At 37.7% G+C, this 68,018-nt stretch overlaps 1 long non-coding RNA gene and 1 pseudogene across 1 annotated transcript; one reads left to right on the forward strand and one right to left on the reverse strand.

The window, feature by feature from the left end:
* The first annotated feature begins 2,399 nt into the window (after positions 1 to 2,399).
* LOC140940716 (uncharacterized) lies at positions 2,400 to 19,160 on the forward strand. The gene is made up of 3 exons (XR_012166367.1): positions 2,400 to 2,491; positions 14,908 to 15,040; positions 19,039 to 19,160. It is a non-coding gene; the product is annotated as an uncharacterized lncRNA (long non-coding RNA).
* A 34,921-nt stretch (positions 19,161 to 54,081) lies between these two features.
* LOC140942224 (beta-1,4-N-acetylgalactosaminyltransferase 3-like) lies at positions 54,082 to 60,149 on the reverse strand (annotated as a pseudogene).
* Between the last annotated feature and the right edge of the window lie 7,869 nt (positions 60,150 to 68,018).

The following is a 68,018-nucleotide window of genomic DNA, read 5'->3' on the forward strand; positions in this document are numbered from 1 at the left end:
TTTATACTACTACCCGCAAGAGGTTTGTAATTTTCACATTTAGGTATTTCCAATTAAGCTGAAATACCACTGCTCTAAGCCAATCAAATTTCAGAAATTTCTCATATGGTAGTATAAGTATAGGTAATAGCATGATTTGTAGTGATATTTGGCATAAATACCATGAGCGATTTTTCGAAATTGTTATACCTAATTTCATGAGCAATTAGGCGAGTGAAATTTGAGACAATTTTGAAATATAACGAGTGGTATTTATGCCAAATATCACGTACAAATCATGCTATTATTTGTTTATACTACTAACCGCAATGGTTTTGTAATTTTCAAATGTAGGTACCGGTATTTCAAATTAAGCTGAAATACCACCGCTTTAAGCCAATCAAATTGCAGAAATATCCCATGTAGTAGTATAAATGATTGTAATGCGAAAGAGTTGATAAAAATACTGAATGGCGAATCCAATGAGTCAATGAGCCAAAATCTTTACTGGTTTTCGCCTGGTTCTTAACTTGGTTCTTGGTTCTTTCCTTCTGATACATCTGTTACAAAGTACCTTAGAGTTAGTTAAATAGAATGAGTGTGTTGTGATAAGAGCGTTTCTCGACCCAGAAATGTGAACATTCAGGAACATTTGTTCTAGTACATGAATCAAACAGGCCCATTGTTTGAATGAAGCCAATGAAACATGCAATACACTTCAGTTGAAGGGTTGTTTTATTTGCATCACAATACCTCTGGGAGTATACTGTACAGCAACAGAGATTTGCTATTGATAATTTCCTCTTAAAGAAAAAGCTTACTGGGATTGGAACATTGACTGACGTGTCTATGGCACATAAAAATAAGTTCCACTCTCAATTCCTCTGTGTAAGCGCACAACCGTAAATACTTCTTACTTCATTTCCCCACACTTAGACGGTTACCTGACATCACAAATACAATTGACAACGGCCAAAAGGTAAAAGAAATGATATGCAATGAACTGTTTACTTGGACACAAATCATTTTCCTGGGAAAAGCCAATATTCTTCTACTGTAGTGATCGAGTCTTCCGCAACGATTGATCAAAGCTGTGTATATGTGATACGCATTATCCTGGTGGATAGTTGCTTTTTGATTCAACTAAAGACCAACAGGATCAGGTTTTCCATAAGTATTCTTTATTTTGACCAATGTTAAAGTGCAACATATTGCAGTAGCTTAGATTGTTCTCATTAGAGGTGGGAGAATTAAAAAACATGTCTGCCATCTTGGCTGGGTAATCGGAAACTTATCAAAATCTTCCTAGGGACGGTTTTCTTTTTTAGGCACCCCCCCGTGTTTAAGTGTAAACTAATCACAATGATGTCAGATTTTCACAAACTGAACATCAGTTCTTGCTTAAATCTACTGTAGGTGCTGCACTTGTGTGAATTCAACATACCTGTTACTGTATATTACTTGTAATGTCGCAGAGATAAGTTAGTTATTATTTTTTTTAATATTGTCTTTGCTTGTTAATTATCAACCAGCCCCAGCCCAAACTCTATTCAGGGGACATGCACTTGCCTCAGTCTTGAGGGTGTCCCCCAAATACAGGTTCCACTGTATCACAAAAGCAGAATCTAATAATGCTATTAATTCATAAGTACATGTAGGTGGAATACTTATGATCTTCTGGGTGAGCATAGCCCTGAATAGGACTATTGTTGACAGCGATTGACATTTTGATACCCTGTGTGGTAGTTATCTTCAAAGTCAAAGTGGATTGTATCACATCACCTGATGGTATTAAACTTTGGATATTGACCCCATAGGTCATTAAATCCGCAATTTTATGGGTCATCGGTCAGTTAAACCATGATATTCTTGGCTATGAAGACTGCAAATGTCAATAGTGTATTTGGGTCTTTTGTACAGTAACTGTTGACTACGATTCAGTGGCATTTGCTTTTAGTTAGTAATCCAGCTTTCTAAAGTGAGTTGTTGATAGTATTCTGTAAACAGAGTCCCAGTCGATTTGATGTTTTGTCTGTAAAGTAATGGTGTTCATCAATGTGATTGTTGACAACACCATTTCTTATTGCGTCCAGGTGCCTACATGGCATAGAAAATAGTAGTTTTTCATAGAAATCTGATGCCAGGCACCCTGGATTTCACAGGTTCTGAGCATTGGGCTCCTTTCCATTTTTCTTAGAGCACAGCCTTTTTGTTGTACAATTTTACCCTGGATAGTCATGCATGATAAGGAGAATTTCAATCAGAATAAAAGTTCATGAAAATAATATTTAATAGATCTAATATTGATGCCTCATATATTATAGTGATTAATCCTTTGTTTTCTCTTCATAAAATTTTATTATTGAGCTGTCTGAGACATTAATAATCAAATACATTAATTTTGTTTCTTCAACAGCAAGTTCTAGGCAAAGGAACTAAATCAGCCTGAAGAACTTTAAGGATTACGGCATTGAACAAGTGCATCCAATCCATGACAGTTTAGAAAACTAAGGTAAATAATAATATCTTTAAAAAAATATTCTACCTTAAGCTTTTATCAAAGTAAAGGTGGAGATTTAGCAATGATAATTGCAACAGCAGCAAAAATGTCACATTAAATAGATGTCGCTTTTTATCAGACCTTGTTATGATTCTTACATGTAATTCCAACTCACTGAAAATGTCAAATGTAGGTGAATTTTCCTGGAACTGAATTCTTGGAGACCAAATTCAGGTGTCATTCTGTTGTGTTTATGTTACAGGTCAAAATTAAATTCAGGTTAAAATTTTTTAACCTAGGTTGATTCTCAATTTTCTCCATCTCCTAGCCCTGATTATTCATGAATTAGGGCTAGAAGACAAAGGAAATTGAGAATCAACCTAGGTTAAAAAAAATTAACCTGAATTTAAATTTGACCTGTAACATTTACATCCTCCATGAAATGTGCTTGAGGGAATTTCACATTGCACAACTGTAGGTGTGCAGTAATTGGGAAAAAGTGTACAAAAAAAGTGTGATATGCACATGCAAAGTTGTTGTTTTGCTATGCTTTATTCACGTTTCTGTTGCTGTTGCCATTGTCATTGCTAAAGGTTTATAATGTGTCCCCACTTTCACAAACACCAAGCAAGGAAAAGTACACTGCTAGTGAAGAGCCAGTGGTCCAAATATTGCAAACATAATATTTAATGATTCTTTTTCTCATGCGTTGAAGGTTGCTTCAGGAAATAGCATTCAATAACCACTTCTCAACTAACCAATTAGAGCTTTGTAAAAGACTCTTTTCACCATTGTATAGGCTGTGGTGTATTAAACTTAAGGGGTTATCTTGAAAGGATAACCTGCTAGATTCTCCTCCTACATATACAGTGTGTCAATTATCAATAACATAGCTACATTGACATTATTGAACCCTGGCTAGTAACATCTTGGAAGAAGCATTACGATCTTTGTTCAGGGCCCCCAACAGACTCAACTAATTACTGGAAGTGTATTTCAAATTTCTGTTAAACCTGATTGGCAAAGAAACATTGGCTTTTTTAACAGGCCAGTCATGGTGTGCACTGCACAGTACGGCAAAAGATCCCCGGCCAGACTGCAAATGATCCTCCACAGTAAATGATCCCCATTGTTGACTGCAAATGATCCCGACAGGAAAATAAGAATGGTTTGGACTCAAGTTACTGGATCGTCACATCTAGTTGATTATCACAACAAAAAAAAGTGTTAAACTGAATAAGTTTTCCTTCGCAAATAACTGCAAAAAAGAAAGTACAATGCACAGACAAGCCCTGCTTTATAGACACCTGCCTAATATGGACACCTCATTATTATGGACAGTTTACATTGTCATTGGCAAAAGAAGGTCCTTACATTTTAATTTCTCTAAATTCAAGCTGCTTAATACAGACACCCCGTTAATACTGCATTGTCTTTCTGTGGCCTTCTTAGTCCTTAGTGTCCGTATTAATATGGTTTGACTGTATCGCTTGAGAAAACGATTAACGAATTTGATCTGGTGTGACCCCCTTAGAAGAGTTCTGATATAAGCACAGAAGATTATGCTTTTTACTCTTTCCTCTGTGTCTCATTCTCTGAGTTTGGAACTTGGTCAGAATCCAGTCGCAAAGGCTTGAGAAATTAACCCAAGGGTTAGTGCCAACAGCACCCTTATAACTAGTCATGACATTTTCACAAACTGTAATTGCTACAGTTTGTAGTTAAGTACATTGAAAACTTGTTCCTGGAGTGTTATATCCAGGGATCATATTTCTGTATTCCTCAGCATTAAAACAAAAAACAAGTTTCCTGCTCTCTTCCTGTCTTAAATTTTCATGGCAACAGAACATCAATGCTTAAAAGAAAGAAGAAACATTGACTAAAGAAGCAAAATGGTTATTTATCCTTTTATTCATATTGGTCATTGCTTCGCGTGTTCAAGTTCTCAGTGCCATTCACCATCCATGTCTAAAATCCATTCTATTCCACTACTTTTCGAGGGATCACCTGTGGTCAACAATGGGGATATTTGTGGGGGAGGATCATTAATTGCGGTCCATTTTGGGGATCATTAAGCAGTCAGGGATCATTTGTGGTACTGTACAGTACTCAACTTGCAGCAGACAGGTTTGGGCCCAGAACAGTGATTTTGGTGCTGGGCTTGCAGGTGGACTTAACCAGAGGTTTAGTTTTGTCTGTGGTACAGTGATACACTGAAAGCTCCTTTCCTTTACTCCACTCTACACTTATCTTTTCTCTCTCTGCATTGCTGGACCCAGCTCTGTTCTGTCTGCTGTGTTAGTTGCTTCAGTTGTCACTACAAACTTTTTTGTGCCTCTTTCACTCTGCCTGCTCTAGCCTGTCTACTTAATCTGCTTTGTAATTTTTTGCTTTTCCCTGCAGCACTTCTAAAGTCACTTATTGTACAAACTTACACTGTATGGTGAAAATTGAATAAGGCATTGAAGATAAGAGTACTAGGAACAGCTAAATTCATTCAGATTGACCCATCAAACAGTTGACTTCTTAATTTTTCTGTTCTGTCCTGTTTTTATGTACTTCATCCTGCACAAGTCTTCTTTTCTCCACTCCTCTCTATGCTCTCCTTACTTGCTCTGGTCTGACATCCCTTAGCCTACAGACTGACTCTTCTCTGCTACAAGTGTGTGCTCTGCTTGCCTTCTTCTTCAACCTCCTTCACTGTGTCTCTTCTTCTCTTGTACTTACTCTACTTTGCTGTGCTGTCACCTACGCAGCTCTGCCATCACCTACTCTGCCGTACCCTCAACAACTTTGCTTCAGCCTCACCTATTTCTCTGTACTCTACTGTACCTTCACCTTCTTTGCTCTGCCTTCACCCACTCTACTCTGCTCCTACGCTACTTTCACCAACTCTCTCTGCTCTTCGCCTACATTACCCTACTCTTATTATTTTAGTACTCTTCTCTGCTCTAACCTGGTACTCTTCTGTATTCTCACCTACCCTACCCTGCTCTTACGTATTCTCTGTAATCATCTAACATGGCTTGGCTCACGCTACTGGTGTACACGAGCATAACACCGTGCCTTTTGCATGATTCCCGCTCAAGAAAAGGCATGGTTTTTGTGCCAAAGCACAGGAAAAAAAAAACATGCAAAGGCACAGATTAGGCACCCTTTAGGCACAGTTGAGGCATGTTTCAAAAGTTGCCAAGGTACATTTTAGGGACAGTTTATTCACGGTTTACCTGTATGCACAAAATTAATAATTAACATTGGGCACTTTATTGAAAATCTTTGTAACCCGACTTGGAAAAAAGAACAAACTTGGCATCAATTACAAAAATAATTCAGAGCAAACACAATACAGTAACTGTTAGAATTATAGCAAATGTAAGTTTTGAGCCGCGGCAAAAGTCAGGAAAATTTTATGTATTACTCCGAGGATAAACTGGAAATTCACATGTGATATGGTCTGAACCTTTTCGATTACCATGCAATTTAACAGAGCTTGATTTGTGAAAAGTCTCCCTAAAGTAAAAGGGCGACCAAGTAAAAACTTTAACTTGGAGGGTTGCGATCGTGGTAAAATTGGCCCGAATTTGCATAATAATGTGAAAGGGGTAATTTGAAACCTTCATACCAACACATCTTGTTTTTTTAATGCAAAATTCAGCTTCTTGTAAATATTTCTCTAAAAAGGTACAATTTACACTTAGCAGCAAAATAATTCAAGCTGCTTGTTTGTTTTTGTTTTCTGGCTCTGTTAACAAATTAAGCTTTGATCATATAATTAAGAATGAGGCGTGCCAATTTTGCTTGAAAACTCATCGGTGTACGATCAATATATTTTTCCTTTTCATTTTGTCATATCATGAGTAAATTCTCTTTTTTAATGCAAGTCTGCCCTCCTGAGAAAACAAATATTCCATTCCAACTAAACACTCTGTTATAGAAGGGGAGGAGAAGCCCATTTGGAAATTTTTTAACATCAGTGGAATTCTTGAACCGATGAAGTGATATCAACATGTAATTGAGTTGAGCAGTGATTTTAAATACGCTAACCTGTTTAAGGCTCCAGTTTGCTGTTTGTCGGGGCTTTCCCTGCTGTCTTTAACCACATTCTGAGTCATGTTATTCTTATTAGTCAGTCTGTTTTCTAGACTTCTTAAACCTTAAAACTGACATAATTGCCACACGCACATTTCTACAGTTCAACCTGGATAGGCTAGACACGGTGATTTTCTGAGTGACTCAATATTTTGGCGCAACTTGTGCACAGATTAGGCACAGTTTGGGCACAACTTAGGCACAAGTAAGGCACAGCCTAGGCACAATTTTCAAAACTAAAATGCACACTTTATGCACATCTTAGGCACATTTTAGGCACAAAATCTTTCTGCCAAAGCATGCTCTAGAGTCCGTTTTTCAGTCCAACACATGGTTTACAAATTTTCACGTTCAAAAATGCTTTCTAACCTTAGATATTTGATCTTAGCATAAAAATGGGTTTCCTGAAGTCTTAACAGTTAGTCTATAAGGAGGCTTTAACTTATAAGCATTCCAAAAATCATTTTATTTTCTCCTCTTAACAACAAAAGAAAGTCAATCAAAAGTAACCTTTTAAATTGACATTCGGCTGCACAGAGATCAGATGTAGACAGAACATCTTTTTGAAAATGCCCTAAACTTTGTTGCTTTGTGATTATGTTCAGTGATTTTTAATACAGTTAGTTCTCATAAGTCACTCACTTCTGTGGAGAAATTTTTCCAACATACCATAAACAGAAACAGAGAAATCCCACAATATGCATTGTTAGACTGTAAATGTTACGCGTGCTGTTAAAAAAATAATGGTCCCATTTTAAGCCATATTTTTCATTTTTTAATTATATTTCAGTCTTACAGCCAGAAAAAAAATTCAATGGAAAGCTGTTCATAAACTGTAACTTCTTGCCAATATCGATGAGATCAGGGTTTTAATAAGTTCACAAGAGCCAAAGGATGTGAAATTTTTAGCCATCTACATGGATAGCATGCGCCAGGCCTTATGGCTCTAACCTATTCTACACTACTCTAACTTGCTCTACCCTGCTGTAGCCTAGTCTACACTCTGCAGTGTTCTAACTGTCTCTACATTGCTCTAACTTACCCTGCTCTAATTAATAAAACCTACTCTACTCTATTCTAATCTACTCTGCACTGCTCTAAGCTACTCTTCTTCTCTATTTTTAACCTACACTACACCGCACTCAACTTTTCTAAACTGAACTCACCTACTCTGCTTTAATCTAACTTACCATTCAATGCTCTAACCTACTCTACACCACTCCAATCTACTCTACACTGCTCTAACTTACTCTACACTGCTCTAACCTACTCTACATGGCTGCAACCTACTTCAAACTGTTCTAACTTACTCTACACTTCTTTACCTTACTCTACTCTATTCTAACCTACTCTTCACTGCTCCAACCTACTCCAAACTGCTCTACCCAACTCTACTCTGATCTAACATACTCTAAACTGCTCTAACCTACTTCAAACTGCTCTAACTTACTGTACACTACTCTGACTTACTGTACACTGCTCTAACCTACTCTACACTGCTTTAGCTTATGGTACACTAGTCTAACGTACTTTGATCTACACTGTTCAAATTATTTTACTGTACACTGCTCTAACCTACTCTACTCTAATCTAACCTCCTTTACTTTGCTCTGACCTACTCTACTCTGGTCTAACTTACTCTACATGGCTCTATCCTACTCTACTCTATTCTAACCTACTCTTCACTGCTCCAATGTACTCTTCTCTGATCTAACCTACTCTACACTGTTTAACTTACTCTACACTGCTCTAACGTACTCTTCACTGCTCCAACCTACTCTTCACTTCTCCGACCTACTCTACACTGCTCCAATCTACTTTTCTCTGATCTAACCTACTCTACTCTACTCTACTCTCCTCTATTTTGAGGAAAATAAGATATTACATAATTCCCAAATTGGCTTTTTGCCTGAAAACCTCACTGCAGACTATGTTTTCACTCTAAGGACCCTAATAGATAAATATGTCATTATCACAAGGAAAAAGTCTACGCTTGTTTGTAGATTTCCACAAAGCGTTTGACTCTGTTTGGCCCGAAGGATAAAAACGAATATTGGAGGAAACTTGTACAACCTCATGAAAAGTGTTATTGTAACTCAACATGTTCCATCAAAATCGGTGAAAACAAAACTCAGCCTTTTTCATACTCCAGAGGTGTACATCAAGGCCGTATTCTAAGCCCTCTTTTATTTAACCTCTATTTAAACAATCTGCCACATTTATTCGAAAACACCTTATCTTTACCCATTTGTTCTTCCAAATGGGAAAAAAATAAATTCACTTTTGTACGCAGATAATTTAGTTATTCTATCAAGATCGAAAACTGGATTACAGAACTGTTTAAATGCGCTTTCCTTGTATTGTGACAAATGGAAGCTAAAAATTAATCCAAAGAAAACAAAAATTATGATATTCCAGAAACACCCAAAAAAGTCTATTGACATCAAATTCAACAAAGGCAGTCAGTCAATTGAAATTGTCCAAGAATACACTTATTTAGGTACATGTTTAACTCCAACGGGAAACTTTACCCTTGCACTTGAACCCTTAAAAGAAAAGGCCCTTCACACGTTTTCTAGTATTCGGAAGCGGACAATTCTTAACAAACTTAATCCTAATACTGCATCCCAAATTTTTGACAGAATGGTATTCCCAATCTTGAGTTACAACAGTGAGGTATGGGGAATGTACACCAAGCGAGATTTTAAAAAATGGGATAGCCCCCCAATAGAAAAAATTCACCTCAAATTTTGTAAACGTTACTTAGAAGTTAACAATAAGGCCTCTAACGTAGCTTGCAGAGCTGAACTTGATAGATTGCCGCTGCTTATCTCGACAAATCAGAAAATTATGAAATATTTTGTTTACCTCAACAATAAAGATAATGACTCTATAGTCAAACAGTCTTTCCTTATGTCAATGAATCCACATTCTATGAATAATTCCTGACAATTATTTCTCCAATTTCATAAACATATTTGTTATAATAATAATATTTATTATTTGTATTGCGCCTTTTCTATAAAATATTCAAAAGCGCATCACAATAATAATTAATAACTAAATTTTACAAATCTTTCTATCATAAATCTTAAAAATATTTACATTGAAATGAGTAAAAGATAATTCAGATATATAACAATTATTCACCGAAGTGGAGGTGGCTAGTCCTGGATATTTACCGAACTGCGAAGCAGTGAGGTAAATATCCTCGACTAGCCACCGACTCTGAGGTGAATAATAATTGTTTTAGCATATACTAAAACAGTGAGATAATTGAGTACAAAAACGACGATTTTTAACTCAAATACTGTTGCCAACGATTACAATTTTGGCGCGTAATGACCAGGCGGCGCGGCCGTCGCTTTTTCTTGCCAGCAACTAAAACTTTTGAAGGCATTTGTTTAGCTCTTGCGGGGAAATTTCTTCAAAAGGAGTTGTGAATTCTTTTTGTATTTAAAATCATTCTATAAAAAAAGATTATCAAATTTAGTTTTAAGCTTATTTATGAACAACTCAACTAAATAAAGTAAGCAAGACTTAAGCTTCATTTGCATTTCTAAACAAAAAACTTTTTCACCGGTTTTATCGATAAATTCGTGTCAAAAAGACAAAGCTTTACCTGTTAAAACTTCCAATCCGAACTTCGTCACTTTCTTCGTGTATTTCGGAAACAGCTTGCTTGATTAGTTGTGAAATTTCTTTGTTTGTTCACGGCAGCAAACCGGGAAGGCATTTTGCTTGCAACCTACACGAGTTTGGCGTCGCTCGCTCCGAGGAACTGGAGGTGAATCAGTGAATAGTGCAGGATATTCACTGATTGAGTAGCCAATCAGAGCGTGCGAAAAACACTATCCACTGTTTTAGTATATACTAAATATAGATATAGATAAACTAAGATAACTGAAATGATTTCTTATATAAAAATGTCTTAATTAAAGTCTTAAAAGATTCTAAGTTCGTTGCTTCGCGCGCAGACCTTGGCAGCTTATTCCATAGGAAAGGAGTAGCTACCTGGAAAGCTCTGTCTCCCGTTGTTTTCTTGGTTTTCGCACTGGGTCTTTCCAACAAACGACCATTGTCATTGTGCCTCAAATTGTAGGACAAAGGCTGTTGAATACTAATAAAATCTGAAAGGTACTTAGGTGATAGGCCATGCAAAATTTTAAAAGTTATCAAGAGTATCTTATAATGAATCCTGGAGCACACTGGTAACCAATGTAATTCTGCGAGTAGAGACCAGAACTTGTGCGCGCGATATATAAGTCTTGCACTCGCATTCATAACACATTGCAATTTCCTAGTCTGATATTCCGGGATTCCATATAAAACAATCGAATTGAACAAAACAATCTAACCAGTTTAGATGCTGAATCTCTAGATAATGATAAAATTAGACGATATACCACAGAAATGAGAGAGAAATATCTATCTTTTTGGTGGCACAGCCTTGAAAATTCAAAAACACTAGAATTTTATAAAACTTTTAAATATGAGTATTCTACATCCGATTATCTCTACCGGCTAAGACATTATGATGAAAGACAGAATTTTGTTAAATTAAAAATAAGTTATCACAAACTTATAATTGAACATGGTCGATACCAAATAGATCATTGCCAAGAGAAAATAGATTATGTCCCTTATGTAACTCAAATCAGGTAGAATATGAGATTCATTTCTTCTTTCAATGTAATAATTACTCAGTACAGAGACAGGCATTTATTAATCAAATCAATCGAATAATACCAGACTTTGACAAGAAATCATTTCCAGAAAGCATAAAACTGATAATGAATTCAAAGGAACATAATGTAAATAAGTTAGTTATGAAGTTTCTTTCCTCCTGAATGAAAATATGTGATTCATTGTTAGTAATGTAACTGAATTTTTCCAGATTATTATTAGTGCTGTTTTTTTTATATTTTGGTTGTCATATGCACGCTTTTGCAATACTGTACAATGATGCGGTCATGCAAATAAAGCAATTTATTACTATTACTCTGATCTAACCTACTCTACACTGCGCTAACCTACGCTACTCTGGTCTAACCTACTCCAAACTGCTCTACCCTACTCTACTCTGATCTAACCTACGCTACACTGCTGTAAGGTATTCTACACTTGTCTTCAGGTGGCTCAATGGGCCGGGTTTTTCAGGGTCAATATCTCTCAAGTTTGAGCATACACTTTGTCGCTATTAATACAATTAGGATTTGGGAAAATTACCACCCCAGCATTATTAGATAAAGATGAAAATTTGTTATGATCAGGGTTACAATGACATTGGAGTTGTCATAGTGACAAAATGATGCCATTAGCTATTTTACTTGCAGCCATATTTCTTGACACTGGGAATTCTTAATTCTTCCAAATATCGTTGACAAGAGCTTTTTCCTCCAAAAGCCACCAGAGAAGAGCTTTTTTAGAGCTTGTTAGTTAAGTTAAATCAAAATCTACAAGAGCGTTATCAAGATGTTTTGGCATAAGTTTTTATGGTTAGAAATACAGTAAAAACTGGACAATCTTCATGTTCGGCTGTTATCTGTAGAAATCAAAGTGCTTTTGAAATGGAGTTTCACTTCATAGTAGTTGCAATCTTTTAAGAGAGAAGGCTTTGATTAGTACATGTATGTATCATGGGGTTCTTGTTGGCAGTTTTGTAAACATTTTGGTCTACTTAAACAATAAGCAAATATTTGAAAACTGTTCAATAGATTTTTTGTAAAAAAATGGAGATTCTTGAGTTTAACAGCAGTAACAATGCATTTGAAAATAATATGGAGAAATGTTAGATATTTTTCTGCATGAAAAATTAATCAATATTGAAACTTGGAGACAATACCCCTAAATAATGATAGGCTCTCACTAGTGAACATGAAATTTCTGAAAAAAATTAGCAAATTGTAGTGCTTATTTTACTGCCTTACAAGGTATCAACAATATTACAGTTGACTCCCGATAACTCGAACCTTCAAGGGAAACTGAAAAAAGTTCCAGTTATTGGGAGTTCGATTTATCGGGAGCTCAAAGAAAATAGCCGGGAGTAAGGAAAAGAACAGTTCTTACTGCACAGTGAACATTTCAATCACATTTAATTGTAGAAATGTTTAGTGAAACTTAAAAGATACTTTTAGATCATAAATCAGAAGGTATCATTTACAACAAAACATCGCAGGGCTGTGCTCTAGCAGAGCCCGGTGGCCCCTGGTGCCTGACTTTTGCCCTCGGGCGACAAGAAAATCTCAGATTTTTCATACAAATCATATGCTGGGCACCCTAGATTTTACAGTTTCAGAGCACTGGGCTCCCTTCAATTTTCCTTAGAGCACAGCCTTGCATTGCCTAAACAGAGTATGTGTTTTACTGTTTTGAAAAGTAAAGCTGTTTCATGTTAGATTTGTGACAATCAACACCAGCCTCGACAAGTAAACTATACTCCTATGGCGTGTTAATTGGAAATTCAATATTCAATGTTTCAGACGCCAGTGGACTGTTTTTTTCCTGACTTTTTAAAGGCTCAAAACATAGTTTGAGTTATTGAGGGTAAAATTTTATAGAAGGGATCTGAGTGGAAACAAAAACTACTTAGTGTTAGCAAGAGGTTCAAGTTATCGAGGGTTTGAATTACCGAGGGTAAAATTACAGTAAATGTATGATGGAAATCCACAGGAGAAATCAATTTTGGTTCAAGTTAGCGTGAGGTTCGAGTTAGCAACGGTTCGCGTTATCAGGAGTCAACTGTAAAACTCAAAGGTTAATCTCAAGAATCTCAAATCTATCGAGTGGTTTTCAAATTATTCACTTATATGTTTACAACCAACAAAATGTTTACAAAACCGCTAACAAGAGGGCATCTTCAATACATATGTACTAATCAAATCCTTCTTTCTAGCAATCGGCTAAAGCTACTGTATCTCCATGATTTTTCACACACATGTTTAAGGACTGAAACTACTATGAGGTGAAATTGCATATCAAAAGGGCTTCGTTTTGTACAGATAATGGCTGAACATCAAGATTGTCCAGTTTTTACTTTATTTCTAACCTGAAAAACCTCATCCCAAAACATCTCAATAACGCTCCTGTAGATTTCGATTTAACTTAACTAACAAACTCTAAAACAGCTGTTGGAACAATTTTGGAAAAAGAGCTCCCAGTGCCATGAAATACGGCTGCAAGTACAATAGGTAATGGCGTCATTTTGTTGCTATGACAACTCCAATGTCATTGTAACCCTGATCATAACAAATTTTCATCTTTATCTAAACAGCTGTGGTGGTAATTTTTTCAAATCCTTGTTAATGGTTACATGGTTAATACTCAAACTTGGGAGATATTGACCCAGGAAAACCTCATAGAGCCACCTTAATCTACTCTACACAGTTGTAACCCACTCTGCTCCAGTCTAACAATTCATACTCTGCCCTCATCTTACCTACCCTACACAGCTCTAACCTACCCTTCTGTAACCCGTTATACATGTAGTCTGCTCTGTCCCTCCTACTTTTTGTTGTCCTTAACCCTTAAAGCCCCAATATCCACATACAAATTCTCCATTCACATCTCCATACATTTCCTTAAAGAATTGGTTAAGAGAATTTGTTTGTAGAGCAAAGCTTTTCACATCAGGTGATCATTTTATTAATTCTCACAACATTTTCTCTTGATTATACAGAGGAAATTACATGGCCGAGTGGAGACACGAAATTTCTCTTCGAGTGTTGAAACATTTTTCTTGAGTGGGTGCAGCGAACGAGTGAAATATTTTTTCAACACGAGAAAAGACATTTCATATCTCCAAGCGGCCATGTAATGTTCTATTTATTATATGAACACCAATGAACTACCAAACCGTTTCACTTTAATAGTTTTTTGGTGTGAAAGGCACGATTTATTATGTAGCCATAGCAATGGTGATATTTTCACATGTGAAGATAACATTGTTATTTTCACATGTGAAGATATGAAGTTTTGGCGCGAAAGCTCACCTGGTATTTCATTGGTGTTTTTCTAATAAATAGTGATATTGTTAGGAGAATATTGACTTTGGTCACTCTTGGGTCTTAAGGGTTAAACACCCTTCTATGTCCTCCTCTTCTCTGCTGCTATTTTTCTTTCCCTTCATTGTCATTAGACTGTCAGCTAAAAAATAATTAATATTAAAATTGATAAGCACTGCTGTGCTGTTTTGAGTTAATTAAAACAAGCATCAGCTGCACTTAATTTTGTCTCAAACATAAAGCTGTATCTTGAACAAAGTTAGAAGTTTTTACAAGTGTTATTCTTTAAAAAGTTTGGTTAGCTCAAATTAATTTTTATCTATTATTTTCTGTTAGTGATGGACTACTGGCACATTGAAATCACATAATAATTATTTGGGAGCCTGGATGAAGAGGGATAAGATTACAACCTGAACAACAAGATGCAACCAGAAAACAAGGCAGCAAGAAAAGCAGCTCTGAAGACAAGGTAAACAACTCTCCTAACTTACTTACAGTAATTTATTGTACACGCATGCAATGTGTGACTTAGTCCCTTAAAGGCATTAATGTTACCTTTTTATTATTGCTTAGTTTTCTCGTCCTTTTAAAATCTCAAAATTTCTTTGTTGTTCAGTTTGTTTCTACAGTGTAAGTTTGTTTTCTTAAGGTTATTGTTTTGGAACCTTTTTGGGTGGTGTGTTTTAGTGGAGGGTGCAATTTGCAGGTTACAGGTTGCAGATCAGAGTTTGTTATTTGACGAAAGGTCAGTCTGGAGGTGTCATGCTGAAATATACTTCCAATAAGGAAAAAAAAAAAGCCGCATACCTCGAGAGTGCAACCCCAGACATTGACAGGCTGGTGATGTTATTCGTCACGATAATTATCTGTAACAACGTGTGACACTATGGCAATCGGTTTATGGAAATGATTCTTACGAAAGAGGAAGTGGGTGAATGTAGCATTTACAGACTATGAAAACAAAGTACCTTGAAAGAGCATAGAAAAATGCTTGGAAAAAGGAAGTCCCAGTGATCATCAAAAAAAAAAAAAAAATTCAGACGCCGGCAGTTTAGATCGAAGGAACACCAAAAGAAGGTGGTGGGAACCCTATCTTTTTACTGGGATCACAAAAATCCAGTTGCAGGATGAAAATTGTTCAGAAAACTTTTCTCTTTGTTTTTGCTGTTTTACACTTAAAAGCTGTTGAAATTCTCCGCACTCAACTCTTATACACTGTATATTATGGCTTAGATTCGAATGAGAAATAAATTAACACAGCCTCCACTGCTCAGTATCCGATCTTAAACTGAGTTATAACTTTGGCTTCGTCCATACGAAACCTTGTTTCTTTTATCTAAAATAATTTGACTCTTTTTGAAATTCTGACCTGCAACCTACAATCTGTAAATTACACCCTCCGTATTTTTAGTCTGCACTGAGTTGGTCACTTGGATAGTTAGATGGTTAGTCAGTCAGTTTTAAATTCGTCCTTAAGCTTGAGAATTTAAATTGTGGTAATGTAAACAGCATTTAATTTCTTTGCCAGATAAACTTTTTTTCAAAAAATCAATTAATTAGAGGGAAAGGTACTGTCTTTTACAAATCAATTGCAAGTAGGTAACTTATAAATCAGATGGTGATTGAAGGTAAATCTTTTAGCCACACTGTAGGTAGTTATTTAGCATGGTTTAACTTGGTAGCCCAGGTCAGTGTGACAGATAAAATTACATTAAGTTTGCTGTGGCTTACTATGTCATCTCCAACAATGTTCGGATTATTATTATTTAACTGCATTACACCTCTTCACCTTATTCTTAGCTGCGGGCAACATAAGTTGCAATGAAGCTAGCTGTTCTTGCAGCGAGTTGTTACAAATTGGAAAGTCAAATCAGATCAAATCAAATCACTGGTTTATCGTCCCTTTTGCAGTCAGAAGACTGAATTGTAGGGTACCTTACAAGCTGTGATATACATACTAATATGCTACATTTATTGACAAGATTGATATTTAACACTAACAAAATTTGAGAAACGTTCAGTCCTTGTGGCCATGGGCCTGCTAGAATCCCTTGATCTTAGACACACACTGGTAGATATAGGTACCACTCTTTTGTGTATTAAAGGGTACAACGGGTTACCTGGCCGAACCTTACCTATAAATTTAATACACAAGACTGCCCGACGGTCAGAAATAGTGGATAATGCAGCTTTGTCACGTGCTGTTTCATACGAAATACCAGGCCAAATGGTGAAAGGGCCCTTTTTTGCACGTTCTCAAGATAGCAAGCAAGATACTTAAACAAGCCAGGGAAGACAGTGGAGGCCGACTTTAGTATAGAGCGCATTAGCACGCAGTAGATATGAACAATATCAGTTGACGGAACTTTGCACTTCTTGAGTTGTCTCGGTACATAAAGCCATCTGTTGGCCTTCTTCACTAAAGTAGAAGACAAAATCAATGGTTCCTGTAATGATGCTTTATAATCTTTATTGATATAGATATTAATGATTATGGATTGGTCACAACTTTTTTTCTCTATCAATTTTTATCAATTTTTTTAATTTGTAGATAGTTATAGAGTGTTAGCCATTATTGACTTTTTTGATTTCACTCATAAGGAAGTGAAATGTTGAGCAACAGGATACTCAGGGGTGTTGTTTTATAGCCTTATATCAACTGTTCTGCCACTGAAAATTAATGACGGTTAGCCAGTCTAACAGGCAGTCAATCAATTAATTGATCATTGAATAAATCATTCAGTCTATCATTGACATACAAGGATTTGGCCTCCATAGTGGTATTGAGAAACTGTTGTTTCAGGCACTAGACGTTAAATTCTTAAGAACTATTTTGCTCCTCATTAACTGAATTGATAATTAAGCCCAATCTGTGAATGTACAGTCTGTCATTCTGTCAATCCAATGGTTATTCTGTCGGTTAATCAGTCAGTTAATCAATCAATCAATCAGTCAGTCAGCCAGTCAATGTAACTATCAGTAGGTATACAGGTGAATCAAACAGCCACCCAGTCAGCCAGTCAGTGAGTCAGTCAGTGAGTCAGTCAGTGATTCAGTCAGTCAGTCAGTCAGTCATTCAATCAATCAATCAATCAATCAATCGATCGATCAATCAGTCAATCAATTAAACATTATTAGTCATTCAGCCAAGGAAACGGTCAATTGGTCAATTAGTCAAACAGTCAGTTACTCAATCAATGAAAGAGTCATTCAGTTAGTTTGTCACCAGTCAATATTTCAAACTAGTTAGTCAGTGAGACAAACAGTCAATCAGCCAATCCAACAGGTATTCTGTCAGTTTTTTAATCAATCATGCAGTCAATTGAACAGTCAACCAACTAACCAATCTAACAGTCAGCTAATGAAACTTTCACTGTCATTCAATCAGTCAAACATTAGTCAGTCAGTCAATAAAATCTCTCAGTTGGTCAATAGACAATCAAACAGTCAGTCAGTCAATCAATCAGTTGGTCAGTCAGTCAATTAGTCAGTCTGCCTGTAGTCAGTCAGTCAGTCAGTTAGTCAGTCAATCAGTCAGTCGGTAAGTCAGTCAGTCAGTCACTCTGTCAGTCAGACAGTTGGTTAGTCAGTCAGTCAGTCAGCTAGACAGTCAGTCAGTGGATCAATCAATTTAATCAACAGTCAAACAGTTTTCTGTTTAATCATTTGTATAATTAGTTGATAATTTATAGCTAGCTGACTGGTGGCTTGAATAGGGCAGTTCGTAGGAAAGTGGGCTGTGTTTGGTTTATAAATTTAATCACATGGTTGAGCTTTCATGAGTTAGGTGTTTAAACATGGTAACACACACACAAAAAGAAGTTTGTTGAATGTGAATAGCTTTTGATTTGGAGGCGGGGGGGGGGGGGGCGGGGTTAGACTACGTGTAGATTTGAATAAGCACAGTGCTAATACAAGACAGTGGGAAATAATTCATTATAAGCATTACACTATTCAGCTTCTCTATGAGTACCTGGGGATGTTGTTTTCGTTGTGCATTTTCCATCAAATAGTCAGTTTTTCAATGAAATTGTAACTCATCAAGATGTTGATGGTGAAAACAATAAAATAACATTTTTAATTAAATGCAAGAGCTGTAATAAGCAAACCAAAAGCTCTGAGTTTGCAGCAGTGACACTTTTTGGCAGATTTCTCTGCATTCATCACAACACTCACCTAACATCAAACATGATTGGAATGGCAATGCAGTCATTGCTTTGATCTTTAAAAGATTGTTGTTGCATCAATGGCGATAGTCACGACTGATTTTGTGGGAATTACCAATAGACAGCAGTCTCCACTCTTAGGGCGATGGAAGAGATGTTTGCCTGTCACATTTAATTAGTAGATTAGCCTACTCCCACTAACTTTTCTTTACCTATGACTTAACATTACATCTTTTGTTAGAAGCAGTTACCCTGTATTATAAAAATAATGTAAAATGATTTTTTTTTTCTTCTCCAATAGAGTGGTACATCAATCAGCTGGCTGGAGGACATCATCTGTGCTTGGTCATCATCTTCACCCTTCGACCACTGGAGTGGACGATCGAGACATCCATGGGGATTTCTTTCCAGACACTATGATTTTATATCAGGTTGATGGTATCAAGGATAATTGTGCTTGGTACAAGACACTAGGAGAATAATGGAGAGGATGGAGTGAGGGCAAGCAGGACAACTGGCTGGACTTCATAATTATGATTTCCCCCTGCTGCAAGAGGTGGGTTGTGGATGGTGGAGAGGCTTGCATTGTCTGGTTTGTATTGCATCATATTTTTATCTTAGTTTAATTAGTGTCTGAATCTTAAAATAATTATAGTATTAATATTGGTTTTTTCTACTCTAAATCTTGATGATAAATTCAATGATATAAATTTCCGACCCAGCCCGGGAGGTCTGAATGAGGGGTACAGCTGGCCCGGGGTTTTCCTCCTAGGAGCAAGTGGACGTACGGGGAGGTTTTTCACCCAGCTGTTGTTCCACAACCCCCATTCACTCAACATTTTCTAGCAAGTACACAAGACTAAGCAATTTAAATGAGTTCTCCAAAATAATTACTCCAAAAAAATTATTGTTATATGACTGAAAAAGAAAAACCATTATCTAAGTTTAGGGGTTTCAATGTCTCTCTAAGAGCTCTTACAAAATCTTTAGGGTGTCTTTCACAGCTTTTTGGCAGGTTCTAAAAGGTCTAGAGATCTGTGTAGGTCTTTTAAAGGTTTTCTGGGAAACAGTGAAAATCTTCAAAAATTAAATAATTTTCCACATAAGAATTTTATTAAGGGTGCCTAGAAAGTAGACTGAGATATCCAGAAATTAAATATTATTGTTTTGGCTTTGTTCAAGGAAAATTTTAGGGGCCTTCATTGAGGGTAGGCGAAATCTTAAAAAAAATCTTTAGTTAAGTACATCTAGACACTTTTTCAGTCATGTGACAAATTGAAAGTAATTCACTGATTGCCTTAGAGTAATAATAAATATATTAATTCCAGTGTGTGTGCCACCATTGTACAAACAGAAGTCTTTGGAGAAAAATCAATTAGGGCCAAGGGGGCTAGCTATTTCAATGGGTGGATCTCCACAATATAAAATTAGATGATGGAATGAAGGTTCGGTTGGAAATTGGCAAACTATTCCAAGCCACTTGTTTGTACAACCACTGAATATTTAAGATTTTAAATCTTTTATTACAAGATTCCACTGAGCAGTGGGTTTTTTTATAACACATGAACACAATCTACTATTAGCTTGCTACAAAAGTGATCATCATTATGACCTTGATCATTACAGGGTAATTATTTGGTAAGATCAGCTTCCAAGAAATCTCATAAATTTTCCATTAGCCAATGAATTGCTGAAATTACTGATATTGGTAGGCCATATTAGAATGGTATGAAACAAACTACAAGTAACAATTGGTGAAATTTTCATATCAGTTTTTTGAAGGCACAGAGGAAACACTGTAGCCTTGATTAGAGCCTTTTGATAGTTTTCTCTTTTTTCTATGTGACTGACGAGTTCAGTTGCTAAAGGTTACAAAATTAACTGCCATTTGGTGCTAGGGTCAGCCTAGGAGACAACTTAGCACTCCGATCATATCACAATTTAAAAACGTGCTGAAAATGTTAGATGTGAAGTTCCAGTCACAAGTAGGAAAAGAAATAAGGAACAGAATTGTGGGGCAATTCCCGATAGGGGTAAATAATCCACCTTTAGCTAATTATTAGCACTCGGAAGCACAAAAAATTGGCCATCAAATTATTTTTACCAGTGAATCAAAGTGATAGGTTCGTGGGGCCACTTGCAGGGTTCCTGTCCTCAGGTTGCTATAGTTACCTCCTTGACACTTCCTTGTCAGCCAAAGGCCCTCTATCCCCTGTTTCCTGGGTATGAGTTTAATAAATAGTAAGTTGATGGCTGCCAAAAGCACCAATAACTTATACTTAAGTTATTCCCTTGAAAAATTCCAGTAAGAGAGGGTTGTAGCTCTTAAATAACCCATATAGGTATTTACAGGTACACCAAAGGGCATGGTTTTTTTTTAATCCCTTTTGTGGGTCTGAAATATAGCGGAATTTTGTGCCAAAGGGTATGTTTCTTTCACACATTGAGGTTACCACATTTTTCAGTGAAAAGTTTGTTTGTTTTTTCATAGAAGAGTTAGAACTGAACCTTTTCATCAGCAAATTTAAGGGTTTTTTGCGTATCAGTCAGCCCGAGAAAAAAGCAAATATTTTGCGACACCGCCACTGATTTCCCTGCGAAATGACACGTGAGGAACCAGCACAGAAATTCCATACCGATGACGTGTCACTAGCCATTGACGCAGATTTTTAACCAATCAGAGTTAAGCACTACCAAGATGAGGATTTTGATGCATCATCGGTATAGGATTTCTGCACTGGTTTCTCAGAGTCATTTTGTGGAGAACCAGTAGTTGTGTTGTAAAATGTTGGATGTTTTCCCAGGAGACACCCCAGTCTGCATCGATTTGAATTAAATTAGAACATTTTTATTGAAATAAGTTGTTGCTGAAAAGTGGTAACCTGGTGTTTTTTAATTGCTCATTGGAATCTTGTTTAATATAACTCAGGTCATAACTAGGTGGGAAAAAATTTATATTTTTTATTAGAAAAATAATGTTACTGATAGATGAATATTATTATATATGGAAATGAACACTTTGCTGCCAACATTTTACAGAGGGACAGAGAACCAGTATTGTCTGTCTTGCTTAAGGATCTACTTTCTTTTTGCTTTAGAGAAGTAACGTGGCTAAAATTAATTTCAGTTTTTTTTTCACATTTATAGGCAGCTTGATGTTGAGTAGCACAGTGTTGTTCCTGCTTTACATAATTAAGCAAAGGAGGCAGTTAAAAACTGGAATGCAACAAAATTTCACCAAAATCTTTTTCAGGCAGAAATCAATTTCAAAATCTAGCACTGAAAAAGCAAATAAGCAAATTAATAGTTGCAGTTCTTATTTATTATTTTTAGATTCGAGCCTGGGATGGTAGGGAGAATTTAGGAAATCATATTTAAATTTTGAAATTTTGTTTCTTCAAAATGGTAACAATTGGGTGACAGCATGATTAGTAATAATGCTTCATCTGTCTGCTTCCTTTGCTTATATTGTTTTGTCAATCGGCCATTTCCATAATTGCACCATTTGATGGCAAACAACCAGAATTAAGTTTTTCTTTGTTTATGTTTTTTTTTATTTTAACATATCTGGGATTATTGAAAGATAAGGAAACTTAAGGGAGGAAATAGGAATTCTAGTATTAATGTCGTCAAACGAAGCTATTGTGAAAATGGTCCATTGCAATTTTACATTATTTTATTTACACAAACAGCAAACAACAAGCTCATTAGCACACTTAAGACCTTTAATAAGCACCAGCTAGCATAATTAAGCCTTAACTGGTTTAAATTATTCAAAATTGGGGACTTACTAATTCTTCATGATTGACATTGATTCACCCCCCCTCCCCCCCTTCAAAAAGGTATTATATTATTCATTCCAGGAGAAATTGAAGACATTTAGGGGAGGGCTGTAAACAAAGTTTATAATGGGAGATGTGCATGAACAAATTTTTCCATCAACATTGTCTTCAGATGAAGACAGCTTTAAGATTTTAAGCTCATTTAAACCTCAAATTTATTTGTTTTGGCACCAGTGGGTTTTGCTCACTAAAATTCCAGCATCCAAAAGGGAATAGGTGTTGCCTTTGTTAACCTTTTCATAGTATTCAGGTTAGATTTATCTCAGACTTAATAATAATTATGGTGATCAATGGTCTGTTTGTTATTCCAAAAACATATTATTTCAGTGAAAATGTAGGGACAAATCTAATTAAGGCTGTTTTCAAGGCTTGCTTAGCTGTTCGGCAGTACAGTGGTTCTACGGCTAGAAAGACACGAGGAAATTTTAGTTTTCATTTAGCTTTCAACAAATACAAGTTTTCACAGACTATTGATTACCATCACATTCTGTAAATTCTCTTTAGGTTTAATGTGCATGTCTTTATTTCTTGGTGTTACAAAGCCCTTCCTTAAACAATTTAGGGATTTACAGCATAGCATTTTTTGACTTTTTTTTTCTCTCCATAGGATCTGGTTAGGTTGGCATGTTACAGGAAGTGACATGCCTTTATAACTAGCAGCATAAGTTAGAATCATCACTAAGTCTTTAGTTTGTTTTCCTTCTGGGACTTGTTTTGTAACACCAGGAAACACAGGGCTATTATGTTTTGTTAGGTGCTAATGGGCTTGCAATTACTTCTTAAGATTTTAGGTTCTTATTTAATTTCAGATCTAAGGTGGCACACTCACATGGAAGATTAGGAGCCCATCACTTGGGCAAGGTCATGTTTAAATCTAGCCAACCTCGTCCCTGCTGGGCTGTGGAAGCTCTGCCTCTGAGAAGGTGTGAATTCTGATGTCCTCTGAGATATTCCAACTGAGAAATCCTGGGAAACTTTATCTGATCCTGTCATTCATGCTGAGGGCAGTTGGACACTTGGAAGATTTGGCCGTTTGTTCCCAAGTGGGGAGGACAGCGTGAAGGAAGGTGAGAGTTTGCTTCTCATGTTCTTAGGGATTCATTCATTTTGTTATGATATCACACCTTTTTCCAACAAAATAAATAGATAACCATTTCGATCAAGAAAGTTGCTTGTCTGCAAACAATATGTCTGGGAATGTTTCATTGTTGAGGATGGAAAACGGGGGTGCAAGAACGTGCTCCCCGGCTCACGTAGTAGGTGTGTCGACGGATGATTCGAGGGCAGAGAACTGAGCACTGAATGGCATTGGTCTGGCTTGGGTGGATTTTCACAAATGACATCAAATTGAGCTGATAGTCATTAAGAATCTCTCTAATGGGGGGCAACTGGTTAAGGATTTCTCTTCTAAACCTAAAGCTTTTCATTTCCTAACAATTAATAGCTTTCCAAAATATTGCACAAAAACAAAAATAGCATATAAATCATTCCCATAATTGCCAATTTTTGCACTGATATTTTTTGACTAGCTGAAAATTTAACTAAAACCTAAAAACGAAACAACGCTCATAAATAGGTCCAAATTTATCTCATCTCCATCTTTTTCCTACCTGATTAGCTGAAAATTTAACCAAAACCATAAAAACAAAACAAAGTTCATAAATAGGTACAAATTTTCCTGCGTCAGATTATAACAAATTTATTAAAACTAAGTTTAGGTTACATCAACATCTGTTTTTTTACCTATTGTTTTTTGGTCAACTGAAAACAATAGGCAAACAAACATGGCTGTTGATGTTAGACTAATAATATCAGCTTTAGATACTAAACCATTTTCGAAGTAAGGAAATACTTGATTAATCAGGCAGCTGTGGTAATCTGCCCTATATCCTTATTTTAAGAAGGACATAGAGTAGATTTCCTTCGGCTGTGTGAAAAATCAGGTTAACTTGACCCAAATTTCGGATAGCCTTATGTAAACAGCTAGAATAAACATTTTTGCTAAGTCTTAACTTTTCATGCTGTAAGGCAATTTCTCGGTGGTGACTTCAATTGATGCTTCAAATTAGGGTTTCGGATACAGGTCTGGAACCATATACTTAAGATCATTTTTTTATATTAAGAATTATATAATTATTTTGCTAGTTCCAGTACTTTATCTGAATCCCGATTTAGAGTATCTATTCTAGTCACGACCGTATTTCCACGTTATTTGGGCTATTGTCACAATCGTCACGCAATGCTGGGACAGTCGGCTAGCGTGACCATCGTGACTTAAGCTTCAAATCTCGTGGGAACTTAAAGATAGGACAATTTAAATAATTATTATGCAGAAAAACATAAAGACTTGCTATTGAATCCAAATTTTTTTTAGGAACTGAAACATTAAATTTTACTAGCTTCACATTTCTTTCGCACTAATTTCTTAAGGTAGAAATAAACCTTTATTCCAATGAGAGAATTAATCGAATTATTTCTACGGGAAGCAAAACAAGCAAACATTTAAATCATCTTTCAAGATCGCTTTAATCCTTTAGTTTGGCGAAATTTGACGGCGAACCTACGCGGCACTGATTTAAACGAATTCAACATTAGATTATAAGGGCAACCAATTTTAAGATATAAAACGAAATATTTAAAGCACAATTTACGCGGCACTGTAGCAGTACGGCGTAAATTGTGCTTCTTAATGTTTCGCTTTATTACTTTCAGATAATTTCGACTCTTTAGAATAACACCTATAATAAACGACGCGTAAACAATCCGCCTAATTTTGACTTCCAAAGTTCCTTTAATGTAGGTCTAAACACTAAATAAAAAACAAAAACTAGGACGAGAGAAATCCAATATCAGTAGCTTCGCAGAGGAGAGATTATTATTGACTTGTGCTCTTTGGTGAAGTTTGTGGGATGAAGGTCGGTCAGACCAGCGCGATTCTTTGTTCAATTTTCTGGGCATCGATGACGGAGACCCACTGAAGACTGAGTTTCACTGTCTTGCGCCCTCTTTTTCTTGTCCACGACTCTGGATATTTTTCACGATATATTGACTTTGCAGACACGCACTTTCAAACCAAAAAATAATTTTCACTACAAATTATTTTGGCTAATTTTAATTCCAAATTAATTTGGTGTGGTATTGTGACAAAGTTGAATGATACCCTGAGGGCATGAGGAGTAAACTCTCACTTTCCTTTACGCTGCCCTCCCCACTTGGGAACAAACGGCTGAATTTTCTAAGTGTCCAACTGCCCCCAGCTTGAATGAAGGGATCAGATAAAACAGACCAGGATTTTAAAGTTGGAATATTAAATGAGGACAGAAGAATGAACACCAACTCGGAGCAGAGTGGAAGCAACCCGGCAGGGACGGGGGAGGCTAGATTACTTTTTTTTTCATTTCTTTTTTATTGTAATAAATGGACAACAGAGACAAGCTTTATTCAATAAAATACTGTTATCTTCAGTACCTGTGCTGTTTACTTTGTAATCCAACTACTCGAGTGAACCAGATAAACCTAAGGCTCGGGCATAGTGAAACATTACGCGCAGTAAAGACTTAAAGAGGTTTTCGCCAGCGACATCAACACAAGCACAAGTTTAGTGCGGACATAAACAGCACAAGGATAAACACAAACACAGGAAAATGTTAACACTTCATTTCTACCCTCACCACGAATTAACGCAACTAAAGTACAAGTTCAAGAAAAGCAAACGGTTTCGTTTTATTTTTCTTAAATTTGTCCTCAAATTACGTGAATTAGTGACAAGATGAGAATGTGTGTTTCTTGATCCTATGTTTCTGCTTATGCTTATGTTGTTAATGACCTCACTAAACTCACTTGTACCGGTATTGCCTGTGTTTATGTCGCTAGCATAAACCGATCTTTAATATACGCTGTTTTTCTAGCCCTCGTTTGTTACGCACAATGTTGTAAAAGGAAAATCACATTTACACATCGCACGCAACAATCTCAGCGCTAGAAACTCCACGTAATTTTACTGCGCGCAACTTTTCACTGTACCCGAGCGTTCGTTTTACAAAACCACAAGTACTTCAACATTAAAGTCCAAGTGTCGATGCAAACTTGGAAATAAACGCAAATGTCGCAAAGCCACGAAATTATAAAAATTTGCGTGGGTAAAAGGACTTGTCCAGAGGACCTGCTAAAAGCGAAAACGAATTATGTACATCTGTAAATTATCCATTTTGGTTTCAAGTTGATTTAAAGAAATAACAGCGAGTATTTGTTTCACTCCTTTGTCCCCTCTGTATAAAGAGGAAAACGAAAATTGTGCACCAAAACACGCGCTCAAATAGCCTTGAATCGACTCAAAACCAAAACTCAAATTCAGCTGGGCTTTTGTTCTCTAAAATCTTTCGTACTTTTAACACCATTAAGAGTCCTTTTCCCCACGCAAATTCTTATAATTACACAGATACCCAACATTTGAATTCATTTTCAAACTCGTAACAACGCTCGTACTTTTTAAGTACTTGCTGGGTTAAATTAAGAGCTAAGTTCTGCTTTTAATAAACTCCTGGTAAAGCTTTGTGATAAAAGTCAACACCATCTTTATCAAATGGCTTTCATTTTGACGCAAAGAACGCCACATACAAAAAAACGGCCAGGAAATATTTTCACGTGCCAAAACCTTTTAAAATGTGTGTAGTCTTATTTGAAGTTGCTCTCAGATCGTCGCAAGGACAACTGCAAACGAGACTACGATTTTGCAGCGAATTTTACTTTAAAACTCTCATAACGCACAAATATGTGGCTTACTTGCGATAAAACGAACCATTTAATAAAGTCAGTCCATAATTAACACACAAAGCGATATCAAAGTCCTTGGTCTGTCACCCCCTGAAAGGGAATGCAAGACAGTCTTGGAAGGTGTGGATTCCATGCCGTGGAATTCGGATTCCAAATTCTGGATACCGGATCCTTTTTAAGTGGCATTAGTGTTCTGGAATCCAATCGTTTGAGGGATTCCGGAGTACTGGTTCTGTATTCCGGATTGCACCAACAAAAATTTCCCAGATTCTGGAATCTGGATTCCCTTAAAAAGGGCGACATTTTGGTTAATACTGTGAACTTTTTCACTCCAACAGTGATGGACATGTCAATTCTCCTTGCTATTTCTAACAGTTCTGTTTATAATGCCAAGCTACTTAATCGTAACATGGTCTTTCTTATTCCAACCACCCTTCCAGCTCGAAAGGTTCGTATTGAAATCACAAGGACAAATAGCAAGGAAAAAGAGCATTTCTCAAATCTCTCCAAACGATGAAAAATTCTGAGTGAAACTGATGGAAAAAACCGTCAAACTTATAAAACACTACAGTGAAATTGTTGTCTGTGGCTTTCCGATTACCGTGAAAGTATTTTAGAATCCACAAAATCTTTTGAAAAAAGATTAATGTAGAAAAACCCAAGGCCCTTTGTACAAAATAAATCTAAATTTGCAGAAACTTTTTCTAGGAATTTTAGGTTATTGTTTTGGAGGAATTTTCCTACATTGTAAGGTGAACGAGGATGATTTGACAGTTCACCAAATGTTTTAGATAAATAATGGATTCAGAACTGAATGTAGCAACCTCCAGTCCGTAGGAGTTGGACGGCTTTTTGTCTCGGTAAACCAACAAACAAAACCATTTGTGTCGTGAATAATTTCTCAGTTTGAGAGTCTAAGTATTTTTACCTGCATGAAGAAATCTATGAATATCACAATGTGTAACAAATTAACAGTATAATTTAGTGCTTAATTCTTGTCTTCTGTTCTTCAGGAAAAATTACGAGAGAAGCGAAAATCGATCTTGGTGTTACTGCAGTGTTGAGTGTGGGTTTTACAAGAAGAAAACCAAATGTAAGGGTTAATAACCCAATTCATGGTAGTTATTGGTTGCCTTGGATACCACTGTTAAATAGAAATTAACGCTTGTCCACTAAAACGATCTCAGAAGTCTTTGCGCTGAAAGCTTGTACCCATTCTTCCTGCAGCTTTTTGAATTGCAACTGAGCACGAGAGATTTGAGAACTTCACCACAAAGTTCACAGTAAATAAAGAAATCAACTTGCAGAAACATGCAATCTACCCAAACAGTAGAGTCAAGACAATAAGTCATTCATTCAGTAAAGTAAAACCAAGCCTAAGTCAGTAAGCCAGTCAGTTATTTAGTCAAAACGACAATATGCCAATCAAGCAGCAATTGATTCGTCAGTATTTTACACAGCAATAGGGAAATACAGTCGAAACTCCACTAACGGCCACCTCTCTACAAAGGCCACTTTTTTGTTCCACGGACAGTCCATACATTGACTCTTGTTTTAACCTCTCTACAACGGCAACGGCCACTAAAGCGGGTCCCCAGTTGCCAAAATAACCTCCCGATAACGACCAGGTTTTTCATCATGCAGCGACTGATAAAAAACAGGGGCACCTAATGTCAATTTTCGGAAAATATTTGTTCGGAAGACGATTTGAAATCTAGAATTTTCGGAACATTTGTTGTAAAATTTCTTGCTTGCCTGCCTCTCTCAGGATTTTCGAACATCTAAACAGTGGTATAATTGCCCATTTTTAACGGATTTTTACCCTGAAAAGGTCACCTAGAATTTTCGGAAGCCCTTTTTCTGGCTGAAATTTTGGAAAAGATAAGTTTTGATCCCTTTAATTTTCGGATCACTAGACTTTCAGCTAGGAAATCTGAACAGATGAAAAATTTTTAGCGGATAAAAATATGCCTATATCTACCGTTTAAATACTAAAATAACAAAATACGTTCAACAATGCTATGTTTAAGTGGTTTTGAACTATATTCTCGTTGGGTGCCCCTAGAAAAACTCAAGAATGGTCATGAAATTTGGTCCATATGGCGTGTAGCCGCGGCGTGCAGTCGTGTTTTGATTGTGTTCAATTCATACTGCTGCGCTATTTTCACGGTGAGGTTATGCATTGGCCAGTAAGCCTTATCAGCTCTAAGGTCAGTGCTGCATCATTCAGTCAGCTTCTAAGCCCTCAAACAACACAGTCAGTCATATAGTATTTCAGTGAGTCAATGCATTACCCAGTAAACCAAGTCAATCAGTCAGTCAGCCAGTCAACAAGCCACAAATCATTCAAGGACCACCTACTAGGAATACAATTTCACAGATAGTACAAAAATGCACATTTGCTTCACTCTACATTTTTCAGTTCACTTGTCTTAAACTGATAGTTAATTATTGCATAAAACATAGAGCAATTTAAGTAAATAACTTTTAAATTCTCTGACCTATGATTTATATTCTGTCTTGGACAAGCAAAAAGCATCAAAAAATTCTTTCCAGGTCACTACATTCATAGTTGAAAAAAATTCAAGGACTTTTCAAGGACCTGCACAGAAATTTTACGACTTTTGAAGGAAAAATGGAATTCAAGGACTTTTCAAGGACTTCCCCTAAAATTCAAGGACTTTTCAAGACTGTGCGAACTCTGCAGTTGGTCAGTCCCCAGAAAATTCAATTAGCCATAAATCATTCAGTCAGATGGTCAGTCCCTGGATAATTCAATTAGCCTGAAATCATTCAGTCAGTTGGTCCGTCCCCGGACAATTCAATTGGCCATGAATCGTTCAGTCAGATGGTCAGTCCCTGGACAACTCAATTAGCTTGAAATCATTCTGTCAGTTGGTCCGTCCCCGCACAATTCAATTGGCCATGAATCATTCAGTCAGATGGTCAGTCTCCAGAAAATTCAATAAGCCACAAATCATTCAGTCAGATGGTTAGTCCCCGGACAATTAAATTAGCCTCAAATCATTCAGTCAGTTGGTCAGTCCCTGAACAATTCGATTAGCCATAAATCATTCAGTCAGTTGGTCAGTCCCCAGACAATTCAATCAGCCACAAATCATTCAGTCAGTTGGTCAGTCCCCCGACAATTCAATCAGCCACAAATCATTCAGTCAGTTGGTCAGTCCCCAGACAATTCAATTAGCCTGAAATTATTCAGTCAGTTGGACAGCCCTTCGACAATTCAATGAGCCACAAATCATTCATTCAGATGGTCAGTCCCCGGACAATTCAATGAGCTTGAAATCATTTGGTCAGTTGCTACTCGTCACTGTCTAAGACAGATCACTAGTCATTCTAAAATGTCAGTTAGTCACTTGAACATATCATCAGCTGTCAGTCAGTCATGACTCAGTAAGCTAGATTGCATGTCTGATCTTAACTACAGTCAGTTTTACATCACGTTTCACTGCCATTGTGCAAAGTTGTAACATTTCGAACAATAAGAAATATACATTAGTAGATTTCTTGCTCCAAATGTCTCAAGTTATTTTTCTGAGTGCTGTCAACCATCCAAGTAAAAATGAGAGCTTTGAACAAAATAATATCCCAACCATAAAGCAAAAATGAATACGGATGTGGTTACAATAGATCATAAAATTATTTTGAATCCAGAGTTTGGTGATCAGCCAAAAATGATAAAAAAAAAAGTTATTGTTGGGTGGAATGTTGCATTCACCTCTTTGAGAAATTTAGTTTCATATTTTGCTGACTAAAACCAACCATTATTTTACTATTGAGGTAGTGAGTGATTTTAGTTACAGCTTGGCTGTACTATAGTTTCTTATCATGGCACCAACCATCTCTGCAAAATTGTTCAAGGAATGTTGAGATTAACCTTCCTTAACTTTTACATTTTTGAGCTACTGAGTTAAAGTTTTGAGTTGCTGTTGTTTTTTAATTTCAGCACACACCATAAAGTTCAATGCCTGACTTCAATTGTTGTTTTTATTTTTTCTTTTAAGGGCGTTTTAGAATGTGCTGCACTACAATCAGTCAAGTACTATAAGTTTTGTTGAAATTTTGAAGTGACTCAATTTGATGACAATACCCAACATTAATTTTTTATTATCAATAAGTTGATGTTTTGTTGCAGAGGCCTTGAAAACTTTTCAATTCACAGTCACAAATTAAAACTTTTGACACGAGGTTGGGAACTTCACTTCAAAGTTTGCCATCATTTTAATTGGTTTGTTGACATTAATGATGTTTTGACTTTGCAATGTAACTGGCACACAAAAATGACGTAAAACTGCTGTAACTATATAGCTTTGCAGAACTTAGCTTCATAATTGCATGTGCTGTGATTGAATAAAAGCAAAATAATCCAGGTACAATCCTGGATTAGATTTAGTCTTTCACACAAGCCAGGCACATTATTTATTATTGTTTATCTGGTTCACTCGAGAGCTGGATTACAAAGTACGTACAGCACTTACAGTACTGAAGATAAACACTAAATTCCTTTCCATGTTGACATCTTGATCTGGAGTCTGTCATCTGACCTGAAGACAAAATTGATTGATCGCATAAGAAAAAGTCCAAGTTAAAAGGAGGAAACTTCTATTAATTCATGGGATTTCCCCCCTTTCAAAGTTGCCATTGCATTTTTAATGAATACTATAATATCACTGCAGTATCTCATGCCGACAGCTGGTTGTAGCAACACTGTTATGTAAAGAAGTCCATTCATTGTAATTCTCAATTTAGCTGGTAGAGGATTGGCCCAAATAAAATGATAGCCTATTATTAAGGCATCCTGTTCCATTTTGAGATATTACTTGCTATGCTTGTTTATCAAGTCACCCTGTCAAGTCTGTTTGGGTTGGTGGGGTGTTATATAATTATTTCATTGTTTAATTTACATAATTATTCCCAATAAGGTAGAGAGAGCATAGAAATTATGGTTGTGAGGGTGTACGTCTCGTAGAGAGCTCCAAGTAAGCTTGTAGAGTAGCTTCACTTAAGGCCCTTTTCACACTATGCAAAATTTTGTTTGTTTTGCAAAAAAAATTGTTATCAGGAAGCCATTTCTAGAACCAACAATTATTTTCTTCACCTACCAAAATTCTCTCTTTTACACTGTAAGTGTCACCAAACTTCAGAAATGCCGTCAAGAAAGTTTGGAAGCATACAACTTTTTGTCAGTCAACAAAACCCTTTGTTCTTTGACAGCTACATCAATGTATCTTTTGTCTGGTCATCTTATTTCATAAACATGACCAGCCATTTTTGGTTATGTGAAATCTTCCATATTTCTCCAGTGTGAACAAGGTTACAAAAACAAAAAAATTGGTAACTACAAAATGTTCGATGTTTTTTGTAAACACCAAACTCTATATTTTGTTGTAGTGCACACAGGGCCTAATTTCAAACATTTCAATGAATAACTTACTTTGTAAGCATGTCTTCCACATCTCTTGTTCTCTTTTTTCTCTTCTCTTTGATTGACTTGTGGTGTGACAAAGAGCTGTTTGCTGAAACATCTGACAGCTGTTAAAGAAATTAAAAAGACAACGAAATGTAAAAAACTGCCTTATCTCAACTACAGTCAGTTTTACATCACTTTTCACTGCTATTATGCAAAGTTGTAAGATTTAGAACATTATTTGTAGATTTCTTGCCCCAAATGTCTCAAGTTATTTTTTTGAGTGCTGCCAACCATCCAAGTAAAAATGAGTGCTTTGAACAAAATAATATCCCAACTATAAAGCCACAATGAATATGGATGTAGTTATATTAGATAGTAAATTTATTTTGAATCCAGAGTTTGGTGATCAGCTACTGAGTTCAAGTTTTGAGTTGCTGTTGTTTTCTTAATTTGAGCACACACCGTAAAGTTCAATGCCTGGCTTCAATTGTTGTTTTCATCTTTTCTTTTAAGGGCTTTTTAGAATGTACAGCACTACAATCAGTCAAGCACTATAAGTTTTGTTGAAATTTTTAAGTGACTCAATTTAATGACAATACCTAACATTAATTTTTTATTATCAGTTAGTTGATGTTTTGTTGCAGTGGCCTTGAAAACTTTTCAATTCTCAGTCAAACTCTCAACAAATTAAAGCTTTTGGCACAGAGGTTGGGAACTTCTTTTGAAAGTTTACCATTATTTTTATTGGTTTGTTGACAATAATGATGTTTTGACTTTGCAATGTAACTGGCACGCAAAAATGATGTAAAACTGCTGTAACTATAGCTTTGCAGAACTTAGCTCCATAACTGCATGTGCTGTGATTGAACAAAAGCAAAATCATCCACGTATACAATCCTGGATTAGACTAAGTCTTTCAAACAAGCCAGCAACATAATTTATTATTGTTTATCTGGTTCACTCGAGAGCTGGATTGCAAAGTATGTACAGCACTTACCGTAACAAAGATAAACACTAAATTCCTTTCCATGTTGACATCTTGATCTGGAGTCTGTCATCTGACCTGAAGACAAAATTGAATGATCACATAAGAAACAGTCCAAGTTAAAAGAAGTATAGATTCTTTAACATTAATATTTCATTTATCACTTTTATGAACCATTTCTTTTAGCATAGAGTACAATGTGCATTGTAGACTATAACCAGCTTAGGGGGAAACTTCTAATAACAATTCATGGGATTTCCCCCTTTTCAAAGTTGGCATTGCATTTTTAATGAATACTTATATCACTGCAGTGTCTCAAGCCGACAGCTGGTTGTAGCAACACTGTTATGTAAAGAAGTCCACTCATTGTAATTCTCAATTTAACTGGCAGAGGACTGGCCCAAATAAAATGATAGCCTGGTTACGTGAAATCTTCCATATTCCTCCAGTGTGAACAAGGTTACAAAAACAAAAAAATTGGTAACTACAAAATGTTCGATGTTTTTGTAAACACCAAACTCTATATTTTCTCATAGTGCAAACAGGACCTAATTCTAACAATTTCAATGAATAACTTACTTTGTAAGCTTGTCTTCCACTTCTCTTGTTCTCCTTTTTCTCATCTCTTTGATTGACTTGTGGTGTGACAAAGAACTGTTTGCTGAAACATCTGACAGCTGCTAAAAAAATTAAAATGACAAAGAAATGTTAAATTCTGTTCAATTACACAGGGTTTCTATACAAATTAGATCATTAATTTATTACTTTTAGATCTTTTGCGTCTTTCTTTTGTCAAATATAAATGCGCTCCCTGATGGTTCAAGAATTCTTTTCTCCAAAATACATGTAACCTTCTGAAGCAACATGCTGCTCCCATTATTTTGATTGTGGAAATGGAGACTGTTGTTCTCACAATGAAATGCTTCTTTTGATACCTCATCATCATCATCATTATTATTTATTATTATTATTATTTTGCATTTTTGCTAATAAAAAACAGTTAGCAGTATTATTAGCATTTGCTAAATGTATTGAGCAAGTAGTAGTGTCAGTTATTCAGTCAATCAACTAGCCATAAATAATTCAGTCAGATGGTCAGTCCCTGAACAATTCAATTCACCATAAAATTGTTCAGTCAGTTGGCCGGTCCCTGGACAGTAGAGTTAGTTAGTAAGGCAATCAATCAGAAATAAATTATTCAGTCAGTTGGTCAGTCCCCGCACAATTCAATTTGCCATAAATCATTCACTTAGATGGTCAGTCCCCGGACAAATCAATTAGCCTGAAATCATTTAGTCAGTTGGTCAGTCCCCGAACAATCAACTAGCCATTAATCATTCAGTCAGTTACTAAGATCCCAGAGAGTAGAGTCAGTTTGTCAGTCAATCAATCAGCCATAAATCATTCAGTCAGTTGATCAGTACCCAGCGAATTCAATTAGCCTGAAATCATTCAGCAGAGTCAGTTATTCAGTCAATCAATCAGCCATAAAACATTCAGTAATTTGGTCAGTCCCTGGACAGACAATTCAGTTAGCCTGAAATCTCTCATCAGTTGCTCAGTCCTTGGACAGTAGAGTCAGTAAGTCAGTCAATCAATCAGCCATAAATGATTCAGTCAGTTGGTCAGTATCCTGAGAGTAGAGTCAGTCAGTCAGTCAATTAATCAGCCTTAAATCATTGAATCAGTTGGCCAGTCCCCAGATAATTCAATTAGCCATACACGATTCAAAGAGATGGTCAGTCTCAAGACAATTCAATTAGCTATAAATCATTCAGTCAGTTGGTCAGTTCCCAGACAATTTAAATTAGCCATAAATCATTCAGTCAGATGGTCAGTCCCCGAACAATTCAACTAGCCATTAACCATTCAGTCAGTCCCTGGACAGTAGAGTCAGTTAGTCAGTAAATCAATCAGCCATAAATTATTTAGTCAGTTGGTCAGTTGCCAGACAGTGGAGTCTGTTATTCAGTCAATCAATCAGCCATAAATCATTCAGTCAGTTGGTCAGTCCCAAGACAATTCAATAAGCTTGAAATCATTTGGTCAGTTGCTACTCGTCACTGTCTAAGAGAGATCACTAGTCATTCTAAAAATGTCAGTTAGTCACTTGAACATATCATCAGCTGTCAGTCAGTCATGACTCAGTAAGCTAGATTGCATGTCTGATCTTAACTACAGTCAGTTTTACATCACTTTCCACTGCCATTGTGCAAAGTTGTAACATTTCGAACAATAAGAACTATACATTTCTAGATTTCTTGCTCCAAATGTCTCAATTTAAGTTTAAGTGCTGCCAACCATCCAAGTAAAAATGAGAGCTTTAAACAAAATAATATCCCAACCATAAAGCAAAAATGCATATGGATGTAGTTACATTAGATGGTCAATTTATTTTTAATCCAGGGTTTGGTGATCAGCCAAAAATGATCAAAAAATTAAGTTATTGTTGGGTGGAATGTTGCATTCACCTCTTTAAGAGATTTAGTTTCATATTTTGCTGACTAAAACAAAACATCATTTTATTATTGAGGCAGTGGGTGATTTTAGTTACAGCTTGGCTGTACTATAGTTTCTTATCATGGCACCAACCATCTCTGCAAAATTGTTCAAGGAATGTTGAGATTAACCTTCCTTAACTTTTACATTTTTGAGCTACTGAGTTAAAGTTTTGAGTTGCTGTTGTTTTTTTAATTTCAGCAAACACCATAAAGTTCAATGCCTGGCTTCAATTGTTGTTTCATTTTTTCATTTAAGGGATTTTTAGAATGTACAGCACTACAATCAGTCAAGTACTATAAGTTTTGTTGAAATTTTGAAGTGACTCAATTTGATGACAATACCTAACATTAATTTTTTATTATCAGTAAGTTGATGTTTTGTTGCAGAGGCCTTGAAAACTTCTCAATTCTGAGTCAAACTGTCAACAAAGTAAAGCTTTTGGCACAGAGGTTGGGAACTTCATGTCAAAGTTTGCCATCATTTTAATTGGTTTGTTGACATTAATGATGTTTTGACTTTGCAGTGTAACTGGCACACAAAAATGATGTAAAACTGCTGTAACTATAGCTTTGCAGAACTTAGCTCCATAACTGCATGTGCTGTGATTGAATAAAAGCAAAATCATCCAAGTACAATCCTGGATTAGATTCAGTCTTTCAAACAAGCCAGCCACATAATTTATTATTGTTTATCTGGTTCACTCGAAAGCTGGATTACAAAGTATGTACAGCACTTACCATAATGAAGATAAACACTACATTCCTTTCCATGTTGACATCTTGATCTGGAGTCTGTCATCTGACCTGAAGACAAAATTGAATGATCACATAAGAAACAGTCCAAGTTAAAAGAAGTATAGATTCTTTAACATTAATATTTCATTTATCACTTTTATGAACCATTTCTTTTAGCATAGAGTACAATGTGCATTGTAGACTATAACCAGCTTAGGGGGAAACTTCTACTAACAATTCATGGGATTTCCTCCTTTTCAAAGTTGGCATTGCATTTTTAATGAATACTTATATCACTGCAGTGTCTCAAGCCGACAGCTGGTTGTAGCAACACTGTTACATAAAGAAGTCCATTAATTGTAATTCTCAATTTAACTGGCAGAAGACTGACCCAGATAAAATGATAGCTTATTATTAAGGCATCCTGTTCCATGTTAAGATATCATTTGCTATGCTTGTTTATTAAGTCACCTTGTCAAGTCTGTTTGGGTTGGTGGGGTTTTATATAATTACTTTATTGTTTAATTTACATAATTATTCCCAATAAGGTAGAAAGACTATAGATTCTGTTCCTAACAACAGGCTTTCCTACAACACGCAAATAACAACTAACAACATTTCTGGTTTATTGTGCCGTGGTAGTGCAAACAGGGCCTAATTTCGGTAGGTACTTGATTTATGGGGACATATATTGTACCGACTTAACTTGCATAAGTTATACCTTCCCTTTTTTGCTTGGTACCTTGTTACCCTGTCACTCTGTTGCCTTGTTACTCTGTTACTTTGTTACTCTGTTACCTTGTTACCTTGTTACCCTGTTACCATGTTACCCCATTACCTTGTTACCTTGTTACCTTGTTACCTTGTTAGGCTGTTACCTTGTTACTCTGTTCCTCTTTTACTCTTTTACTCTTTTACTCTTTTACCTTGTTACCCTGTTACCTTGTTACCATGTTACCCCGTTACCTTGTTACCTTGTTAGCCTGTTACCTTGTTACCCTATTACCTTGTTACTCTGTTGCCTTGTTACTCTGTTGCCCTGTTACCTTGATACTCTGTTACCTTGTAACTATGTTACCTTGTTACCCTATTACCTTGTTACTCTGTTTCCTTGTTACTCTGTTACCTTGTTACCTTGATACTCTGTTACCTTGTTACCCTGTTACCTTGTTACTCTGTTTCCTTTGATACTCTGTTACCTTGTTACTCTGTTGCCTTGTTACCCTGTTACCTTCTTACAAGGTAACATGGTAACAAAGTAACAAGGTACCAAGGTAACATTGTAACAGAGAAACAAGGTAACAAGGTAACAGGTTAACAAAGTAACAAGGTAACAGAGTAACAAGGAAACAGGGTAACAAAGTAACAGTGTATCATGGTAACAAGGTAACAACGTAACAAGGTAACAAGGGGACAGAGTAACAGAGTAACAGAGTAACAGAGTAACAGAGTAACAGGGTAACAGGGTAACAAGGAAAAAGAGTAAAAAGGTAACAAGGTAACAGGGTAACAAAGTAACAGTGTATCTATAACTGGGTAACAAGGTAACTAGGGGACAGAGTAACAGAGTAACAGAGTAACAAAGTAACAAGGTAACAGGGTAACAAGGAAACAGAGTAACAAGGTAACAAGGTAACAGAGTAACAAGGAAATAGGGTAACAAAGTAACAGTGTATCATGGTAACAGGGTAACAAGGTAACAAAGGGACAGTAACAGAGTAACAAGGTAACAGGGTAACAAGGAAACAGAGTAACAAGGTAACAAGGTAACAGGGTAACAAGGTAACAGAGTAACAGAGTAACAAGGGAACAGGGTAACAAGGTAACAGAGTAACAAGGTAACAGGGTAACAAGGAAACAGAGTAACAAGGTAACAAGGTAACAAGGAAACAGAGTAACAAGGTAACAAGGTAACAAGGAAACAGAGTAACAAGGTAACAGGGTAACAGGGTAAGGTTACTCTGTTACCTTGTTACCTTGATACTCTGTTACCTTGTTACCTTGTTACTCTGTTACCTTGTTACCCTGTTACCTTGTTACCTTGTTACCCTGTTACCTTGTTACCTTGATACTCTGTTACCTTGTAACCTTGTTACTCTGTTGCCTTGTTACCCTGTTACCTTGTTACTCTCTTACCTTGTTACCTTGTTACTCTGTTACCTTGTTACCCTGTTAACTTATTACTATGTTACCTTGTTACCCTGTTACCTTGTTACCTTGTTACCCTGTTACCTTGTTACCTTGATACTCTGTTACCTTGTAACCTTGTTACTCTGTTGCCTTGTTACCCTGTTACCTTGTTACTCTCTTACCTTGTTACCTTGATACTCTGTTACCTTGTTACCTTGTTACCCTGTTACCTTGTTACCTTGATACTCTGTTACCTTGTAACCTTGTTACTCTGTTGCCTTGTTACCCTGTAACCTTGTTACTCTCTTACCTTATTACCTTGATACTCTGTTACCTTGTTACCCTGTTACCTTGTTACTATGTTTCCTCGTTACCCTGTTACCTTGTTACTTTGTTACCCTGTTTCCTTGTTACCCTGTTACTTTGTTACCCTGTTACTTTGTTACCCTGTTACCTTGTTACCTTGATACTCTGTTACCTTGTTAGCTTGTTACTCTGTTACCTTGTTACCCTGTTACCTTGTTACTCTGTTACCCAGAGTAACAAGGTAACAAGGTAACAAGGAAACAGAGTAAAAAGGTAACAGAGTAACAAAGTAACATGGTAACAAAGTAACAAGGTAACAAGGTAACATGGTAACAGAGTCACAAGGTAACAAGGTAACAGGGTACCAAAGTAACAAGGTAACATGGTAACAGAGTAACAAGGTAACAATTAGGTAACAGAGTAACAAAGTAACATGGTAACAAAGTAACAAGGTAACAAGGTAACATGGTAACAGAGTCACAAGGTAACAAGGTAACAGGGTACCAAAGTAACAAGGTAACATGGTAACAGAGTAACAAGGTAACAATTAGGTAACAGGGTAACAAAGTAACAAGGTAACAAGGTAACAATGTAACAGAGTAACAAGGTAACAGGGTAACAAGGTAACAAGGTAACATGGAACAGAGTAACATGGTAACAGAGTAACAAGGTAACAAGGTAACATGGTAACACAGTAATAAGAGTAAGGTCTGAAAAGGTAGAAACAGTAAGCAATCAACAATGAGACAACGGATTCAAGTGAAATGGGTTAAGTTGGTACAATATATGTCCCCATACATGAAGTACCTACCAATTTTGACAATTTCAATGAATAACCTACTTTGTAAGCTTGTCTTCCACTTCTCTTGCTCTCCTTTTTCTCTTCTCTTTGATTGACTTGTGGTGTGACAAAGAACTGTTTGCTGAAACATCTGACAGCTGTTGAAGAAATTAAAATGACAAAGAAACGTTAAATTCTGTTCAATTACACAGGGTTTCTATACAAATTAGACCATTTATTACTTTTAGATCTTTTGTGTCTTTCTTTTGTCAACCATAAATGCGCTCCCTGATGGTTCAAGAATTCTTTTCTCCAAAATACATGTAACATTCTGCAGCAACATGCCACTCCCGTTATTTCTGATTGTGAAAATGGAGACTGTTTTTCTCACAATGAAATGTTCCATCTGATACGTCATCATTACTATTATTATTATTATTATCATTATTATTATTTTGCATTTTTGCTAACAAAAAGCAGTTAGCAGTACAATATTATTGGCATTTGCTTTGTATTGAGCAAGTAGAGATTCCTTGGCCACTGATCAGGCGCGGATCCACACCGGCTTCCCGCGTTTTACGGAAATCGGTCAGATTTTTCATAATAAATATATTTTCAACAAAAATTAAATAAAACACTTTCCAAATTGAACTCTGGCTAATATCCTGTCCAAATGACTCGGAAACTGATGCAGGAAAGAGGATTTAAAGGAGTTAAAAATCCAAAAACTCCCCTTGGGGAGCACGCCACTGGACCCTCTAGAAGCTTGCACCTTCGGCGCTCGTTTAGGAAATCACTCAGTATTTATCCTAGATCCGCGCCTGCTGATCTTGTTGCTTACCCTCCCCCCCCATAGCTGCAGGTGTTCCCCCCTCCTCATCTCTCGAGCACATTTCTCTGCACCCAATCCCAAGTTCAAAATGTTTATCTCCTTCTGAACACTGCACAGTTTCTAAAAGCTTGCCTTAAGAATTTGATTGTATTTACACGAGCAATCTTTCTTTACTCGTATTATTCCTAATTCTCATCAAATATTTTAACCTCACAACATGAAAGATTCCTTTTATATGTTTTCAAAAAGCCCTTCAAATCTACCTCATCACTTAGGCAGGAAAAAGCAATTTAAATTTGAATCACAAAGAAATTTGAACTGTCTTTGTTTATCCTTGCAGCATAGCCAAATGCAACAAAAATAAAGAATGGGAATTTACAAATCAAAATTCAAAAATGTTGTTTCATGAGGCCAATTTCCCTATTCAAGTCAAATTTCCAAGCATGTATTTGTTACAGGTAAAAATTAAATTCAGGTTAATTTTTTTTATTTCTCGATTAACACGGAATCCATCAGGGAGTTGAGAAATTGTAATTTTCAGTGGGCAAAAACTTTGTACCAGAATAATTTAAACAATATTGCATTCTTTTTTACCTTTTTCAAGGGCTATAGATGTAATAAGATATCTGTAATAACACCAAAGAGAGTTTCTAATGGGAGCCCGGAAAACAAATGTCAAATTTCACAAAATAACGTCTTACACGTGAAATTTTCACAATTTTACCTGTGTTTTCACAATTCTTGTGAAATTTGATATTTATCTTCCCAGGATCCCATGAGAGGTAGTCTTTGGTGTTATTACAGATAATAAATTATATGTATAGCCCTTAGAAAAATGTCAGAAAGAATGCAGTATTATTAGTTTAAATTATTCTGGTATAAGGTTTTTGTCCACTGAAAGTTGAAATTAGTCAATTTGCTGATGGATTCTGTCTTAATTCCTTATTTCCTTTGTCTCCTAGTAGCCCTAATCATTAATGGATTAGGGCTAGGAGACAAAGGAAATTGAGAATCAACCTCAGGTTAAAAAATTTTAACTGGAATTTTGTTTTGGCCTTTAACATATTCATAAAGCCCTAAGTCTATCTCAACACTGCAGCAGGGAAGAACAATATATTATTTAAAATTTCGTTACACCATGGCCAAAAGAAAAGAAATATAGATTGAAAATTCTTAATTCAAAATTCTAAAAGTTTGTGTTTGCTGACGCTAATTTCCTCATCCCAGTCAAATCTGGAGTGTTTTTCTTGTAATGTGAAAAAAAAACTACCTCTTGGAAGTATATGAAGGAAACTACATCTGGAAGCAATTTCATCAGGAACCCTGAACATCAAAACTAAAGCTGCCAAATTTAGCTGCAGTGTTGAGTCAGAAAAAAAAGAACAAATTGGAAAATGAGACCTGACACTTAACCTGAACACTGAAGTTATTTCACAGTGACAAGATATATAAAGCAGCTTAAAAATTCTATACTGGCAATGTAGCACTGCAAACTCGAGCAGGTGTCTTTAACTGCCAGGAAAAATAAGTTTTATACGGCTTAATATTCAGAGACAGCCAAGAGAACTACGTCTTCAGTATGGGATGCAATCAGTCATTTCTAAAATATTTTTTCATCTGAGGAAATCACCTGTCTTTTCATTGAGAGTTGAGGATGAGCAAGAGATATTTGAAATGCACTCAACAAGTAGAAATTTGTAAACAGTAAGACATGCAATCTACTTCAATTTAGTTACAATTTAAGATAATACAGTCATCCTACAAATTCAGGCAGATATTGATTCAGTTAGTGAAGACATTCTGTCCTTTCATGAGCCAACCAGTGTGTAACTCAGTGGATGGTGCTGCCAATCATTATTTCTCAGTCATTAAATGAGTGAGGTAGCACCAGCCTAGCCATAACCCTACCTAGTGTGTGTACTTTTCTCAGTCAACCACTTATTAATTTAATTGATAGAGCTCACAAACTTCTCTGTTGGTAAATGTGTGCCGCCATCCTGCACCTAGCCCTTTTAAGTGTGTGTCCTTTCGTGAGTCAACAAGTCTGTAAGTCAGTAAATGTTGATAGTAATCACCAATTTCTCTACCAGAAAATGAGTGAGTGCCACAACCTTGCCCCAACCCCCTACCAGGTGTGCTTCCTTTTGTCAGTCAACCAGTCTGTAAGTCTGCTGATCGAACTCACCAACTTATCAGTCAGTAAATAAGTGAGTGTCACCAGCCTATCCCTACCCCCTACCCATTGTGTCCTTATGTCAGTCAACCAGTTTGAAAGTCAGTTGACAGTGCTTACTAACATCTCTGTCAGTAAATGAATAGTGCTGCCACTGTGCCGGTAACCCCTACTCAGTGAGTGCCCTTTTGTTGGTCAACTAGTCTGTTTAGATAGATAGATTGATACAAGTCTATTGATAATGCTCTCCACCTTCTCTATCATTAAATCAGTGAGAGCCACCAGCCAAGAGCTACCCCCTACCCAGTGTCCAGGACTCGACATCAACGGCTGCCCGCTTGCCGGGAGCAACTAAGAATTTCATCTGGGAAACTAAGTTTTGGAATTACTATAAAAGTTGTAGGTTAACACGACTCTGTATTTTTGAAACAAAGTCTATCTTTTGAACTATCAAAACTGTTTTTATATTTGTGAACGTTTGCATTTACACGCGTATATGATCTTGAATAGGCACCACAAATCGTTTTCAAAACCTGGACTGTTTTTGCGAGGCTTTCAAAAAAACATACAGCAAAAGTTAGGGAGGCATAGATAACACTGAATAAATGATAAAAGAAACTTCTGAGTGTACCATTTGTGTTTGTAGCAAGACAGAAAATGCTACAAACTTGCAAAAGTAATGTCACATGTAATTTGAAACCTCTTGCTTTTCCACGGATCACTACTTTTTATCAGTTTTCACTTCATGCAATAGCAACATAACGTTTCTAATGCAGGGGGAAAAGTCATGATTTTAATATCGAAGGTTTTTCGAAGACTATTAAATTCATTCAATGCCATTTTAACAACTGTGTTTCAGCGGAGTCACAGAAGCGAATTTCAAGATCAAGTGCTTGTGTTTGTTTACATTTTATCGGCAGAAATATATTTTTGCCTACAGCTGACAACTAAATGTTTTCTGTTTTCAGTACAAAAGTGCAGAATGACCAGGGAATTTTGATGTTTGTTCACTGGAAGTCAGCTTGAGGATCATAAGTTTTAGACCCCATTTTGGCTCCCTCATGTTCAAAATTTTGGTCACCTGAGGGTGAATGGTATGTAGGCGACTCTGGTGATCAGGCGCCCATTAGGCAGCAGCACCTATTTTAATTTTTGTTTAGAATATTATCCTCATTTATCCCCCGATAACTTTGAACAAGAATATTAAGGAAAGTTAATAAAAAGGTGCCTGTTTTGCAGATGTAGCTTGTCATTTTATTATTAGTCAATTGGTCAGTCTGTCTACAATCAACTGTCTACAGTCAACCAGTCAGTCTATCAGTTAACCATTCACTAGGTCAGTCTGTAGACCTCATTTTAGCCAATTGGTCCACCACTGAAAAATAATTATCAGTCATCTAGTCAGCCCCTCAGTTAATGACACAGCAGGTCATATACTTGAGGTCAGTAAGTTTGTCACTGAGCAGAAACAGCAAGTCAGTTGGTCAGTCAGTCAGTCATTCATCCACAGTCATTTAATTATCAGGGTTAGTCAGATCATCAACCACCAAATAATGGCAAGTCTATCGATCATGTATCCAGATAGTCAGTACAGGGTTCATACTCTCTTAAGCTCTTCAAATTCCAGGACTTTCCATGACTTTTTCCATGACAATTTAAGTTTTCCATGACCTTAGGTTTAGCTGTCACTTTTTACAAATTTTGGAAGCTTTTGTGTTTTAGGGTATTTTTGACCTTAAACAGTTCAACAGACACCAACTCTGGTGTCCGCCTAAATGTGTGCCATTTGGGCTGTTCCATCACTTCTCCCTATCTTACATTTTTCTTGCTTTGTCATCTGCGGTAACTAATCTACCAAACAAAACTTAAAATAATTTTCCATGACTTTTAAGGACCAACGATAAAATTCTATGTCTTTCCAGGACTGGAAAATGAAAATTCTTAAATTTCATGACTATCCACGTTTTCCATGACCCATTCATACCCTGTTACAGACTGAACGTTTGTAAACCAGCCTTGGATTCAGTCAGTCAGTCATGATTCACCCAACCAATGAGGCTGGCAGTGAGCCAAGCACTTAGTAAATAGCTATTAAGGCCACAACTATGCATGCAATTACATCTCTAAAACTGTCAGTTATGCATACTGACGATTCAATAATCAACCCGTCTGTTTTAATTATGGTCTTAGTGGTTAGTTAAACTTGGTAGTGGTCAAGTGTCTTACACCCCAGGCAAGACTTCACAAAAGATCATATCAGGTTGCAGGCAAATGCTTAGTCAGCTGAGTACTGTCTATTCTGACCATTCTGTTGGTCAGTCAGTCAGTCATGCAGACAGACAGTCAGTTAGTCAGTCAGTCGGTCAGGCAGGCAGGCAGTCAGTCAGGTAACCAGTTAGTCAGTCAAAGGCACTCAGTCAGTCAGTCAGTCACTCAAGCAGTCAGTCAGAAAAGCAGGTAGTCAGCCAGTCAGTCAGGCAAGCTGGCAGGCAGCCAGTTTGTCAGCTAGGCAGGCTGGCAAGCAAGCAGGCAGGGAGGTAGTCAGTCAGTCAGGCAGGGCCAGGCAGGCAAACAGTCATTCCATCAGTCAGTCAGTCAGGCAGACAGGCAGTCAGCCAGTCGGTCAGCAGTAAGGCAGATAGGCAGGCAGGCAGTCAGTCACTCTTTCTTAGAAGTCAGTACTGGTACAGATGAATTAAGTCTGTTGACTAACAGTCCTTAACTTTTAAAACCGATGAAAGAGTTCATCATGCAATAACTAACTTAGTTATTGCATTGTACAATGTAGATTACATGTCAGAGCTTATCACTTCCTGCAGGACTTAGCTTAACAACTGATGTGCACGTGGACAAAGAAAATTTATGCAAATCCAGGATCAACATCAACTCTAAGTTTTCAACAAATTTGCCTAATGTAGGATGATAACAAATACACCTTTAGATCAAATTAACCTTGTCTGAAACAAATTTACCTAGTTTGAAACAAATTGACCTAGGTTGAAAACAGATTGACCTAAGAAAGAAATTAACCTACTACGTATATTCTATTTAGTATATACTAAACAGTGGATAGCGTTTTTCATGCGCTCTTATTGGCTACTCAATCAGTGAATATCCTGCACTATTCACTGATTTTCCTCCAGTTCCTCTAAGCGAGCGATGCCAAACTTGCGCTCAAATCGCGTAAGTTGCAAGCAAAATGCCTTCCTGGTTTGCTGCCGTAACAAACAAAGAAATTTCACAACTAATCAAGCAAGTTGTTCCTGAAATACATGAAGAAGGTGACGAAGTTCAGTTTGGAAGTTTTAACAGCTAAAGCTTTGTCTTTTTGACTTGAATTTATCGATAAAACTGGTGAAAAAGTTTTTTGTTTACAAATGCAAATTAAGCTTAAGTATTGCATTACTTTATTTAGATGACTTGTTCATAATAAGCTTAAAACTAAATTTAATAATCTTTTTTATAGAATGATTTTAAATACAAAAAGAATTCACAACTCCTTTGGAAGAAACTTCCCCGCAAGAGCCAAACAAATGCCTTATTTGTCAGCAATAACAAGCGATGACCGTGGCCGTTCGGTCATTGCGCGCCAAAATTGTAATCGTTGGCAACAGTAAATGAGTTAAAAATCATCAGTTTTGTGCTCAATTATCTCACTGTTTTAGTATATACTAAAACAATAATATTATTCACTGAAGTGGAGGTGGCTAGTGGTGGCTATTTACCTCGTCACTTCGCGGCCTCGGTAAATATCCACCACTAACCACCTCACTTCGGTGAATAATTGTTACATGTCTTGGCACTGTAGGTGGGGGGAAGCAGGATCCAAGCCTCCAGCCTCCCGTATCTTGCATTCCTAGTTTCTGACCCTTTTATCTTGGCTTCCTCCCTTTAGATCGTTTTTTTTTTTAATTGCAAAAATAATATTAACATCTATTTCTCCTGCTTCCCACCCATTTAGAAGTCTCCCACCTCCCATCCTTTCCTCTTCTGCCTCCTGACCCAACACCCCCCCCCCCTCCCTGCCTACTGTCCTCCTCTTCATTTTTGTGATCATTATACAAATGTAAACCATTGCCTTTGTCTGTCTTTACTAAGTGCGTCAATTAGCAATGAGTTTAGCCAGAAGAACATTAAATACCGGTACATGCATTATAATTTACCTTAGTTCACCACCATTGCTATCCACTGGTGTCTCTTACTAAATGTCCAAACGATGCCTGGATCTGCTGAGGTGTTGCATCTTTGTCAACAATTTCTCTATGTGGTTTCTGATTGGAAGTAATCAACAATTGATTTAAACAATTTGAGAATTTCTCAAGGTTATTAAGGCAATAACTGATGTCCTGTGGCATTGAAAATACTTGAAATGGATCAGGAATAACCATTCCCCATCATGAAAGATCATTGGGGATTCTAAGTTGGGGAACCGCGACCACAAAGGCCAGCCTAAAGAGCTGTCACTGTTAAAGCATCACATCACAGTTTAAGCTCTGTAAATCTATTTTGAATTGGTATGTTTTGGTTTTTAGACTTTTTAACTTTTATTACTTTTACATGTATTAAATAAATGTTTTTAAAAACCTAGGTATCTTTTTATATTTAAAATAATAATAATAGTAATAACAACAACAACAATAATAATAATATTGTTATTATTATGTACCACTTATTAACCTCGTCTCCTTGGTCATTACAGGGAAATCTCTGACCAAGGCCTTGATGCATTGACCAAGTAATAGTGACAATAAATCAAGGCTGACGTCTGAGATTTCTCTGTAATGTCCAAATGGATGAGGCTGATAAGTTATTTATTATATGGCTTTTTTAGTGCTATGCTTAAAATGAATACAATAAATAAACACTGAAAGTAATTTTAACATCTGTGCACAAGAGGGCATTCAATTCAAGGTCATGTTCACTATAGCACAACAATCCTCACGATGCGATCAATTAAAACCAATAACTGGTCAGTAGATAATTAAAAAAACATGTCACATTGATGCATTGTACACTTAAGCCTGTGATACGGTCATGTGACAGTGGTTGGTTACTCTGTTTTTTCAGCTGTAAATTGGCCGTAACATTGATGTCCACAATCAAGTTAAACCCAGATTGTATATGCCTTTTGGACACCTAGCTAGAGATGCCTGGTCATTACAAGAAAATATTCCCTACTTAGCAGCCAATCACAGCGTGCACACTATTGTAGCCATAAAATAATATCATTTATTATTATTATTAAGATGGGCTTTGACAACACGCCAACCCCGGTCAGCTGACCCCTATTGACCACATTCTGACCCTCCTTACCAACACCCTCTAAAATCACAGGAAATGAACTGATGAATAGAACTAACAAGAACACTCTTACAGTGGCATTCAGTCTCGCTTGCTTGGTGATTAGACCGAGAAATAAGAAGGCTTTTAATTCTGCACGAAACAGATTTACTAGCTAAAGGTTTTTTACTTCTTACTTTATCAACGTTGATACTTTTTACTTGTTTCTGAATTGATTTAGTATACATGTTAGTGATGACCGGAAATACGCTGTCGCAGACTATACGCATGTATGAATACACAAAAATTCAAGGGCTTGATTCCAGAGAAATTACATCATTGCCAGAGATCAAAAAAGTTATTTACATGGCACATTATTTCAATCATCGCAGAAAATTAACCGCATGCTCATCACAAGATCCATTTGCATACAATGAAAGTTTACAACACCCGACCATTGCAGTTTTGCTAATCAAGATTCTTATTTTTTTCAACCACTCAGTAGTGTTCACTTGTTCCAAAGTAATCAACACTTTGAAGCAACAGAATTCGTGGACCAACACGTTTCAAAAAAGCTCTAAATTTAATCTTTGCTAAGGTTTCTTCGCAAAACATGCATGACTTCGATCATGCAACAATTCTTATTCCCAGTTTCCACAGTTAGCTCAAGAGTCCAGTTTCGAATTAAAAATTACCGCTGAATACAAACATTATCGGCACATTTATACAGGGTTAGCCTCAACATAAAGTAAAATATTCAGAAATTCCAGCAAGTAAGTGTTTGAAATTTGAATATACACAATAGACAGAGTAATAAACAGGTCTTTTTCTCGTTGGAATTTGTGAATATATTACTTCAGGTGGAGGCTACGCTTGTAAAAATGTGTGACTCTTCACTTCTTAAATTCAGCGCTCATAGCGAACTCAAAACTGGACTATTGGTAGAGTGGTGCACCAGTATCGTAGAGGTCAAGGGTTCGAATCCCATACAAGCCAGAATTTTTTCAGGCTTTCTTTTCACAACTGCAAAAGTTGCGTCTTTTACTGCAATGATCTACTTTTATTTATTATATAGACACAAGTGTTTCACTGGAAAATATGCCACTCGTAAAATTCATAAAAACTACATCCGAGACCCGAGTGGTTTATTTTCCATAATCTTACACGTGAGTTTATCGATGACATAATTTAGGTAATTTCCCTCTATTATTTTATCAATGTCTTTTTGTCTAGATAATAAAAAGAACATTAATGGCGGCTTGAAGATATGAATTTTATTTTCTTGTGGCAAAAACAACATTTTACTCACTCGCTGCGTTCATTCGTAAAATATTGTTTTGCTACTCGAAAATAAAATTCATATCTTCGCGTCACTGTGTAATATCCTCTATATAATTCTTCACCCTGCAGTTCCAATATATGAATTATTCATAACTACATCGATAATTATTATTGTTGGATGAGTTGTTGGATATCATGAATGTATCGGTGATGGTCACTATAGTACATGTCACCCCACGCACCCATGAAAACTCAAAATTGAATATGATACTAATCAGCCCCTCAACCACCCACATTCATCTCCTTTTTCCTAGAGTGAAAATTTAAACCAGAGACAAATACCACTGTTTGGACCGCATTGAGTGAGAAGCAAACTTCAGGTAAAAACATACTACTATGCACTTTAAGAAATCATAAAAAAGAGAAGCTAAACTTCGGAATACCCGGCCACTTCTTTGCATATCATTGAATAACAAAAGTGCCTATTGTGTTAAACCTCGTTCTTTAAAGCGTTCCGACAAATGTAAATGATGTGGCCAGGTAATCTGAAGTTGCTCCCAAAAGAGATCTTATGTTTTAGTTGAATTATCGTCGCTTAAAAAACATATAAATAATCATTACAAACCTTGAAACTCCAGGAAAATGAAGCACAACCATGCCCTCTGTCCGCCATCTTTAAATTTTGTTTAGTCCCTCTCTTCTCGTTCAAAACAAACGTGGGGAGAGTGGGGACGAAGTTTGCGTGCGATTCCCTCGCGCGGATCGCACGCGAGAGCGCCCAAAAAGCTTCCTACGCTGGCATCGAAAAAACGAAAAAGGTGATGAAGCTCGGTTTTTGATCTTTTGCGCTGATAAAGAGGTGATATGAGACTGTGAATATAATGAAATAAATATGTGAACTGCGCATAGGAGACAGAGTGGATGTGGGTGTGTCGCTCGCACTATGCTCAAACTAATTGGCCGGGGGTTGGAAAGAAACAAAAAAATAATTAAGCCTGACTGGTATTCGAAGCCAAACGTTTACGATGACTGGATTTAAAGCTCTATTCAATTGAGCTAATAAAGACAACTGTATAGCAGGTTAGAGAAAGCCCCCAAAAGTCCACAAACAATCTGAAACTGAATTGCTGAATTATACTGTTGGTATTTACTGCCGAGGACGTTTTTATGAGTCACAATGGTTAGGGGAAACGGGTCGTTTCTAAACAACATCGCCCCGATTCAAGTCACTTCGGTATGAACTTAAGCAGTAAAGACAGAACAATTTCTGTCACTTACAGTTGTAACGTATAGTTAGCGCCGGAGCAAGAAACACGAGGATCCTCCTGGAAGCACATACTATTTATGGCGTAAATGAGGTAATATCAAAACTCAGTGCCACCATTGCTTTTTTCTATTCTTCTCCTTCTTTTCTGCTCTTCTTTAATTGAAGATACTCAGTGTTGAAATAAAGTGTCTGTTTAAAGGAGCTAGCGAGAGAGTTGGGTAGGAGAAGTATGGGCGCGAGGGGCGCTCTAATCTCACATCGGAAATCCCCAATCGTCCCCTATCAGAGTAATATATCAGATATATAGATTTAGCCAGGGCTAAATGCGAAGCTCTCGATAATATTTATAGTTGGTTCAAACAAAATATAAAATCGTGTAATGCTAAGCGGCGAAGGCAACGCCGGAGAACGGTGAAAAACAACAATAGGTCTAATTAGCAAAACGGCAACTTTCCACGTGCAGCACACTTTTTTTGTGCATTTCTTGCCGTTGTTTTGCACGATTACTGCGTGAAACTTCCACAAACTTTTTATTGAGGAAATGTCGTACGTGTTATTTTCACTTTTTTCTTCACTGCTGCTCATTTTTTCCTTGCATTAGTAGCCGCTAGCATTTTTCATTTTGTCACCGCCGCTACAAAATTTTCATGTTGTTCTTCCAACAAAAAAAATGTTTCCTTTGTTTTTTATCTCTCCCTCTAGATCTCTGTCGCCCTTTTTCTGGTTGAGTTTCTCTGGCCTGCCGCCTACTTTCTCTTTTTCTCTGTTTTTCTCCTGCTCTATATTCCAAATTTGTGGACATGAAAATTAATTTAAGCTTAATTCTTTAGACAACTCGAATACAGAAACAATTTCCGTTTTCCGTTTTCGTCTTTGTTGACTCTTTAGCTGCCTCTTTACAAGACACGGGTGGCTATGCGGTTTCCTGCCAACATAACCTTGGTATGCCTGTGGTGCGGACGGACGGTCGGTCGGTGTACTATCACGTTAATATGTAGATTTAACCAGGACTAAAAGCGAAGCTCTCGATAATATTTATAGTTTGTTCAAAAAATATATAAACTCGTGCAATGCTAAGCGGCGAAGGCAACACCGGAGAGCCCAGGGAGAACGTAAATGGTCCTATGACGCGAACGCATAGTACGCATGCGTTAAATTTTGGGCGGGAAAATTATCGCTTGCCCCGCGGTGGATTGGCGGGGAAAAATTGTTGACAAATTACAACGCGTGTTCGTTTCCTTGTCAATTCTGGTTTATTTTTTTCTTCGCTCAAATACAATGAACACACCGTTAAAGGTGAAAAGAAACACTTGGTTTATCGCGGAGGCAAAAATGGTTTTTGTTATTATGTAAGGAGAAGACGATAACAGACCTCCTGGACAAATGCGTGACATCTGCTGGTGTAAGTAGACCCTTTTAACTTTAAACTATCACAATTTATATTTGCTAATCAATTTGCTATCTTCGTATTATAAACTTACACTTTAAAAGTAAGTTTAAGTATACAGAAGACTTAGGTAAGACATGCTCGTATAAATGGTTCAGTCTGCATTAGGGTTGCCATACCAGTTGATTGAGTTATTTTACATTGGTATGCCTGTTGTACGGACAAAACGGACAATTGAATAAACTTAGCAGATATCAATTAATGCGTGGCCCTCTCCCCTTAAATGTGCAGTTTTTTATTTATTTATTTCCTTTGCTCGGTTATTTTTTTCATCAGGTTAAAAGATAAATCCTATTGAACTGAATAAAGTAGTTTTAACAGATTACTGTAAAAGTATTTTACGTTCTAAGAAATTAAAGCACGGAAAACAATTCATACCAAGTGGATAAGTTGTCTTACTACACTGCCCAGGTTATGTCCTCAATGAGTCCAGAAAACGTACACAAACTTATGCGTTTACAGTTGCCTAACTGGTGACGATATTTATCCATGGTTCTGGATCCACACCCCAGATTGTTTACGAGATCATTCACGATCGGTCATAAGGGGATAAGAGCTGTAAACGCGGAAGTTTGCATGTTTTACACCACGTTTTACAAAGGACTCGTGACTGGTGTGAAGGTTTTAACAGGAACTATATATTCTTTTTATCTGGAGTAATGATGGACCGGCCATATACGTACACGTAGCCTGCTCCAGACGTTTAGATAGTGGGGAGCAAGTTAAATTGTACGCGGCGAGCGCAAAAAAAAAACACCAGGGGAAAAAACTAGGGGAGACTGGCGCCCTATTTTTTCCCTCGTTAATTTTACGCCTGCGCCCTAATTTTTCGCCCGGTCCCCACCATCTGAACGCCTGGAACAGGCTAACGTACACGCCAACTTTTTACAAGTCTGAAATGTCATACGTCTCCACCACCCAAGTAACCGTGGAGGGCGCGGGTTAGGGGGTGGAGACATGTAATATTTTAGACTAACTTTTTACTAGTTTCTGACTTTTTTCCGGGCCCGTGCGCAAAGCGTAAAAAAAATCCGCCTGAATAACATGTGCGACATAACAACTTTATAAACGAGAGAGAGGTGACTGTGTCGTTGAACCACTCTGCGAGCTATTGTGACATCAAATACCAACTTAGCCAGTCATTTCTTAGGAGAAGCCCCCTCCCTCCTGACTTCTATTAAGTCATGGGATATCTCAACAAATACTGTCAATACTCCACTGGCACTCAAATCCAGTGTGGACAGATTCTACTTTTTTCGAACTCTAACTTGACCAATTTCTAACAATGGTAGAATGTAAACTTAATTCTTTAAAAGAGGCCTACATATTCTAAGTTCATACCCCTTTAATTTTGGTAATAATCTTAGATAGATCGTTTTCCCTCTATTTCCAGTTCACTGTCAACGGCGATGTCGATCACTAGTCTCGGGTTCAAGTCCTCCCCGCCCCACGTTTTCTTTTCGAAAAAGTCATGTGAATCCTCTATCCTTTTCTTGTTGATATATAAGTACTTCGTTCTTTCTTTTATTTCGATTCTAGATGAAGCTTATTTATGTGTTTCAGTCCAGTTTTTAACTGGTTCAAGTTGCTTGATTCCACATTCCCACTTTAGTGTGATAGTAATGGCAAATCCACAGACATCGTTTTCGCTCTATTTTTAGTCCACCCTTGACGGCGCCGTCGATTATGTCCCAGTCCTCTCCGCCCCATGCTTTCTTGTTGAAAAAATCCTTTGAGAATCCTCCAAAGTTGTCCCAGTTCTGTTTATACATTGCTACTATGCTATAGCTCATAAGATACCAGTCTCCTTTGGGCAATGCGCTACTCCCACCACAATTTTAAAACACCATTTGAGGAGCGCAAACCGTCTTTCCTTTGAAACAGTGCTAAAACAAAACAGAGAAATACTTACATGTATTAATGAAAAAAGAAAATAACTGCTAGTCTAACGCCTTTCATGCGCGCATTTGTCAGTTTTGTGCTGCGTGCTATAAAGAGAACGAGCGTACGAAAAGGCTGTAGCTAAGACAAGCTTGTAAGCAGGTGCCGCACATGTGCTGCTGCTCTCTTGTTCGAGTTTTGAGTTGGCTTCGCGCAGCTTCTGAATCCTACACTGAATTAAGAGCCTTTGAGCAGTATTAAACTAGCCGAACGGAACGTAGCACGTGCGGTTATTCTACATTATATATTATTCCATACAGACTAACTGCATTGCGCCTTTTTTCTACAATGTGTCGAATTATTATCTCAGCCAAGACGTTTACAAGAGAACGTGGTTACACAAAAACATTTACGTTCCCCTTTCTTGCCGCTTGGGTGCACAAATTTCCCTTAGTAAGAAAACTATGTGACACCTCGCAGTCCAGCTCAAATATATTCTGAACCATATATATGGTGTCAGATGTTTAGGCTACCCCTAAAGGGAAATAAGGAATTTGTCTTATGGGTGTAGTTCAAAAAAATTGCCCCTTCTATGTAATGGGCTTAACAATAACTCCTCACTTAGTTCAAAATGTTCGATTGGGGAAGGGGTAGGTGGGAAGCTTCCCAGAATCATATACTGATCTGAGGCACTAAAAAATACATGAAACACACACACTTACAATAGTTCTCATAAACTTCCGGCTAGACACCCTTTAAGGTCGCGATAAGGTAATATATCACGACATTTAATTAGGGGGAGGGGGACGGCTATTTTTCTAGCCTCCCTTTCCCCACCGCTATTAACCCCGGGGCCCGCCGCATCAGTGGATTTAAAACTACGATAACCGCCCGTAATTGTGAGCCCGCGATCTCGATGTTCTTACGAAAACATAGGAGACTGTGAACAGTCTACAATCGGTGACAAAATTGGTTGACATACTTCGCCCTAAAGGAGTTTTCTGACGTTTTACTGACTTCAAAAGGAGAAAATCAAGCTTTTCCTCCCCTGTTTCCTCCATGCAATTTTGTGCCGCTGTTCGAGCTACCAATATAGAAAACAATAAACACCCCAACTTTGAATGAGGATTGTCGCCGATTGTAGGTACTGATGAACAAAAGGTTTTTGGTTAACAAATTTAGTACAACTTTTGGCTTTGTATGCATAAATAGATGCAGGATGCAGGAACCAACAACCGTGTTACCTTTAGCCAAAGAAAACAGCCGATATTTGGCGACGGCACCGGTGGTTTCTACACCAAGTGACGTCTAAGAAACGAGCGCAGAAATTCCATACTGATGACCTGTCACAACCCAGATCTGGGTACTGCTTCTGATTGGATGAAGCAAATTTTCAACCAATCAGAAGCTGTACACAAAAGTGGGTACTGTGCGTCATCGGTATGGAATTTCTGCGCTCGTTTCTCAGGCGTCATTTCACGAGGAAACCACCGGTGGCGTAGCGAAATGTGGGCTGTTTTCTCAGGCTGCAATTCGCCACTTGCACATCTCCCGTAATGCACCTTATTTGCCGCCCAAAATTTTTCATAACCTTTGTTTTTCATTTCTCCTGTGTATTACAGCCGACCCAAGAGAAATGGAAAACAATATGCTTAATGCAAAACTTTGGGGGACAAATAAGGTGCATTATGGGAGATGTGCAAGTGGCCAATATCTTTCAAGGATGCACTGAAGTGAATTAACCAATGGGCTCACTGACCTTGCGTAAATCATTCACCATCTGACTTCCAATATCGAGATGTAGATCTATGGTGACGAAAATGGCCTCCGGATTCAAAATTGATTGTATAGCTTCACTAAATGACTCCACGCGAGAATATCTTCCAGGTTTTGCAATGTATTTTTAGTTCTTTAACGTACTTCTTTGGACTGCCTGCTTTAAATCCTTATCCGGGCTATCATAGTCGTAAATAACCACGTGTAAATGTTCATCTTTTGTTTCCCGAATGATTTTTTCAACGTTCTTGATAAAATGGTGGACCCATCGACCCAGGTTATTGGCCGTGCGATTCAGATAGACATCCACTGTCCTGTTCCACTGCAGTCCCATGGGGTAACACAAATACCCATTTTTGTCGTATGGCTGAAACACATATTCTTCGAGGTTAAAGTTCTTTTCGTCCATCAGATCTTTAACAACAAGTTGAAGAAAGTATCTGCCTCCTTTCTAAGGATCATGTTTCATCTCTACGCCCGTAATAGACTCGAGACTGTATTTTCTGCATCAAAAATACCATACAGAAGAAAATAAATAATCATTATTTGTTTTAATGACATCAGAGTCTTATCTATAAGACGGTTTGAGCGCTCGTGCGCGTCAGCTTTGCTCTCATCAAGCTAGCACTTGCTGGCTAGCGCACGAATACTAAGCTTTTGAACTAAAGAATAAAATAAAATTCATCGTAAAATCTCTGCCTTAAAACTGATTTATTCAACTAATTTTCTCAGTATTATCTATTGTTTGACCTGGAAATTTACTCAGAGTTCACCACGGAGAATACAGCTACTTAAAAATTTGTTCGCAGTTTCTGTTAAAAAAGGCTCGTGTTTATACAAGATCAGAGAAAAGGATGATATAGTTGGCCTGTAAGCCACTGGAAACACTTGTTTAAATTCTTTGTTTCTAGAATTGAGGGTCTCCAATCGGGTCCTTCAATCCTGTGAATACGACCCAAAATTTCGTGTAATCCCGTAATCCCGGGTGTTATTTTGGCATCCCACACCTCCCAAGCATACTTTCAATCCCGAGACTCGCCCTCGATTTTGCTTTCAAATCCCAAATCCCAAATCCCGAATCCCGAGCTTCAAATAAGGGAAATCCCGGGACCCGAAAAACCTATTGAGGACGCTGAGAATTCACTACTTTAGAAACGAAAAGGAAATTGGTTAGGTATCCAATGGAACGGGCCTTAGTCGATCACAGGCAAACCACTTTTTCTTAGGTATGTGGCTGGGGTTCCCATACCATTAGCACGGTGAACACGTGATCAATTTTCGTAGCACGAGTTGAAAGAGCATATTAAAATTAGGTAACCTGTAAATTTTCAGCTATATGTCTCAAAAGTAGCGATAACAACGGCCGCCGAAAATTAGGATTCGTATGAGAAAAGCAACTCTGCGTTTGAGTGGTTTTCCATACAAATCCTTGTAAATTCTAACTTTTTAAACTGTCGTTAAATCTCTCCCTTACCGATTTAAAAGCTCAAATTGTCTGTTATGAATTAAAAGAAGATTTAAACCCCGAAATGCTTAAGGAGATATTTCATGACAGTTAAAAAATTTCGAAATTTACAAGGATTTGTATGGAAAACTATGCATACGCGACTGTGTGGCAAAAGTTGTTTTTCTCATACAAGTGCTTTTAACCTTTGGCGGCCGTTCAGGTTTCCTAATTTTAATATGTTTTTTTCAGCTTGTGTTAACAAAATTTTTCAAAAGTGATCTGTTTTCGTTTTTAGCGAAAGTTGATCTCGTGATCACTGTCATGCAAGTGGCGTACTCTCCATGTTAGAAGAACAATCAACTTACCCTGGGCAACTTTCCTCAAAGGCTACCACATGAGCTTCTCCATCACTCAAAGGCTCTTCAGCCAAAATGGGGGCGGCCCGCTTGGGAGTCAGCCCTTCTACTGTGTGTTTGGAAAGGTGAAGGTTTAGTGCACATGTCTGTAGACGCTGTGATATCGGCCGAAGTTCTCTTTTTTCGCGGGATCAAGAAGATAACTGGGTCCATATTCGCAGAAATTTAACGCCTTGCTTACGTACACACTTTCAAACGTTGGAAGTGTTTCTGGCTTCATGAACCTGTTACTGCTGTTTAGCGTTGCCAGTGTACAAGCAAGCACATCTGAGCTTTATCACTGTCGTTTTTATATGGTGAGAAAAACTCTCGTTGTATAAGTTCAAAGCCAGTTCTATCCGGTCTTTTCCAAGCAAGTTGGATTAAACTTTGTCCTTCACTTTGCCCCCCACGAGAATATATTATCTCAACGTAGTTTATGTCCTGAAAACAATTTAACTCGGTTAGTGGGAAGTTTGTGATCCACTGTTCCAAAACCCATTGCAGTTGTATTTATAGGTTTGGTGTATTCAATTTTCCGTCCGTTTTTCCAGTTATGGCTTGAACTTAACCAAACCTCGGCAAAATACATTCGACGTAACGGTTAAAAGATACTCGCCAGTACATTCGGCTGAGGAAAGCCCAGCAACTGCAGACCATCAACCTCGCTGGCTGACAAGGAGATGTTAACATTCTTCACCAAGCTTTTTTTATCAGGTGCCTTGAGAAAGATTGGAAAGTTCCAAAGTTGTTCAAGACTTTTCAGGCAGTTTTTTCCCACGTATATGTTGCTTCAAACCCTTGGACGGAATATATTCAGGCCTGATTTTATCCTCTGAAGTAGTAAAGTTGGTTTCTGTAAATTCAAATCCTTACTTCCAGTTTCGAAGAGATGATCGATTGAGTTGCCATTAAGAATTAAGAAAACAACATTAAAACTTACAACTGAAACACTGAAAACTAATAGCAACAGCCTCAAAGTTGTTATCTTCGCCTTTCTAGCAACGCAGGCAATCTGTATCATTTTGTTGTTGTGGCAATGGCAAGCGGTGTTAAAATAAATATGCGTATTTGTCTTGAGCATTGTTATAAACGATCAGGCTTTCAAGCAGTATTCCCAGATGGCGATTGTGTAATTGTGTTGCTTTCGTTTTGTTTTATGATTTTTCTTCTGAATGTCATTTGCATAAGTTGAAGGCATTAATAATTTAAAAATATAAAATGTGATGCTTTTTTAAACAGTGATGTTCAAAGTTCAGGATGGAACTAGTAGCTTAATCTACTTTGGGCAACAATAAAACTGACTAAAAATCTAAGGGAATCTAAAAGGGAAGATTAGTTACAGCCAAAATGCGTGTCACACTAAATATGGCCGGCCTAGCCCTGTAGCTACTAATTCTTGCTTAAAAAGGCAACAATCATTTTAAATACAGAAATGCCAATGAAATGTTTAACATTTCTTGAACTTTATAAATACCCAGTCAGCTCTCTGTATTTTAACGGAACCAAACTCAGTTGTCAGTGTTGTTTCCACTTTCACACCAGTAGCGTAGCTCCACATTCAGACTGCACATTGCTTACAAATACACCACGCCTGGAAGAAAAACAACAACAACAACTTAGGCCTACAAATTTTCGCGCTTTTTAATCAAAAAAACAAAATCCGCATCTAATACTCAAGAAACGCGGCTTCGGAGTTTTCGCAAAAATGAGTAAAATTACGGTAATTCTTACAACTTTCAGCGTGCCTTTCAGTTAAAAGAATTGATATCTCGTGTCTATTATTTTTTTTTTCATAAATAAACTCCTCGATTATAATATTGGTACATGCGGGTAATAGTATAGTAAACCACTGCCGCCTCTTTTTCCGTAGCCTGAACGGAAAACAGCTGACATTTCCTGACGCAAAAATGTCGGCTGCTTTAATCTCTCAGGTTACATCTCTTTGAGGTCCCTTCCACACGTATCCGGATATTTTTGAGAACGGAGATCTTTTTCTCCGTTTTCAAAAAGATGCTCATCCACACGTAGCGTATTCAAATCGTTTTCGCCCGCCTACACGAAAACGCAAAAACGATGGAAATACGATAGCATACCTTATTGAGCATGCGTCTAGCACAGCATCACGCCAGCCATATTGGTTTACCATACCAGTAAAACGGCAGCTGCCAAGTTGGTGTTCTAAACCAATCCTCTGGTAGTTGAATCTTTTTCTAAAAACGATCATTTGTTCCAATAAATTTGCATAGCAGCTGACCACGTGACTGAAAACTTAACTGTATTGGTAATCATACGGAACACAAGTTCAATTTGGAATTCATTTGCACGAGTGTAAATCAAGATACCATTAAAAAAAAAGCGACTCAACCATCTTTTCAAGATACCATTGTTAACGTTTCAAGAATAAGTTGTAAAAATGAGTCAGAAAAGATTAAATTCTTACCAGTTAACAATGGGCCCCGATTAAGGGCCTTTATTGTTGCAATGAATGATGATTATGTGTTTTATACAGGGCTAACATCTGCTGAGGCAAATGGCTATATACATATACGTCTCCAGAGACCATTTCAAACACACGCGAACTAGCCTCTAATCGAGGCTTATGTAAATCAGTACAGCTTATGGAAAAAGAAAACTGATACAACTGGTGATTCCTTGATTCTAACTCTAGTTCCATTTCATTAGTTGGAATGAGTGGTCTTTCAACTCTTTCACTGCCAGAGTGTTTGATGGAGTTTTGTAAGGTGACTCTAACTTTTGAGTATCGGTAACCTATGATGTGACCATTCAAATGAAAGCTCTCTGCCTGTACTTACACATGGTGTTATTTGTTTGTCAAACTTTTAGAAAATAAAATTTGGAAATTCGGTCGAAATTTGCCTTTGGCCACATTTGGCAGCGAAAGTGGCAACATCTTCATTTAACAGATAATTCATCACAAAGTTTGCATGTTTTTTTAAAAAAACTCATACCACCCTAAGCTCTTAAAATAACAGTCACTCGCCATGATACATATAATTGTTTTAGCGACAAATTTAGAAACAAACAAGAAATGTCAAAGAAAGGAAACACTACAAATAGATAACAAAACAAAAGACAGCAATATAGAGTAAATAATAAACTGAAATAAATACAAGAGAACATGATTGTAGTGCCAACAGAGTTCCATGGACCTGAAATTGAATCCTATTCAATAAGCATTGAAGAAATCGACTAATGATCCAAACAGCTATGGGTAGAAGCTTCTGGAAGTAAACAGGCCTAAGCTTGAATTCGACTGAACCTTAGTTACCATGACGGACGCGGAAAAGTTATTGAACCAAAGACAAACACTGTTTAATGAGCTGTTGTATTGGAACGTATCAAAAATGCATTCATTCTTCAGTGGTGAATGCGGAAATTGGTGAAAGGACTACTCCGTTCTTACAAGAAATCACAGGAGTCATTCACCTCATGGTACGCTCTTTTTCTTAAGTTCAGAAAATCGTTTCAGTTTCAGGTCTCTTAACAGACTTAGCATACATATTAGAGTACCAAAAAATAAGATACATTAATTTCAAAACATACCTTAATGCAATGAGCTTTGAAGCGGGAAGACTTTTTCTCTATTCATTCACTGCTTGTAAATCTCTCATAATTAAGAATTGTCTTCCGTTATACCGTTTCGACAGATATCAAGGTGCCTCTACATATACTTAAATAGGAACTGTCTTTTAAAATTTTTCATGCGGGCGGTTATACATTATACATACACAAGAGCCATAATATGGCAGTAACACAGAGATATAGAAAGCATATTTTAAGTGAACCAATATTTCGTATAAGACTTTATACACTGTTAATACAGCCGTTTTAACTGTGATATTCTGCATTGTCTTTATTTGACTGGCGATGCCTACTGCGGGAGTTCTGATTTGCAGTCCATAAAATTTGCAAAGTGGTTACAAAAGAATTATGTTGCAATTCAAATTCGAGTAGTTCTATTTTAATTTTATCTTTCATATTAACGAAAAGAAAAAAAATATATTTAAAACGACGGTATTAGAGCGAAAAGTGGTAATACTCTTTGTCCAACTACTGAAAAATTCGTAAATTGAAGTTGTGACCAAGAGGCTAGCACAAGTAACCCATATCGACCCTCATTTTCATATACCTTGATTTAATACAGAAAAATCCTTATATCACACCGAAAAAAGTTCTCTTCAACGCTCTCTTTCAACAATCTGAGAAGATTAAACTAGCTAATCTACTCAGTGCATTTATTTTTATCTATATTTGAAAAAAAAATTCTTAATCCTTTCCTAGAGCCAATTATTGCTTAAACTTTTCCATTTCAATTTGGTTAAGCAAGTCTGTGAATAAAATTCCCGGGGCCCCGGAATAAAATTAAGAAAACGTCGGTTGTCATTTCAGATGCTACATTTGTTCTTAATGTATTTTTCGATGTGAAATTTGTGATAACTAAGAAAGATTCAATTTTTGCAATAGTAAATGGAATGTAAGTGTTAAATACAACTTCACGTGGAATGTGAGTATGCTTTTTGACTGTGTGATGTGATGCCCTTAAGCTCTCTAATGACATCTGGACAGGATTTGGAACCGTGCTATGACATTGGTACCATAGAAAAGAGTTACGATAAGAAACAAAATACTAGAATACTCTTTTAAGTCATCGATTCCTGATTTCTGGCATTTTTAATGACACAATACACTGATCCACAATCATGGTGTAGTAGTTAAGTCATCATCGTACAATTTGCATTGTGTTATCCGGTTGGCTTGCCTAGTTAAATAGGAAATAATCATGATAACACTCAAAATAAACAACACAAAGAGCAGAATGGTTAAAAAGTTATTTTAAGGAAAACTGCTCTCTTGTGCTTGCTCATTAAATTCACTCCGCATTAATATTGAGTTGCCGGTTCCTATACCGCAATTGTTCGTTAATTGCCATTACGAAATCAAATTTATTTAGTGAAGAGGAACGAATAACATTGATCAACTTTGTTTTGCTCCTATTTTCTCTATTGAAATTAATAAAGTAAAGAAAGGAACTACCTTGCAGTAGGCGTTTCTTAGGAAGACACTTCACCAAAAACAAAACGAGGGTATGTACGTCGGATATATGGGTAAATACGTAGTACCACACATGCATGAAATAATAAACATACCGGTATCATAACTCATTTTACATAATAGAGTAGGAGGATGAAACATCAAATTGATATCATTTTTTGTTATTCAAAACATAATAATGATATTAAAAAATATGAACAATTCGTCGTCGCTAGGATTGTATTTGGAGAAACTAACCACAGTTGTTGACTAACCTGACATTTAATTTTCCCTTAAGTTGTGAACGAATGAGCCACTTACATTGCGGTCATAGCAGGCGTTTTATGTCACAGCGGAAAACTCAAGCAGACACACTGTACTTCTATTTGATAGACAGGTTATAAAAGCGCAGACAGAGGTTATACTGACCAACTTACAAAAAGTTCGTTTTAACCTTTTGTTTTGTGGAACATAAGGAACATTTTTTATATTGGCGTTAAACTCCGGGCACGTCTATCAGACTGTATTTCTAAACGTACTGTTGCGATTGAATAGGTTAAAATTTCCAGTCAGGTTTGCTTCAAATGATGGCTGAAATTGTCGGTGCCAAAAGAATTTTAGTCTTTAATTTGCGGAAAACACGTAACCAAAATTTCTTTAGTTTAGGCGAACTGAAGACTCCACCCGACTCCTTTTTATTGCACAAACTTTGAGCGGAGGCTCGGCACAATGCCCGAGAAGCCAATGCATCAGCCGCGTACGTTGTTATTTTTATCTTCCGCACTATTTGCTCTGCGTCCGTGAAAAAAGGAGGCTGATCGAGGACTTAATCAAGTATAGCCGCACTTCACTGAGCCAAAGTCACTAGTGTGACGCAGAAAGAGCAGAGCCCATAGTCAACATCGGTACAATTCGGACCATTGTTTACAAGGATACAGCGTGGCCGTAGTTAGAGCGCTGAACTTGCCATTTGGAGGCCCCGAGTTCAAGTCCTGCCCTGACCGCTAGCTGGATTTGTTCACGGTAGTCCTGAGTTCTAATCCTTGGCCACCCTTGTAAATAGCCAGCTGGGTTTCCTCCGGCCAGTTGGGATTCTTAACCCTGATAAGTTTGATTTGACTTATTTCTTTCAGGCATTTGCTCGGCCCCACTAGGATTAGTGCTATAAATACCGCCGAGGGTAAATAACGGAATTATTATTATTATTATTATTATTATTATTATTATTATAATAAATGAAAGTGACGTTAATTTAATACACAAGTTACATTGCAGTGACTGCCATACGAAAAAGAAACCTTTACTATGGAGAAATAAGTCTCAGGCTGATTTACATTGTATTTTAGGGATTGTTTGTTTGCAAATTTTCATGCAGATTATTTTTTCTGAGCGATTTAAGTGTCGAGGAGACGTTTTTGTTTAACTAGTTCATTTATTTCTTGTATCCTACCTACTGTTATTATTCACTTATTAATAACAACCCTTTGTTTTATTTTAAACCTGCAGATATCATTAACCCAAAGAGATAAACGCTGAAAAACAAGAAAACAACGTTCTTAAACAAGATTACTATAGCCTTTCTTAAAACATGGCTAGCAAGATGTATATTTATGGTTTTTTAACCGCTGCAAGTATCGTTCTTTTTTTAACAAGTAAGTAAATGTAGTTTTCTTGTACACTATAGGTCTATTACTTCTTAGAAGATATACCCCAAAACAAGCACATACTTTCTGAAGGCCTGATGGATAAAAAAGTAATCGATAATAGATTCTGGATTTTGAGACGCTTAAAGTAATCAAAACAGCTTATCGAGCAAAGCTCAAAGGTTGATAGCTTACCCCGTTTTGTCCACAGATAGTCCAGACACGTCTTTAACCCTGGAACATCTGGTGTGGTCACCTCAGGCATCATCCCCATGAAAAAAATTAAACGTGTCTAAAAAATAGAAGGAAACCAAAAGATGAGTCCGATGTCCTGATGGCACCAATTTTCATAAACCTCTCATTGTTAAGGCATTACAAGACCTGATTTATAGTAATAAAAACATGCCTCTAGTTATAAGCGGGACAACCAGAGCAGTGATTGAGTGACAACAACGCATTCACGTTTATTCCAAAAAGGCGCAGGAAGTCTACTCACGTAGTTTTACGTTAGATATCCCCGTATCTGGAAGACACTGTCACAGAACTTTCGTCATAAAAGCTTTGCTTGAGTACCTACAAAAATAAGTTAGTGTTAATTCTTAAAAAATATAGACGACAAGATAGACTAAAATGGTCTTGGCACTTACCTTTTGTTCGACAGCGCCCTCAAGACATTACATTATCCAATTCGCTGCTTCCTAATTTCCTATTTATTAAAAGCTTTACTTGATTTTTATAGCTGGGAGGACTACTGTAAGAGGCCACGTCCTGTATTGACGTCCACCAATTTTGCTCTATTGTATTCCAACTTAACAGTATTTAAAACAAGACATACAAAAAACAACAATGCGTTGAACTTGGATATTTGCATGAAATACACTCTGCATGTTTAAATTAAGGTTAATAAAAGTTTGGCTTGAGGAAAAAAACAATGACCATACCACTCAAAACCTCAACAAAAAAATAACAAGTAGTTTCAAAATTGACAAACAACGAATCCTAAATAAAAAGATTCTTAGAATTATCGACACTAAAATAAAACATTCTATCCACTTGAAAATTCAATTTCATAATTTCAATTAAAGGTTCCTCAACATCCCAAAGTACTTCGCCCACTGTGTCGCCAAGTATCTCGGCCTCCACCTTTGACAGCATGTCAGCCAGCGCGTCCACCAGTGCCTCAGCGTCCACATCGCCTAGTGTGTCGTTAAGTGTCTGGGCCACCACCTCAACTAGCGAGTCAGCTAGCGTGTCGATCAGTGCCTCGGCCTCCACATCGCCTAGTGTGTCGCCAAGTGTCTCGGCCTCCACCTCAACTACCGAGTCAGCCCGCGTGTCGACCAGTGTCCCGGCGTCAACATCGCCAAGTGTGTCGCCAAGTGTCTCGGCTTCCACCTCACCTAGCGACTCAGCCAGCTTGTCGACCAGTACCTCGGCGTCCACATTGCCCAGTGTGTCGCAAAGTGTCTCGGCCTCCACCTCAACTAGCGAGTCAGCCAGCTTGTCGACCAGTACCTCGGCGTCCACATTGCCTAGTGTGTCACAAAGTGTCTCGGCCTCCACCTCACCTAGCGACTCAGCCAGCTTGTCGACCAGTACCTCGGCGTCCACATTGCCTAGTGTGTCACAAAGTGTCTCGGCCTCCACCTCAACTAGCGAGCCAGCTAGCGTGTCGACCAGTACCTCAGCGTCCACATCGCCTAGTGTGTCGCCAAGTATCTCGGCCTCCACCTCAACTAGCGAGTCAGCCAGCGTGTCGACCAGTGCCTCGGCCTTCACATCGCCTAGTGTGCCACAAAGTGTTTCGGCCTCAACCTCAACTAGCCACTCAGGCAGCGTGTCGACCAGTGGCTCGGCGTCAACATCGCCCGGTGTGTCACCAAGTGTGTCGGCCTCCACCTCAACTAGTGAGTCAGCAAGCGTGTTGACCAGTGCCTCGGCCTTCACATCGCCTAGTGTGTCGCGAAGTGTCTCGGCCTTAACCTCAACTAGCGAGTCAGCCAGCGTGTCGACCAGTGCCTTGGCGTCCACACCGCCCGGTGTGTCACCAAGTGTCTCGGCCTCCACCTCAACTAGCGAGCCAGCCAGCGTGTCGACCAGTGCCTCTGCGTCCACATCGCCTAGTGTCTCGGAAAGTGTCTCGGCCTCAAGCTCAACTAGCGAGTCAGCCAGCGTGTCGACCAATGCGTCGGCCTCCACATCCGCCAGTTTGTCGTCAAGTAGCTCGGCCTCTATCTCTGCTACTGTCTCAGCCAGCGTGTCGACCAGTGTGTCAGCGTCCACATCACCTAGTGTGTCGCCAAGTGTCTCGGCCTCAACCTCAACTAGCGAGTCAGCCAGCGTGTCGACCAGTGCCTCTGCGTCCACATCGCCTAGCGTGTCGCAAAGTGTCTCGGCCTCCACCTCAACTAGCGAGTCAGCCAGCGTGTCGTCCAGTGCCTTGGCGTCCACTTCGCCTAGTATGTCGCCAAGTGTCTCGGCCTCAACCTCAACTAGCGAGTCAGCCAGCGTGTCGACCGGTGCCTCTGCGTCCACATCGCCAAGTGTCTCGGCCTCCACCTCAACTAGCGACTCAGCCAGCCTGTCGTCCAGTGCCTTGGCGTCCACATCAGCTAGTGTGTCGCAAAGTTTCTCGGCCTCCACCTCAACTAGCGACTCAGCCAGCGTGTCGACCAGTGCCCCGACGTCTACATCACCCAGTGTGTCGCCAGTTGTCTCGGCCTCCACCTCAACTAGCGCGTCAGCAAGCGTTTCGACCAGTGCCTCAGCGTCCACATCGCCCACTGTGTCGCCAAGTGTCTCGGTCTCCACCTCAACTAGCGAGCCAGCCAGCGTGTCGACCAGTGCCTCGGCGTCTACTTCCCCTAGCGTGTCGCAAAGTGTCTCGGCCTCAACCTCCACTAGCAAGTCAGCCAGCGTTTCGACCAGTGTCTCAGCGTCCACATCGCCCAGTGTGTCGCCAAGTGTCTCAGCCTCCACCTCAACTAGCGAGTCAGCCAGCGTGTCGACCAGTGCCTCGGCGTCTACATCGCCTAGTGTGTCGGAAAGTGTCTCGGCCTCAACCTCAACTAGCGAGTCAGTCAGCGTGTCGACCAGTGCGTCGGCCTCCACATCCGCCAGTTTGTCGTTAAGTAGCTCGGCCTCTATCTCTGCTACTGTCTCAGCCAGCGTGTCGACCAGTGTGTCAGCGTCCACATCAGCTAGTGTGTCGCCAAGTGTCTCGGCCTCAACCTCAACTAGCGAGTCAGCCAGCGTGTCGACCAGTGCCTCTACGTCCACATCGCCTAGTTTGTCGCCAAGTGTCTCGGCCTCCACCTCAA

The sequence above is a fragment of the Porites lutea genome, chromosome 6 (assembly GCF_958299795.1).
Source record: "Porites lutea chromosome 6, jaPorLute2.1, whole genome shotgun sequence".
In the NCBI taxonomy this organism is placed as follows: Eukaryota; Metazoa; Cnidaria; class Anthozoa; order Scleractinia; family Poritidae; genus Porites; species Porites lutea.